Here is a 72,089-nt window from a genome sequence, read left to right on the forward strand (position 1 = left end):
CTGTTATTGTTGTTGCTGTTTTGAGCATAAGCGGGAATTCGGGAATATTTGTTTTCATTCGTGAGGCATTATCAGAAAGAATTTCAACCACCAAAACGAAACGAACGATCGTTGTTGTGTGTTCTCACTCGTTTGTTATGCGTGTGCGAGCATTCTTTGCCGAATGCTCGTTTGGTAAAGAATTTATCGCCATAAATTCATTCGTAAAATGAGCACACAACAAAAAGAATGTATTTTGAATCATTCGCGAGCGAATTTTTGCGCACCTTACATAGAATTGATTTCATCTGGATAAAAAATGGAGAATTTGTATTCGAATTTGAGCCTTGTGATAATCTAATTGTAAAGGTATATTTATACTCTAGTTCTTGTTTAAAAACTATTATCAATGTTTTTTTTTTTCAATAAACTGAAAATAATTTAATACAAAACAATATACATCCTGTTAATGTAAATTCCAAGGGAAAGAATGAAGAGAACATTTTTGCCTGGATAAAAAGAAATTTTAAAGAGATTTAAAAAACAGGCTATCAATGTAGATTTCTTCTAAAAAATTCAATTCGAACGAAACAGGCTTTTAATACTTCTAATTAATTTGGGAAAAAACGAATTTTAACGCTCGGAGGAATTAAGGAATATAAACTTTTCAAATTAATATTTTAAAAACAAGAAAATTTCTATTGTTCTACTATTCTTGTTTTTTTTTTCTATTATTATTGTTTTTTTAGAATATTCCAGAAAATATGAAAAAATTATTATATCTTTAAAATAAATTGTTAATATTCGTAATATTCATAACTTTTCTTTAAGCCTATACAGGGGCTATAATCATAGGTCAAACGAAACGACTTTAAATTGATTTTTTTTTTTGATTTTCAATTCGCATTATTGAAGACACTCAATTTAAACCATATATACATATAAAAACATGTTATATATTGTACTAATAAAAACATAAATAAAAAATTGTTATATGTTTAAAACATGAATTTCTTTTTTTAATACAAAAAAAAAAAAAAAAAACGAATCTCAAATTTGTTAATACTTTGGAAATAATTTCAAAAATTTGTCATTGATGGTTATTATTTGCCTCTTTGTTTTGGCAATGTACCAAAGATTTGAAAGTTTTTTTTATTACACGGTTATTCTTTCAACTAAAAAATAAGCCTTTATGTTGCATAATTATATAAAAAAATAAGCTATTACTATTTTTTAACAATATTACATATTAGTTATTATTATTATTAAAAAGTACATATGTGTTATAATGTATAAAGAAAAGTAAATATTAACTTCCTAAATAATTTTGCCTTATAGTTAATTTTTCCATTTATTATTATTATTATTATTGATTAAGTTACTACATTTTAAAATAATAAAAATTTAAAAAAAAAATCAAAATAATTCTCTTCATTTTTAAACACATTGTGTTCCCACATTATTATCAAAGAAACTACATGAAAGCATTGTAAATGTTAAATAAAACCACCACAACAAACTACTACCTATTGTATTTATCTCAACTATCAACCATTCATCTCTAATTAGTAAGAAATACCCCCTGAAATACTTTTTAAATGTTAAAATGTGAATCATTCAAGTTTTGAAGCTAGTAACGTAAAGCAATACTCGTGGAAGAACAATCTTTTCCATTTTGGGAAAACAAACAAAAAAATTGACATTCTGAAAAAAAAACTAAATCCCCCATATACATTTTTTAATCTCTCCCTCTCCCATTTGTAAATTTTGTTACTTTCCCCTAATATTTTATGTGTAATTTAAGAATATTTGAACAAAAAAATAGATTACATATTTTTATTATTGTTTGTTCTCTCATAGTGAAATTGTTTACATAGTTTTTAAGTTATATTACAAAGCCGATTTAGTTTTAAATGTGTTTCATTATATGCAAAGAGTTTTTGTGGAACGTAAAAGTGTTTCTTGTTTTGAAATAATGGAGAAGAGAGTCTTTCGTTTTTGGTCTCTGTTTTTGTAAAGACCAATTGGTCTGTATAGAGACCAAAGGGGTTTTTAAAGACCTTTTATGATCTATAAAGACCTTTGGTCTCTATACAGACTAATTGGTCTTTATAAAGACCTTTGGTCTCTATACAGACCAATTGGTCTTTATAAAGACCTTTGGTCTCTATACAGACCAATTGGTCTTTATAAAGACCTTTGGTCTCTATACAGACCAATTGGTCTTTATAAAGACCTTTGGTCTCTATACAGACCAATTGGTCTTTATAAAGACCTTTGGTCTCTATACAGACCAATTGGTCTTTATAAAGACCTTTGGTCTCTATACAGACCAATTGGTCTTTATAAAGACCTTTGGTCTCTATACAGACCAGTTGGTCTTTATATAGACCATTGGACTCTATACAGACCAATTGGTCTTTATAAAGACCTTTGGTCTCTATACAGACCAATTGGTCTTTATAAAGACCTTTGGTCTCTATACAGACCAATTGGTCTTTATAAAGACCTTTGGTCTCTATACAGACCAATTGGTCTTTATAAAGACCTTTGGTCTCTATACAGACCAATTGGTCTTTATAAAGACCTTTGGTCTCTATACAGACCAATTGGTCTTTATAAAGACCTTTGGTCTCTATACAGACCAATTGGTCTTTATAAAGACCTTTGGTCTCTATACAGACCAATTGGTCTTTATAAAGACCTTTGGTCTCTATACAGACCAATACAGACCAATTGGTCTTTATAAAGACCTTTGGTCTCTATACAGACCAATTGGTCTTTATAAAGACCTTTGGTCTCTATACAGACCAATTGGTCTTTATAAAGACCTTTGGTCTCTATACAGACCAATTGGTCTTTATAAAGACCTTTGGTCTCTATACAGACCAATTGGTCTTTATAAAGACCTTTGGTCTCTATACAGACCAATTGGTCTTTATAAAGACCTTTGGTCTCTATACAGACCAATTGGTCTTTATAAAGACCTTTGGTCTCTATACAGACCAATTGGTCTTTATAAAGACCTTTGGTCTCTATACAGACCAATTGGTCTTTATAAAGACCTTTGGTCTCTATACAGACCAATTGGTCTTTATAAAGACCTTTGGTCTCTATACAGACCAATTGGTCTTTATAAAGACCTTTGGTCTCTATACAGACCAATTGGTCTTTATAAAGACCTTTGGTCTCTATACAGACCAATTGGTCTTTATAAAGACCTTTGGTCTCTATACAGACCAATTGGTCTTTATAAAGACCTTTGGTCTCTATACAGACCAATTGGTCTTTATAAAGACCTTTGGTCTCTATACAGACCAATTGGTCTTTATAAAGACCTTTGGTCTCTATACAGACCAATTGGTCTTTATAAAGACCTTTGGTCTCTATACAGACCAATTGGTCTTTATAAAGACCTTTGGTCTCTATACAGACCAATTGGTCTTTATAAAGACCTTTGGTCTCTATACAGACCAATTGGTCTTTATAAAGACCTTTGGTCTCTATACAGACCAATTGGTCTTTATAAAGACCTTTGGTCTCTATACAGACCAATTGGTCTTTATAAAGACCTTTGGTCTCTATACAGACCAATTGGTCTTTATAAAGACCTTTGGTCTCTATACAGACCAATTGGTCTTTATAAAGACCTTTGGTCTCTATACAGACCAATTGGTCTTTATAAAGACCTTTGGTCTCTATACAGACCAATTGGTCTTTATAAAGACCCTACAGACCAATTGGTCTTTATAAAGACCTTTGGTCTCTATACAGACCAATTGGTCTTTATAAAGACCTTTGGTCTCTATACAGACCAATTGGTCTTTATAAAGACCTTTGGCCTCTATACAGACCAATTGGTCTTTATAAAGACCTTTGGTCTCTATACAGACCAATTGGTCTTTATAAAGACCTTTGGTCTCTATACAGACCAATTGGTCTTTATAAAGACCTTTGGTCTCTATACAGACCAATTGGTCTTTATAAAGACCTTTGGTCTCTATACAGACCAATTGGTCTTTATAAAGACCTTTGGTCATATATATCCTTTTGTATTTTATTTATTATATAATAAATAATGTAAATAAAAAACTTGTATGTATTTATAACATAAACACAAAATAATTTAATAAAAAAATAATGTTTTTATTTAAAAAAACTAAGTTGAAAATAATCATACACATGGAACAAATGAACCACTAATTTCTGGGCTTAAAAAACGGAACTCATCTCAGTGTGTGTGAGCAAGAAGAACACCCAGATTTTGAGTCCATGTGTGTTAACCTATAAATATATATATATTTAGAAAAAATAATTCGTCACTAAATATTTCATTATTGTAATTTTATAAAAATTACTTTCAATGTAAAGTATACATACACATGCAAATAAAAAATTTTACTATTTAAAATAGAAAAGAAAAAAATAAATAAATGTAAATGGTTGATAATGGTTATATATTAAAAAAAATAATAATGGACATTCATATAGAAATCTCTATTCATACTATAGTGCTATCTTTCTCTATCTTCTTAACCCCCCTTTTCACTATCCAAAATAAAAGTTTCCCCCAACATTGAAAACAAAAAACTCCTACTCTAGTTATAAATAATAAAAATAATAATGATACTGTTGATCATCTATTAATACAGAAATAAATATAACAAAAATATATACAAAAAAAAGATAAATAATTTATATTTTATATTAATAAAAATGATTGCAAAAATGCTAATTATGTAATCCAAAAAGAATTAGTGTTAAAAATAAATGACAAAAGAAGAAATCATTATTAAAACAACAGGCATCTAGTGTTAATAAAAAAACGTAAATTGATATATGAAGTAATGGAAATGAAATTTAATTAAATAATTGTGTATATAGAAATAATAATAATGAATCAGTTACAAGTAATAAAAAAAGTAATATATTGTGAAGAAAAACGGAAAGAAACTAACTAAAAAACACAGGTATAAATTTGCAAACATCTATGAAAATAGCAACAACAACAAAGAGACTAAAGAATAATTAAAATTAAATAAAAAATATTAAAAAAAAAACAATTTAAAGAAAATGTGTTTAATATTATTTATTAGTTAAAAGGCAAATATATACTAAAAGTGACAGAGACAAAAAAACGATATCGGTTTAGCACGTGTAAACTACAATTTACAACTCGTTTACACGAAAGAGGGGTCTACGATCCGAAACGACCCGAGTATTTCTCGGCCAAAGTCTTTCACCTCAGCAGTAAAAGCAGTAGGGCTGCTACTGGTCAAAAATATATTTGCCCAGCTAAATTAACATTTTCAGATCACTGGATTAATTTGGGCAAAATTGTTCATGACATCTTTCAGAAATCATCATTAAACGCCACCCCATATACTTTGTCAGATAAAATTGCTATTCCCGTCTGTTGGAAGTCACGATAGGCTTGCAATAGTTAAGTAGAGTAGATTTTGACCTACCCCTATAATGTTGGTATTGAAAATAACATTTATGGGTCCAATTTGTATTGTATCTCCCGAATTTTTGCATTTTAAGGGTTACAAGCTATTTTTTTAATATTCAGTTACAATTAGAGGTAAGCCCCACATAACATCCTAAATTTTGGTAGTGTGAGGAAGTTTTTAAACGAAATGTTTTTTTTTTTTTTTTTTGATACTTTAGTTTTATCATGACATAGCGCCTAGATAAGAGTCGCGATTGATATTGGTGGAGGTTATGTTTTTATGTCCCTTTACGATAACATTTGAATACCAGAATCTGTCGTAGACTAGATTCTAATCTTGACCGACAGCATCCCCTCAGGGAAGTTATTGACGATCGTTAATTGGACACGATGCCTTGAAAATCTATGGAATATTTCCATAGGACCATGGAAAAAGTTGTCCTTATTTTTATACCCTTAGTCTTATGGCTAATGAGGGTACTTTGACACGATGAAAATGTGCCTCATCGAGTTATTGGTTTTAGACCCCATGTTTCTGATTCAGAAAATTTGGAGTCCGTCCGTCTGTCTGGTCGGCTGGTGCGCAAGATAATTCTCGAATGGATTTATCGATTTCATTCAAACTTTGCACATCTTAATATTTCTTTCAAATTTTGTTCAAGTTCGAAGATGGGGACTGTCGGGGCTTAACTCTAGTTTAGTAAAAACCATCAGATTTTTCTGAAATTTTTTACCCGAGGTAGGCCCATATCTTTTGATCCACAACAGATACAGCCATATATCGCACCATTTGGAAAGGGCAAATTGTGGTCTATCATTTGAGTCAGGATTGGAGGGAGACTTTAATGAACCGAAGTTCGACACAGTTTTTGACTGTATCTCCAAAACGGTTTGAGATACCCAATTTATATTACCCGGATCCGTAGAACCGGATATAACCGGGTACCCGTATCCAAAGTTCTGGGTCAAATAACCGGGTATCCTGGTACCTCCCCCAAGAAAAAAATATATCCCCATAATTAGGGTAGAAATTCGTACCTCTGGAAAAAAAAATCTGATCGTTTTTACTAAACTAGAGTTGTTCTAATATCGGTCCACTACTTCTAGTACCTCCCCCACAAAGAGTCAAAATTTTCAATATTTTTAAATCCAAATTCAGGGGAATGGATTATTGAACCAAACCTTGCACAACCTATTATCTTTACGAAGCCTAGATCGAGTCCGAAGATGGGACCCATTGGTCCACTCCTTTTTGTACCTTCCCTCCAAAAAGGGTCAACATTTTCAATATTTATAAATCCAAATTCAGGGGAATGCACTATTCGATTTGAACCAAATCTTGCACAACCTATTATCGTTACCAAACCTATATGAAAGTCAAAATTTTCAATATTTATAAATCCAATATTGGGCGATTCCATTATCTTTACAAAGCCTAGATCAAGTCCTCCCCCATAAAGCGTCAATATTTTATAAACTTGTAAAATTTATTAAATCGAATCAAAATTAAGGGAATAATAAAACCTGTGTTTAATTCCGAAGACCACCGTAAACCATAGGCTGAGGATATATATCTGTCGGCAACACCGGCTGACACTTTTTTACTTGTTAACCTACAAACTGACAATCAGAGCTTTTATGATTATGACCCATGCCAAATGTCAAGCAATCTACAACACTGTGGTCGATAGATGGACGATTTTAATATAACGCACTCACCTCTCTGAATTCACAAAATATTTTATATATTTCATATATAATTTCGTTCATGATGTTATTTTTTATTTTCATGTTTTTGTTTTTTATAAAAAAGTAATTTTTTTATGTATTCAAATTAACAAAAAAATTAATAAATCTTTTAAGAAAATATACATATTTTGTAAAATTAAAAACTAAATTGTTGAAGTTTACAAAATAATAAAATATATAATCTATGTATGTATATTAAAACACCCAAAAGGAATTAAAACGAAAAGAAAACAGGGATCGATCTGTGAGTTAAAACAGATTTAAGTATGATCGTTTGCCTTTTCTTCTTTTTTTAATTAACAAAATCATATAATCAAATCAAGCTTAGCTTTTGTGGTATAAATGGGTCGAGAGGGTAACGACGACCACACATACAGTTATCATGGAACAGCTGAGAATGGTAAGTTTGTAATAAGGAAACATACGTGGTAGAATGATTATTATATTTTAGCTTGTTGGAAATTAAACTAAATATTTTGTTTATACACACAGAAAACAAACGACGACGTCGAGTATTTACTTAAAATTGTAAATTTCTAGCTTCTAAGGTGGCCGCATCGGGGAAATATAAATGTTTCGATAATAAAAATGATAAAAAGGCCTGTCCGCCAACAACCAGGAAAAGGAAATATAGTTTTCGTTTTCGACCGCCAGTGTAATCCAACTGTTGGGGATTACCATAGGGATCATAGTTGATGGCACCGGTGGCAGCAGTTGGTGAGGTTTCATGCAGAACTTTGGTTTTCAAAGTTCGTAACTATAAGAAGAGATTTTTCAATTATTTACATTACATATGGAGTAAAAAAAGAGAAGAAAACTTACCAAAAAGAATCCCAACGATAAACTGCAATATGCCAATGCCAAATAATAGCCGAAACCATGGAACATTGTGCTCACCAATAGACATGCAGTAATTGTGACAAATTTATAACCCGCAAATGCCATTAGATCCAATGTCTTCAAATTCGTTTTAATGTTGACCACATATAGCGTGATTGTATATACGACCAGTTCAAAAATACAATAGGCCAATGCACTGGATGCCTGTATACTAAGGGCCTCGGGTGAGAAACGTTTCTGTAGACCCAACATAAGACCGGCCACAACAACAAATGTTATAAAAGCCATTGTCGGTATATACAAGTCGGGAGCATTGATATCATAACGAGGTTGTACGGGTTGTTCTTGATCATATTTGAGAGACCAATCCTAAAATTAAGGGAAGAGTATTAAAGTTTAAAAAAAATATTGATTTTTTTATTATTTTTGGGAACTTACCTTATGTGTAAATGGAAAGAATAACAACCTCAATTTATTAATCACATAATTATTATCCACTGAGAAATAGTATTTCAACTTGGCTACGGGTACCCATTTTGTAAATTGATTCTCGACCAATTGTTTACCCTGATCGGCCAAACGTTGACCATACTGCATGGCCATATCCTGTACAATGGGTTGTTGAAACATTGCAAATTGTGGAAATTGTCCAGCTGCTCCACCAGGCCCGGCTGGCTGTTGTGGCCCCAAACCGCCAAATTGTTGTTGTGGTTGTCCCCCGGGAACTGAGCTGTATTGTGGCGGTTGTGGTGATGATGCACCAGCATAACCATAATTTTGTCCAGGCATTTGCATGCCACCATTATTGAAATTACCACCACCCATCATTGGTGGTTGAGGTGATTGTTGGGGTGACATACCAAAACCCGCCGGTCCCGTATTACCACCTAACATTGGATCCAAAACAGTTGGACCATTTGTTGGCTGCAAATAAGGCGAGGTACTAGCCATGGGTGCTGCTGGACCCATAGCATTAACATCCCGAACATGTTTGATCTTACGGCCTGGACCAGAAGAAGCTTGATGAATGAAATGTGAAAAAAATAATTATTATTTTTGATTACAAGAACAGCAATGGCAGTACAAATGAGTGATAAAGCAAAGAAACAATGGAAACTTGCAAGCTACAGACAATGCATCGGCGTGGTGTGTGCATTTCATGTCTCAATTTATGTGGCATGTAACCATACGCACACACTCACTCACATATGAGTACACTGTCACACACAAAACGTAACAACAAACAGATCACAAACTAAGATAGTTTAGGTTGGAGGCTGGTGGACACATAACAATAACAAACTGATAGATAGCAACAGCGGCAGCATAGGCGTATGTGTTTGAGGCCGGGGTTTGGTTAGTATCTCTCATCACCATCATCAATTTTATTAGGAAAGAAGAATAAGAACATTTTTTTAAGACACAGCATCATTATAAAGGCCGAACGAAGAAATTAAAAATCCAAGTCCCCACTTCCTGGAAACCTTTGAACCACAATGGCATCCATTGCGCTTTTATCAACATCGACAGGCAACTCTGATGATTCAAGGCACTCCTCTTGGTTTGGGTGGGTTTGGGACTTGTATTTTTATGCATTTTTCTTTTTTTCGATTTTCTTGTTCAACGAAACTGTATTGTGGTGTACTTGCTTATTTCCTTGTCTTCCTTACAATTTTCCCACTTACGATTCCTTATGCCAGCATTTGGATTGTTATACATATTGCGTAGCTGCTGCAGCAGTTGTTCACGGATTTCGGGAGATTTATATACTTAATTTTTAATTAATTTATATAAAAATAAAACTTATTTCCTTTGCAAATGTAGTTTCATCTATAACCACATCACCAATAGCCCAATAGCAGCAGCTAGCCGTCAAATACAGTGATGCATATTACGTAGTACTATTGAATACCAAAAGTTGCAGCAAAGTATCTAAGGAGGGGAACAGCTGTTTTCATATTTAAGTGTTGCTTTTGACATTTACCAACACTGAAAAGTTTGAATGTACTGTACATTCTAAAGTGTTTTTAAAATGTTCAGTTGCACAAAGTTGGTAAAATACTGTTTTTTGCACCCGGATTTTTTTTGAATAACCTCCTAAAATTCGTATAATAGCCAATTATAGTCCCTAACCAATGTTGCCTCAAATTATAGACTAAGCATTAAACTTTCGAAAATGGTGCGAAGCTGTATTTGTTGTGGATGAAGGAAATTATTTTGCGTAATCGATGTTGGCGAACGGCCGGGGCTTGAGATTTTCACTTCTAGGATATGTTAACACCGACTGCGCATACAAAAGTGTTTCTGAATTAAATCTTTTTTCTAGATCCAATGTTTTTGTAATAATAATGGTACAATTATACAGTGTAAATGTAATACTTATCTGATTTGATTGCATCGTAATACTCGCGTCAAGTTCGATATAATATTTTTGATTTATGCAAATTTTATACACATTATAGTTTAAATAAAAAAATATAATAAATTTGGGCTTTAAAATTTATAGTTCTCTTTATGGCGGTACCAAGGTATATACAATCTGGAAACTATAGTTCTCAAGTTTCACAGTTTGTCCGAGTCTACTGGACGTCTTGCGCGTTGATACCATTAACTTGGTCTTCTCGCCATTTCTGCCAGACCCACTTTGGTAGATTCCTTCTCAATTTGTTCGCTCGCAATGTTCGACCCATTATATCGATGTCATCGACGTAGGCGAGTAACATGTGTTGTTTGGTGTACAGAGTGTCATTTGCGTCTCGTATGACCTTTTCCAGCAGGATGTTAAAAAGATCACACGACAAACTGTCACCTTGTCTGAAATCTCATTGGGTATGAAAAGGCTCCTAGAGGTCCTTTCCGACTTTATCTGCTGATATAGTGGCAGTTAAAGTTAGCCGAATTAATTTTGCAGGAATGCCAAACGCAGACATGGCTTTAAACATCTCTGAACGGATAGGGCTATCGAATGTGCCTCTATAGTCGACGAATAGGTGGAATGTGTCGATGTGTTTTTTGTGGGGTTTTTTCAGGATTTGTCGCAGAGTGAAAATCTGGTTAATGGTGGATTTGTCATACCGCATAGGTATGGTCCAATAATGCCATTCACAGTTAGCTTCAGTCGTTCACACAGCACGCTGGATAGCACTTTATAGGCGATGGAAAGAAAATTAATTCCTCTATAGTTGGCACATATTGTGTCCATATTTTGTGCACGGGACAAAGGGTGCTGAGGTTTCAATCATTGGGCATGCACTCCTCTAGCCAAATTGTACTAATCAACTGGTGCATGCTCCAGGCATGCATCTGACAACCAGTCTTGAATAGTTCGTCTGGTAACCCATCGGCTTCTGCTGCTTTATTGTTCTTCAGCCGATTGATTGCTATTCTGACTTCATCTTGGCTAGGTGGTCATCTATTATTGGTTCTGGGGTATCAACTTCACTGCTACTATTTGATACCATTAGTTTTTCAAAACGCTCCTTCCAGATCCTCAACAGGCTGTCTGTATCTGTCACCAGGTTTCCTTCTTTATCTCTACAGGAGGATGTGCCTGCACCAAAACCTTCGGTTTGGTGTTTTACCCGTTTTTCTTGCTCATGCTTACGTTTTTCTTGCTCATGCTCACGTTTTTCTTGCTCTTTCTTCTTTGTTCTGAAAATACGTTTCTCCTCTCTCCTTTTCTCCAGATAGTTCTCCATCGCATTACGTGTTGCTACTGTCCGCAAGGTTGCCCTATACACTGTGATTTTCATATCAGTAGCATTACGACTCCTGATCGTACCACTGATTTGTTGATGGTGGTCGTTGCTTTTTCTGCAGTATGTAGGGAGTGGGCAATTCTCTGCCATTGTGCTTCTATATTATTATCGGGACAAGAAGTGCTTTCGCCAAGCAGGTGGGTAAGTTGAGCAGAGTAGGCCTCTGCTACCTCTTGTGTTTTCTGCTTTTCGACGTCGAGTTTCCGTGTTACATTAGATCGCACCTTTGCTGCAACATAAAGTGTGAACCTTGGCTGCTACAAGGTAGTGGACCGAATCGATATTCGCTCCTCGGATCGATCGAACGGCTAATACACTGAATGAATACCTGCCGTCTATCACAACATGATCAATTTGATTTCTCGTTGCTTGATCAGAAGAAATCCAGGTGGCATTGTGTATATCGAGATGCTTGAAACTGCTGCTGCTAACTACCATGTTTTTTTTTGCTGCCGCGAAGAAAATCAACCTCATGCTGCTGTCGCATGGTTCTTCATGAAGGCTGAATTTTCCGACGGATTAAAATGCATTAAAATCTCCTAGCAGAATTTTAATGTCATGGCGGTGGGGAGCGGTCATATGCTGTTTCTAGGCGCTCGTAAAATATGTCTTTGATCTGATCATCTCTGTCCTCGGTCGGAGCATCGGCGCAAACAAGATGATGTAAAAGAATTTCGCTTTTATGCGGATTATAGCAATTGGCTCATCTACTGGAGTGAATCTGGAGACGAGGTATTTTATTCTCCTGTTAACCATAAATCCACAGCCAAATTCATGTCTCGTTTCATGGCAGCTATAATACAGGGCGTAATCATCTAATTTACTTGCGCCTGTCCCTTTCCATCGCATTTCCTGTAAGGCTATAATATCGGCTTTGTACTTCTTGAGTACATCCGCCAAAGCGAAAACTGCGCCTGTTCTGTAAAACGTGCGCACATTCCAAGTACGGATTCGCAGATCGTGGTCCTTTATACGTTTGCGGGGTTCGTCAACATTGGGAGGTTTGGTTTTCTTTTTCTTTGCTTTTTCATAGTAGGAGAGTGTGGGCAACTAACCCGACCCATTTTTATAGTTCTTATGGGTGAACTCGCGGCACATATCAGCTCACTATTTCAGCGGGTGATGAAAAATAGCTAATCCAGGTGACACCGCGGGAGGTCAGTGTCCACAATTTAGATGAAAGATGGACCAAGATAAGCTTGGCTTTGCCATGTTAAAGCCAAGCAGAGCTGTTTGCTATCTATCATCCCCTACGCCACCCTTGGCGTTACCACTCCGATATATAGGCGAATGAGTTGTTGCGGGTTGGCTCCCCAAGATACTTGTAGTTACCTTGTGTAATAGAAAGGACATAGAAACCGAAAAGACATAATAATTGGTCTGTACCCGTATTTCAAGAATCTACTAGATTTTACTATTTTCTTCGATATCATAAAGGAAAATTCGTTATCGTAGTAAAACGTAGTAGATTCTTGCAGTGCGGGAATATACCAAATATAATATTTAAATTCAAACTAAACATTAAACGGAAACTTTTGAAAACAACCATGCACTTCTTCTGATAACATTTGGAAATACAACCCTGTCAGTCAAATCCAACATGATCATGTTAATTATCGTTAACATTGTTAACATAAATGTTAAGTTCAATTTCTGATTTCAGAATCTATGTGTACGCACAGTTCAAATCGACGGTGAGTTGAGTGTGTTTGTGTTTTGTTGTGGCGGAAAGTTAATCATCTGGGATTCAAAACAAAAATTTTGCTAAAAAAGCCGGTTGGTAAGTAAAAAACAGATAACAATAAAGGTGTTACATTTTGCGGTAAACAAATCTAATTCATTAATTTGCATTAAGTCATTTTAGTGGAGTGTTTTTTTTATTATATTGAGGGGCTCATTACGTCAAGCTATCTCAACCACTGCACGTGGGTTCCAGCCAGCCAGACAGTCAAGTTATTTGATATTTTCTCTGTGTGTTTGTGTGTGCAGTTTATTTTTGTTCTTAACATATATTGAAAACATATATTAGGTACATATGTATCTACATAACTCCAGACGACTGTCTCTTGATTATACCTATCAACAACAGGTTTTATTTCTTTTCATACGAGCATATTAATTAACTTACTTACACGCACATGTTTGCGGCGGTCTACCTACCCACTTACCACCAGGGTCGTAGACAGATGATGGTGGGGGTTTGTTTCTTTTTGATCCCCCCGCGTTGATCACTTTGTATGAATCTACTATTCAGATCAATTTCTTTAATAACATTAATTGGTATTATAAGAATAGTTATGTAGGTAAATACAACACACAGATACAAAAGAGATAAATATCTCTAGAATTACACAGGAGGTAAAACTATATAGGGTAAACGCACCTAATTCCGGCATGCTCCAATAGTCGTCATCTGTTTCATATAACTTCAAATAACTAAAAAATCCTATATCCAGATATGAAAACCAGTAAGGAAAGTAGTAAAGTCGGACGGGGCCGACTATATGATACCCTTCACCACTATGGACAAACAGGACTATTATCATGAAATTGTATGAAATAAAATATGTGATATTTATCTAAATGTGAAACGACTTAGATCTATCCATAAACATGTCATTCTTTTGTTACAATGGAACAAAAGTATGCAAATCGACTTTAGACAAATTTCAATAGGTCATCCGTTGGGCTAGGTCTGTACTTCTAGAAAACCCAACTACGTTATTCTATGCTCAATTCTGTACGTTGTGCAAACTTTGATGTCATTCTAACAAATATGAGGAGTTTAATGCACAATTTACTTATATATGGATGCTATATCCAAATATGAACCGATTTCAACGAAACTTATCACAGGTAAGGTTATACTAATTTCAGTACGTTTTGCTCCTATCAGCCATATATTGGTTCCTTGGTGCGTCAATTACATAACATCAATCTATAATATAAGGGCGCTGTATCTAAATCTCAACCGACTTTCACACATCATTCTGGATTAAATTCAAAACGCTATGCAACATAAGAACTTGGTACATTATTTAGATTAAATCGGACGAAAATCTATATATCTAATCGGAATCGATTTTCACGAAACTCAGCACACATCATTCCAGCATCAATTCAGTACGTTATGCCAAATTTCGTGCAAATCGATAGATATATAGGGACTTTGGTGCACCATTTACATGAAATCGAAGGAAACTATATATGGGAGCTATATCTAAATCCATACCGATTTCCTCGAAACTTGGCAGACATCATTCTAGGCTCAATTCAGTACGTTATGTCAAATTTCGTGCAAATCGAAAGATATATAGGGACTTTGGTGCACCATTTACATGAAATCGGACGAAACTATGTATGGGAGCTATAAATTAATCTGGACCGATTTTCACGAAATTTGGCAGACATCACTCTAGGCTGAATTCAGTACGTTATGCCAAATTTCGTGCAAATCGAAAGATATATAGGGACTTTGGTGCACAATTTACATGAAATCGGACGAAACTATATATAGGAGCTATATCTAAATCTGAACCGATTTTTCCCAATTTCAATAGTGTTCGTCCTTGGGCCAAACAAATGAGCTGTACCAAATTTCATCCAATTCGGATCATAAATGCGACCTGTACATTGCTTACAAAAATACATGGACAGACAGAAGGACGGACATACATAAATCGACTTAAAAGGTGATTCTATGCATATTCTCAAAAGGAACCATGGGTCTATCTCGTTTCCTTTTGCCTGTTACAAACATATGCACAAAGACATAATACCCTGTACCACAGTGTGTGGTGAAGGGTATTAATACCTTGAATAATCTTCAATAATACTGCAACCTATCTCTGTGTAAAATTTCATCGAGCTGAGTACATTTTTTCAGTCAAAATTTGGCATTTGGTCAATGAGGTTTATCAACACTAGCGATAATTCATGTTTCTTAAGAAAAAATTAGTGATCATGTCGATTTCAAAAGACTTGTAACTATATTAAAATTATATATTTATAACGAGTATCTTCTTCGTAATTGTAAAGAACATAGAGTAGAATACGTTAGAATTTAAAATCATTAAAAAATATTGGTAATTATTATATTCTTATCGATGCCGCCCTTAGGAACAAACATTTTTAAGATTTTCCTATAGTCGGCATATGGGTGAATAATAAGCACCTTTTCGATCATTTTGGCTCAATATTGCAAAAAAATGTTAAATAAAGCTCTAAATAACGATTAACTTATAAAAAATCAGTTTTGAGTGGTTTTACATAATGGAAGATTTGGTTTTTATCTTGAACTCTTTTAATCTCTGAAATGCCTTATTTAGCCATGCCGACAATTGGATAAAAGGTTCCCGAAGTCGGCACCATGTTTTATAATTGTAATATTTTAATATATAAAATTATTTTATATAAATGTTTTAATACGACACTGATGGAAACGCCCCATAGCAATAATTTATTATTGCAAATAGCAGAAAAATCGATGAAATATATAATTTTTGTTTAACTTTTGTTTAAACAATTTGAAAAAAGTGCCGACTATTGGCACAAAGGCACTATTTTACATAATTATTAATTTAATCTACTTTAGGGTCGTACCTAAATTCATGTGTATGCGTACGAATTTATTCACCTCAAAAGTTAAATACATGTATTTCAGTGAATGTTACCCAAATACGCATTGTGTATAAAAATACAAAGTTGAAAATTTTCAACATTGACAATGCGTATTTTGAAAATTTTTGTTTTTTGAAAATGGAATTCCAGTTATTGAAATGTTTTTGTTTCTATAAATGGAAACATTTTTCGATCAATTAAAAAAATGTTTTCATCCATGTTCGCCGTTTTCAATTGGCACAGATGCAAATAAAGTCTTTGCGTATTTGGGTAATATGGACGTCTAACAAACCCTATAAAGGTGAGAAGGTGAGCATTTTCGTACGGAGCGCAATAAATTAGGTACGACCCTTAATACAAGTTAATTAAACAAATTTGTATTCCATCGGGGGGAGTAAACAAAATTTCGAAACAGATGAACCTAAATATAATATCGTGGAAAAGATGCACTTGGAATGGTAAAACGTTTAAAAAGCGAAAATTCTTAAAGTGCAGACTGTTGGTGCACTTACCTTTTTTTCCGTCCGTTTTTATGTAAATGGAGCATCAAACACCCTACATGTGATGCGTATTTTTGGATAACGTATTGAATTATGTCTAGAATAACGTGTGTTAAGTTTTGTTGAAATCATTTCAGATTGGCTCATATAAAGACATTACGTCTATATATATACTTTTGTCCGAATTTATGTAAATGTTCCGATTGAGACGATGACATATTAATGTGATTGTTGTTGATATCTATTCGGATTTAGGTATAGTTTCCATATACAATTTCGTCTAAATGGTGGACATAATTCCCAAAGTTTTTCCGATTGCAATGAAATGCATATCTGCTTGAGTCTACAATGAAGTGTAATTAGTTTCTTTAATTCGGTATGGATTTAGTTATAGCTTCAATATATGTTCGTCGGAATTCATTAAATTTTGCTTCAGCATTCCGGATGGCATATGTAGAATTTCATTCGAATCGGCATAGATTTACATATGACTCTCATACATAGTTTTGCAACTGGTACGCCATATACAACAAATCTGCCCGATTATCATGAAATTTTGCACATATTCCAGAATAAAATATTTTTGGGTTGATTTAAATTGGTACATATCTTTGTAGATCGCATTTTTAATTTAGTCCGAATCCTAAAGATACTATGCCAATTCTCTGTTGTATGTATCCAAAGTGGTGAAGGGTACGATCTAGTCGGTCCGCCCGACTTTTGAACTTTCCTTACTGTTTTGTATTGTTGAACTTTTCTAAATTTATTACAGTCGAAGTCGTTTAAATCGACGCTCAAGGTATTGGCGAAATTGTTCGCTGTTATAAATGTTTGTCGTTGACAACGATAAATAATAAATGGCTGAACTTTTCTAGAGACTTTTCGATACAGTCGTTATAAATTTCGACTGTATATCCTACCCAAATATGTTACGAAGGTATATAATTTTATGTGTCGATTTGCACATGTGCGGCCGTCCGTCTTTTCATACCGGAAGGATATATTTGGTACTGATTGGTTGTCAAATCTTCCTTCCTATATATATATATATATATATATTGGTAAAATCCTATCAGTTGGGTGCAAAATCTTTCTACTAAAAATCACATATAAAGTGCAATCCAGGGTGCTGTGTGAACGATTGAAGCCAATGGTCAATGACATTATTGGACCATACCAATGCGGCTTCAGGCTTGGCAATTCCACCATTGAACAGATTTTCAATCTGCGCCAGATCCTAGAAAAAAAAACTAACGAAAAACATATCGACACATTCCATCTATCGTCGTATATGAAGCGCATTTGATAGCCCTATCCGTTCAGAGGTGTTTAAAGCCATGTTTGCGTTTGACATTCCTGCAAAATTGATACGGCTTTGCTGGTAACTTTAACTGGTACAATGTCAGCATTTAAAGTAGTAAAGGACCTCTCGGAGCCCTTCAATACCGAACGAGGATTCAGACAAGGTGACAGTTTGTCGTGTGACCTGTTCAACATCCTGCTGGAAAAGGTCATACGAGATGCAAATGTGAACAAAAATGCACCGTGTACATCAAACAGCATATGTTACTCGCCTACGCCAACGACATCGATATAATGGGTCGAACATTGTGAGCGGTAACAGCCACCTTTGAACGAATTGAGAAGGAGTCTGCCAAGTGGGACTGGCAGTAAATGGCGAAAAGAACATGCTGATGGCATCAACACGCAAGACGTCCAGTAGTAAAGGACCAACATGAAAACTACAGCTTCGAGGTAGTGAACTATTTTATATACCTCGATGCTACTATGGTCTGAGTAAGCAACTCAAAAGTAAGGCCACCTCTCGCCAGACCAAACTCACACTCTACAAGATGCTGATATTACCCTTTCTGTTGTATGGATATGAAGCATGGGTATTTGCGCAACCAGATGTGGCAACTCTTGGAGTGTTTGAGAGAAAAATTCTCCGGAAGATCTATGGGCCGAGCTGCAGAGACTACTTTGGCTATGTCATCTTGTGAGAATGGATGAAGATGCTCCACCTCAAAAGGCATATAAAAGCGAGCTAAGTGATGGTGCACGCTGTAATTTGGCACATTTGGTGCTAATTGGATGGCAAATCTTCCCGCCAAAAATGAACAATATTGGTCCAATTTTTTGGGTAGTCTTTTATTCTACAATGTATTTATTTAGCTAGGCAACTATAATTTCAGTTAATCGTAAACTATGAGAAAGTGACGTAAAACAGGACCTAGTAACACTGAATTTTTACTGCGGACAAATTATCAATATTGAGATGGAAAATAATAATAAAGAACCGGCGCGCTGATAAGTGCTTGCAGGGGGCAAGCGAAAAGGTCAAATATGTTAACAAATTTGCAATAAGAGTAATACCCTATACCGAAGACGATAGACAAAAACAAAAATAAATCTTATCACTGCTGCTAGGCTAGGGTCAAGTAGAATGTAGATTAAAAGAATGCAATTTTCGAAAAATATTTTAAAGCTAAATGAGATTTTTTACACGTTTTTATTTTTCAGTACACTTCTGTAAGTCACACGCAGAACACAGCTCAACGCCTTAACAGCAAAGCAGAACATCAAGAACAAAAAAATGGCCACTAAACGTTTTGGTAAGTGTGTTGATGATTTGGAGGAGTTTGCATAAAATTGTAATTAATTTATTTTCGAATTTATTTTTATTACAGCTCTCCTTAGTGTTTCGGACAAAACCGGTCTTATTGACTTGGGCAAGAGTCTGTCGGCCTTGGGTTTCCAATTGGTTGCCAGTGGTGGTACTGCAACAGCTTTACGTAATGCCGGTTTGACCGTCAAGGATGTCTCCGACATTACCGGTGCCCCTGAAATGTTAGGCGGTCGCGTCAAGACTCTACACCCTGCTGTGCATGGTGGTATCTTGGCCCGTCTTACACCCTCCGATCAGGCTGATATGCAAAAACAAAATTTCGACTACATCAATTTGGTGGTCTGCAATCTGTATCCTTTTGTCAATACCGTGTCCAAACCCGATGTCACTGTGGCTGATGCTGTCGAAAATATCGATATCGGTGGTGTGACATTGCTTAGAGCTGCTGCCAAAAATCACGAACGTGTTACTGTCATCTGTGAAGCTTCCGATTATGCCAAGGTTTTGCAGGAGATTCAACAACACGGTGATACCACATTGGAGACACGTAAATTGTTGGCCCTTAAAGCCTTCACCCATACCGCAACCTATGATGATGCCATTTCCGATTATTTCCGTAAACAATATTCAAGTGGTGTATCGCAATTGAATTTGCGTTATGGCATGAATCCCCACCAGAAGCCTGCTCAAATATTTACCCAATTGGAAAAGTTGCCATTGCGTGTGGTTAACGCATCCCCGGGTTTTATTAATCTCTGTGATGCCCTAAATGGTTGGCAATTGGTTAGAGAATTGAAAAAGGCATTGGGTCTGCCCGCTGCAACAAGTTTCAAACATGTCTCTCCCGCTGGTGCTGCTGTTGGTAATCCTTTGTCCAAGGAACAGGCTAAATTGTGTATGGTTGATGATTTATATGATTCGTTGACACCATTGGCTACAGCTTATGCCCGTGCAAGAGGTGCAGATCGCATGTCATCATTTGGTGATTTCGTTGCATTATCAGATGTCTGTGATGTTGTGACAGCAAAAATTATCTCACGTGAGGTGTCGGATGGTATTATTGCACCTGGCTATGAACCGGCTGCATTGGAAATTTTGAAGAAGAAAAAGAATGGTGCCTATTGTATTTTGGAGGTAAGTGGAGGTTGTTATAGAGAGAAAAATTAATCGGACGAAAATATATATGGGAGCTATATCTAAATCAGAACCGATTTTCAAGAAACTTTGCACACATAATTCTAGGCTCTATTCGGTACACTATGACAAATTTCGTTCAAATCGAATGATATATAGGGACATTGGTGCACCATTTACAAAAAATCGGACGAAAATATATACGGGAGCTATATCTAAATCTGGACCGATTATCACGACATTTCGCACACATCATTCTAGACTCAATTCAGTACGCTATGCCAAATTTCGTGCAAATCGAATGATATTAAGGGACTTTGGTACACCATTTACCTTAAATCGGACGAAACTATATATGGGAGCAATATCTAAATCTGAACCGATTTTCCCCAATAGGGTTTGTCCTTGGGCCAAATAAGTGACCTATGCCAACTTTCATCCTATTCATAAATGCGACCTGTACTTTGATTACAATTTAACATGGACAGATAGACGGACGGACATGCATACATCGACTTATAAAGTGATTCTATGCATATTCTCACAAGGAACCGGGAACCTTTTGCCTGTTACAAACATATGCACAAAGACATAATACCCTGTACCGCAGTGTGGTGAAGGGTATACAAGTCTTCACAAGTCTTTAAGATAAAATAAATATTTAAAAAAAAAATCCTCCCCTTTGATAGTCGACGAAAAAATATTTTTAATATAAAAAATCCTTAATAATTGATAAAAAAACATTTAAAAAAAATCCACTCCTTGATATTGATAAACAAAATCTTAATCATTTCCCCTAGATGGATCCCAACTATGAACCCTCCGCCTTGGAACGTAAAACAATTTTCGGTTTAACTTTGGAGCAGAAACGCAATGATGCTGTCATTGATCCCACCCTTTTCACAAATGTTGTTACAAAACAAAAACAATTACCCGAATCGGCTGTCCGTGATTTAATTGTTGCAACAATTGCCCTGAAATTCACACAATCCAATTCGGTATGTTATGCTCGTGATGGTCAGGTTATTGGTATTGGCGCTGGACAACAATCACGTATTCATTGTACCCGATTGGCTGGTGAAAAGGCCGATAATTGGTGGCTCAGACAACATCCCCGCGTTGCTGGTATGAAATTTAAGGCTGGTGTTAAGCGGGCTGAAATCTCAAATGCCATTGATAATTATGTTAATGGTACCGTGGGCAAGGATATGCCATTTGCACAATTTGAGGCCATGTTTGAAGAGGTGCCACAACAATTAACCGAACAGGAGAAACTTGATTGGCTTAAACAATTGAATGGTGTTGCCTTGGGTTCGGATGCATTCTTCCCATTCCGTGATAATATTGATCGTGCACGATTGGTAGGTTTTGTTACGTTATTTGTATTGTGTGTAGAATTTGTTTATGTTTCCAATTTGTTTTGTTATTACAGAGTGGTGTTTCGTACATTGCCAGTCCCGCTGGATCCACCAATGATGCTGGTGTTATTGCTGCTTGTGATGAACATGGCATTATTATGGCCCACACCAATTTACGTTTGTTCCATCATTAATGCAACAAGTTATTTTTTTTAATTTAGTTATAAGATTTACACAAAAAAGTAAAATGTTTTGTTCACATAAAAAACATAAAATATATATTGAAAATATATTATAATCAAAAATAATTTGGATATTTTAGATATCACTTTTTAACACGACCAGAAATCGTAATCACACCTGTTTTGGCATCAGCATTATTAAGATTTAAAATGAACTTCCATGAGGCATCTGGTAATATGGGTGGATAACAATCATCGTCGACAGTATAATTTCGTACCGAATAAAGGACATTCTGTAAAGAAATTTAACCCATTTTCCCCATTATTTCCTGAAAAATATAGAAAAAATTAAATACCCACATACCTCAACAAACGGACATTTACGCGGTAAATTCGATTTGTCAAATAATTCATTAAAGAATACGCCAACAAAATTATTCCAACGTCTGTCTTCAAATGATTGACACACATCGAATGTGGTTTCCAACAATGTAAAGCGATGTTTTTTATTCTTACTTAACATATACATGGCTAATTTGATAGGCCACTTGGTAATGTTACGATTTACGATTAGATCCATATTGGCAGCTTTTTCATTTGTTAGGGAAAAATTTAATGATTTCACAAAGGGTATATCCGTAACGATTGGTGTAATATTTTGAATTTCTAAACTATAATCACGCTATAAATATATTTAGGATTTTTTACATTATATTTGAGTATTTATGCTATCTATCATACATACCTTGGACTTTACAGTAGTGAATATTGTGAAAATCACTATTATAATTAGATGTAACGAATTGCCGAACATTGTTGAACACTAGACAACTGTTTAACAAATTGTGGTAACTGTGAAAGAAGAAGCTTCAATTTTACAATAACCGATTTTATGCTCTACTGTAATAATTTGACACAAATTACAAATAATTAGTCAAATTAACGAAATAGCCCAGCAATTAGTAATTGGTAGGGCAATGCTATGAATAATAATTATGTTGGAATGTATGTTATGTTCAATGTATTATTATAGCCTTTACCACACTTTGGTACAGGGTATTATGTCTTTGGGCATATGTTTGTAACAGGCAAAAGGAATCGAGATAGACCCATGGTTTCTTTTGAGAATATGCATAGAATCACTTTCTGAGTAGATTTATGCATGTCCGTCTGTCTGTCCATGTTAAATTGTAAACAAAGTACAGGTCGTATTTATAATCCGATTTGGATGAAATTTGGCACAGCTCATTTATTTGGCCCAAGGACGAACCATATCGGTTCAGATTTAAATATAGCTCCCATATATATTTTCTTCCGATTTAATGTAAATGCGTTAAAATAACTTGCGCATTGAATCAGTCACAGTTTCCTCGTTAAGTGACTGAGGCCCATTCATACTTCTAACCAGGGTGGGCGATTTAATCGCCCACAGTTTACTCAATCCGATTCCGATTAATTTGCTGACCTCCAACGTGAATTCCCAGGGATCTTCTGTATTAGATCAACGAAGCTCATCAATCTCATTTGCTTGACCAACTGCCTCTACTGAGAAATTAGGTCTTATCTCGGGTATTCGACCAGCAGGTATAAATCTAGCGGCTACAGGTGCAATGATGTCCCGGAATTTAGTTTCTGCTATCCGTTCATCAGAAGGAATGGAAATTTCGGAGTTCTTGCCAGTAGATTTTCCTATGATTAGGGAAAGTTCGGCGTTCAGAGGCGATGAAATCGGGCGGTTTGCTGAAGGAGACGATTGTGTGGAGATGGTCTGAGGCAAAAGAAATAATGGGCTGTCAGTTGGCGTCATTGATCAGTCCAGGTGACACAATGGTTATGTTTAGAGAGGAGGTTATACCTCATCGGCGGGAAGAGATCTTATACGACGTTGTACTCTTCACTTCGCCATCGGGATGATCGATAAACCGTCGGTTAAAATACCTTGTGTATTTCATTAAATCAGTTAGAGTTCCGTCATCCGTCTTGCCAGGGTTCGAAAGCGACTTAATCGTTGTTCACAGTTCACTCATACCGGTTCCAATGTTGCAACTCTTCAGATGCTCCAACCATTTGTTACGTTTATGCTCCGCGAATAATTTGCTGACCTTAAATGTGTATTACCTGACCCTGGGATCTGATGGTTTAGATCGACGTAGTTCATCGCCCTCATTTGCTAAACCAACTGCCTCTGCTGGCAAATTTGGCATCATCTCGGGTATTCGACCGACAGGTGCAATGATGTCCCGGAATTACCTTTCTGCTACCCGTTCATCAGAAGGAATGGAAAGTTCTCTTAATCGCAGGTTGGGAAACTCTCGGAAACATTGCCAGTTGGTTTTCCTGGAAAGTGCGGCGTTCAGAGGCGATGAAATCGGGCGGTCTGCTGATGGAGACTACAATGGGGAGGTGGTATGAGGCAAAGGTCAGTTTACGTCATTTATCATACCGCGTGACACAATGGTTATGTCTGGCGAACTATGACACTCTCAGTTCTGGTGGAGGTGTCATCATTTACTGTGCAGAACATGCAGCTATAAATTTGCTCTTCCAGCCATGTTCCCATCTGTTCATTACCTAGGACGGAATGCCACAACTCATGGTGGACAATGAAATCTCCTAGTACCATACGGTTATTACCTTCCAATAGGATGTTAATGTTAGACAAATAACGCGTTCGCTGTAGTCTCGTAACCGAGCCAAAGCGTAGATTAAATGAAGGTGGTTGCTCTTCGTTAACTCTAGTGGTAAAGTTGATGCATTCCTATACATATGAAGTGACTTTGATGTCATTTGAAGGAGCCGATGTGGAAGTTAAAGAGCAACAGATTTCGGTGCTGCTGCTGGAACGGAACTATTAATGTAGAATTTCTCTTTGGGTTCTGTCATGGTAGCTATTCCTTTCCATTCAAATTGATATACATCTTGAAGTTCTGTGGAGTGAAATATTGAACTTTCCGAATGTATAGGATAACGTCATTAAGCCAAACTAACAAAACGGAAATAACACACCGACATTTGTACTCATATATCGCTGAGGCACATTTCCATTTTTCTCAAGCCATAAGGCGTAGGATATAAAAAGTTTGTATTAAGACAAATAAAATCAACAATTTTGACTACACTCAGTATATATTTGTTTATATATTTCAATATTACATATTTTTATGTTAAATCACTATCTATGAACACGACCGGAAATTATAATAATACCCGTATTTAAATTATTCATATTTATGTTTAATTGAAATTGCCAAGCTGTATCGGGTAACATGGCGGGGAAGGCATCCTCATCCACAGTATAGTTTCGAGCTACATACAGGACATTCTACAAAAAAAAAAAAAAAAAATAAATACAAAAAATATGGAATTCTTTGTGCCAGTTGTAATCCTCACCTCTATGAATGGGCATTTCTTTGGAATATTGGAGGAACGAAGTAATTCCTTTTTAAACACGGCCAAAAATTTATTTGGTGCCGAATCTTTCAGAGCATCACAACCCTCAAAATCCACCTGGAATAGATTAATACGACGTTTACCCTTGGTTAACATATGCACCGATGCTCTAAATCCCCATTTGGTAATATTTCGATTAAAAATCAAATCCATATTGGCCGCCTTTTTATTGGTCAATGAGAAGTTTAGGGATTTTACAAATGGTACATCATTGACAACCGGTGTTATATGCTCAATGTCAATAACGTAATCGCGCTGGAGAGAAAAAAATATTTTTTCATCCAATTTATCAAAAATAGGATCAAATTTCGATAAAAAATACTTACCTTAGCATCAACAACTATTGGTAAAATACAGAGACCTATTAGCAGTAATTTAACCGCCATTGTCCTAACAATTGCACCATCCAACGCAAAGTGCAAATTTTTAAAATTCTAAACCAATAAAAATATCGAATTCTGCCAATTTTTAAAATATAATGTAATTAGTTCCTCAAACCAAAAATTCCTATAATTAAGTTAGTTTAATTTAAATGCGCAATAATTGCCATTAATAGCAGCAATTTAATGCGAAATATTATTTCAAATCTACAACCATTTTTGAAAAAAAATAAATAAAAAACAAGTGAAAAAGCGTTAAGTTCGGCCGGGCCGAACTTTGGATAACCTCCACCATAGAAATACTGAACATTTTTTGAAATGAAAATATAGGGAACTTACCAATCGATTGTTGTAAACCAAATGATCAGCAATTTCAATGGAATTTTCCCTAAAATCTCAGAACCCCAAAATGTTGATGTATAAAATCCTGAAAATACTTCAATTTAGAGGGCAAATTTATATGAGGCGTACTAAAACGGGACCAATATTGACAACATTGTGTAGGAATTAGCGTATACTTGGTGTTTTCATTATGTAAAGGGCCCCATACACTATAAATCATGCCGTCATGCCGATGAACCCCTTTTTGTATATGTGAGATTGACTAGTGTATGGCAAACTCTTCAATCACTATTCCAAAAAATCGATTTTTGTCCCAAAAATTGCATTTTGAGTCGTAAATTCAGTTGTTTTTTATTCCGTCACAATTTTATTATTTTTGTACACAAAATTATTTACTGACAACTTTCAAAATGAATATTATTCACCAGATTGATAGGGGTTCATTTTCAAAATCAAAACTATTTTGATTTTCTTCATGCATTGTGTGTGTCACACATACATAAATAAACTTTCAAAAAATAACACATACTATTATAAATGCTGTACGACATGATGTATAGTGTATGGGACCCTTAAGAGTTATGCCTAATTAAGGGCCGATATAGCTCAAGTTCCAAGCTAATAATTTAGCTTTGAATCCCAATACCGTGCATCACGCTAAATATTAAATATGTAGGGTGTTTTATATAGGACCTGGGCCTAAATGCGGGTCGATATAGTTCATTCCCAAACCTCTCGTTCCAGTTTTTATGTCGAGATCCTCCGATAGAAAAATTATTACAACATAAGGCTAAATCGACTATATCGTTTTAGAATTCCATACCATGCAGGGTATGAACTGAAAATTTCGTCTACAGAATATCCCCCATTCGATGGTGGAATACAGCTATATGGGGATAACCCCAACACGGAACAAATTAGCTAACTATTTTAATATAAACAAGTGAAAAAGCGTTAAGTTCGGCCGGGCCGAACTTTGGATACCCTCCACCATAGATATACTAACAGGAACTTGAAATGAAAATATAGGTATAATACCAAAAAGTGGACCTATATCGACATTTCCACAACCCGGTTATGTAAACCACAATGTAAACTATAAAACAAATTTCATAAATTTTTAATGGACAATTATACCCTCAGATTTATGGATAATGAGGGTGTATACACTTTGACACGGTTAAAAAGGTTTTAGACCCCATGTTTCTTTTGACCAAATTGATTTCAGAAAATTTTGATTTCATCCACTCCTTCTGGTACCCCCCACACAGGGGCTAGGTCTAAATACGGGTTATAGTTCATATATAGTTCATTATCGAACCTTACGTTCTAGTTTTTTATCTCGATATCCTCCGCAGGTGATATGATTACAACAGAGTCTTAAAACCAAACCCAAAACGCGGAACAAATTCCATAACTATTTATACCCTACACAACTATGTTGTCAGGGTATTATAGCTTTGTGCAGCCCCAAATGTTTGTAACGCCGCGAAATACCTTTAAGTATACCGATCGTCATATCTCGACTAGCTGAGTCGATCTAGACATGTGGGTCCGTCCGTCCGTCCGTCCGTCTGTCCATTATAATTTGTAAACACGATACAGGCCACAGTTATGGGAAATTTTGCATGTAGGATATTAATGAAGAATTGTTTTTTCGGTTAATATTTAGAGGATGAAATGGACCAAAAACATTATTTTTGTCGGTTGGTCGCTCCAGAGGCCGCAATTATGGCCCAAACACCGCGAATTTTTGCATGAAGAAGGGGACAAAATAACATGTTTTGATAAAGATCAGCAATATTTAGCGGGTCAAATGGACCCTGACTTTTGTGTGAAAAATGACAAAATTTGTATTCTATGGCATATATATTTACTCCTGGAGGATGTTGAGTTCATAGCATATCAAAGAGGAGTGGTTGGCCTTTAAATTGATACCAAATATAGTGATGTATCTACTCAGATGTGGGAGTTACAGTCAAATATTTACAGGTGCTTACGTATTCAGATATTTTTTAGTAACCCATTACCACATTAGAGGGAGAAATATCGCGCTGATGACTTTGAAATTTTTCATTAAGTTCCAGTTATGGTCAAGAACAACGCCTACAATTTTCGGTGATGATCAGATTAAAATTTTGGGATGAAATGGACCGAAAACATAATTTTTGTGTGTTTTCGAGTAGAGTATAATCCAAATCACAACACAACCCACCGTGAATGTAATCTGGACAAGTAATTATAAGGACTGTACTGAATATTCGAAAAAAGTAAGGAAGAGGTGTTTTTGACCTCTAATCGGACAAGAGGGGGCAAATATCTCGAAATATTACTCAGACTCGGAATAAACATCCTCAGAAAGTTAGAGTTCGTGGTAGTTGTGTAGGGTATGCTCCGCTCACTGGTTTAATATAAAAAGGGGATTATATGGGGACTACCCCAAAAAGGGGGTGCATATTAATAATTTTTTGTAGGGAAATTTGTTACCATATACGACTACAAAATAACAAATTTCAGCGAATTCGGTTGAAAAACGTGCTCAAGAACCTCAAAATAGCGAAATTTGGGGGTACCCTTATATGGGGGCTACCAGAAAAATTGGACCTATATTTATAATTTTTGGTGGAGATATTTGGCACCCAATAAGAACTAAATTTACCAAATTTCAGCGAATTCGGCTGAAAAACGCGCTCAAGAACCACAAAATACCGACATTTGGGGGGTACCCTTATATATGGGGCTACCAGAAAAAATTAACCTATCTTTATAATTTTTGGTGGAGAGATTTGCTACCCAATAAGAACTCAAAGTATTTAATTACAGCCAATTCGGTTGAAAACTGCGATCAAAGCCCCCAAAATACTGAAAATTAGGGGTACCCTTATATGGGGGCTACCAGAAAAAATTTACCTATATTTATAATTTTTTGTGGAGAAATTGGGTACCCAATAGCAACTCAATATACCAAATTTCAGCGAATTCGGTTGAAAAACGCACTCAAGAACTTCAAAATACCGAAAATTGGGGGGTACCCTTATATGGGAGCTATGCCTAAACGTGGACCGATATATCCCATCTTCGAACTTGACCTGCCTGTAGATAAAAGACGACTCTATGCAAAATTTTGGCGATCTATCTCAATTCGTTTAGACGCTAGAGTGATTACAACAGACGGACTTGCTTAGATCGTCATTGAATTTTACGCTGATCAAGAATATATATACTTTATAGGGTCGGAAATGATTATTTCGATGCGTTACAAACGGAAAAACAAAACTAATATACCCTCCATACTATGGTGGAGGGTATAATAATTGCTCCATATATATGTTTGGAAACCCTAATTATAGGCTTAAAACGTTATTATTGTTCACGGTACTGCAATAGAACGATAATATTATATATCCACTGCTATATCTTTACCACTTACCTTATCTGGCCTAGTAATGAAAATTCGAATATGTATTAAACTGTGACACAAATCGTTGGTATTTTTCCCATTTGTAACTCATCGAAATAATCATTTCCGACCTATATATATATATATATTGATCAGCGTAAAATTCGATGTGGATTTATCCATGTCCGTCTGTCTGTTGTAATCACTCTAACATCTAAACGAATTGAGATTGAGATAGATTGCCGCGAGTTCACCCATAAGAACTATAAAAAATGGGTTGAGGCGTCGGGCTAGTTGCGCACACTCGGAAAACCCAACCTACTAGGAAAAGGCAAGAAAAAGAAAAGGAACACGATCTGCGAATCTGCACTTGTCCGCACGTTGAACAGAATAGACGAAGTTTTCGCTTTGGCGGATGTACTCAAGAAGTACAAAAACGATATTATTGCCCTACAGGAAATGGACAGGCGTAAGTTAATCAGACGAATCAGACTGTATTATAGCTGTCATGAAACGATAAATGAATTTGTCTGCGGATTTATGGTTAATAGGATAATAAAATACCTCGTCTCCAGATTCACTCGAGTAGATGAGCGAATTGCTATAATCCGTATAAAAGCGAAATTCTTGTACATCAGTCTTATTTGCGCCCATGCTCCGTCAGAAGACAAAGATGAACAGACCAACGACATTTTTACGAGCGCCTAGAAACTGCATATGACTGCTGTCCTCGCCATGACAATAAACTTCTGCTAGGTGATTTTAATGCAAAAATCGGAAGGGAAAATATGTTTGGCCCCACCGTCGGAAAATTCAGCATCCATGAAGACACATGGAGGCTGAATTTTTGCTGATTGACTTCGCGGCAGCAAAAAACATGGTAGTTATCAGCACCAGATTCAAGCACCTGGATTTCTCCTGATCAAGCAAAGGGGAAATCAAATCGAAAAGCTGCAAACACAACAGGTAGCAGGGGCCTAGTTCGCTCAAGCAGTTTGAAAAACTTCTGGTATGAAGAACCAATAAGAGATGACGGTATAGATTGTATACCACCTAACCAATATGAGGTCATAAAAACAATTAATCGGCTCAAGAACAATAAAGCAGCAGGAGCCGATGGGTTACCAGCCGAACTATTCAAGACTGTTGGTCAGATTCTGGTCAGGAGCATGCACCAGCTAATTAGAACAATTTGGTTAAAGGAATGCATGCCCAATGATTGGAACCTCAGCATCCTATGTCCCGTTCACAAAAAAGGAGACAAGGCGATATGTGCCAACTATAGAGGAATTAGTCTTCCTGCTATCGCATATAAAGTGCTATCCAGCGTGCTGTGTTAACGACTGAAGTCAATGGTCAATGACATTATTGGACCATACCAATGCGGCTTCAGACCTGGCAAATCCACCATTGACCAGATTTTTACTCTGCGTCAAATCCTGGAAAAGCGATACATCTAAAGTGCTATCCAGTGTGCTGTGTAAACGACTGAAGCCAATGGTCAATGACATTATTGGACCATACCAATGCGGCTTCAGACCTGGCAAATCCACCATTGACCTGATTTTCACTCTGCGCCAAATCCTGGAAAAACGATACGAAAAACACATCGACACATTCCACCAATTCGTCGACTATAAAGCCGCATTCGACGTTCGGCATTCCTTCAAAATTAATACGGCTATGCATAATAACTTTAAGTGGCACAAGGTCAGCAATTAAAGTCGGAAAGAACCTATCGGAGCCCTTCAATACCAAACAAGGATTCAGACAATGTGGTAGTTTGTCTTGTGATATTTTTATCATCCTGCTGGAAAAGGTCAAAAGAGACGCAAAGGTGAACAGAAATGGAACTCTGTATACCAAACAACACATGTTACTGTCCTACGCCGATGACATCGATATAATGGGTCGAACATTGTGAGCGGTAACAGCCACCTTTGAACAAATTGAGAAGGAGTTTGCCGAAGTGGGTCTGACAGTAAATGGCGAGAAGACCAAGCTGGTGGTATCAACGCGCAAGACATCCAGTAGACTCGGACCAACTGTGGAACTTGAGAACTACAGCTTCGAGGTAGTTAAAGATTTTATATACCTTCGTACCGCAATAAATAAAACTAATGACATCTGTTTTGAAATTCGGAGAAGTAAGCAGTTTAGAAACAAGGCCACCTCACACTTTACAAGACGCTGATACTATCCGTGCTGTTATATGGATCTGAAGCATGGGTACTTGCGCAATCAGATAAGGCAGCTCTTAGGTTGTTTGAGAGAAAAATTTTCGAAAGATCTACGGGCCGATCTGCGTCGACGATCAATATAGGCGTCGAATTAACCACGAACTTTACAATCTATATGCGGACATCGACATATTCAGTCGTATTGAGCTGCAGCGACTACGGTGGCTAGGCCATGTTGAGCGAATAAATGAGAATGCCCCAGCTCAATAGGCATATAAAAGCGAGCCTACTGATGGTTCACCCAGAAGTTGAAGGCCACGAATTAGATGGAAAGACCAAGTAGAATACAACATCTGGGAACATGGAAGAGATGCGCACAAGACCGACGCGCTTGGAAATATTTTTTAAGTTCGGCTTATGAAAAAACCGTTCTGCAACAAGCCAACTAAGTAAGTACATTTATTTTATGGTACAGTTTAAATCTTTTTCCAGTATATATATGACCCCAAATTTATTTAAACGAATTTCTATGGCCTATGAATACGTCCGGTTATTTTTACAATACCCGTTTTCAAATTCTTATCTTTATTATTATTGATATTTATTTCAAATTGCCATGTGGCATCGGGCAAGAGAGGTGGATACGATTCTTCATTGACGGTATAGTTGCGAACGGCATAGAGGACATCCTAGAATGAAAAAAATTATTTGTTACTATTTCATTTTTTTTTCGATTTCCACAACCTTTACTCTTACCTTTTGCAATGGACAATAACGCGGTATATTCGATGTTCGTAACATTTCATTTTTAAATATGGCCAAAAATTTATTCGGTGCTGTATTGTTGAGAGCCTCGCAAATATCAACCGACATTTGAAAGATATTTAACCGACGCTTACCCTTCGTCAATAGATAAACGGATGCCACAACGGGTATTTTATTCACCTTCCTATTGAATATAGCATCCATATTTGCTGCCTTTGAATTTGTCAGAGAAAAGTTTAGGGATTTGATGAATGGTATACCCGTGATGACCGGAGTTATGTGGTCAATATCAATTCTGTATTCACGCTGTGTGGGGAAATAAGCGTATACTTTTATTACGTTTTTTTGTAGAATATTAAAAAAAATAATAATAAATTATTACAAATGTTTGTAATGTGGCACCTACCTTAGCTTTGGCCATTGACCCGCTCATTAGGATGATCGTAAAAGAGCACAGTATTCGATACATGTTTTCGAATTTTTGTTTTAATCTTACGAATTATTTGAAAATATTTCGTCCAAAATGTGAGATACGCCTAAAATGTTTTTAAATAATTTAGTAATTATTATCAAATGGTTAAAAAATTGCTCGAAAATTAAATGCGAACTTAATGTCGAAGTAATATGATTTTAATTGGCGTTTTCATGGAGAAATTAGTAATAATTATACATCGGTCGGCATTAAAAAAAAAAAAAATACCTGGTACTCTTCCTACCAAGGAAAATATGATTTGTCATTTCAGGTTATTAGGCGGTAAAATACATCTTTGCTGAAAAATGTTTAATATAGGTCCATATGATGACATATATCCCTTATAAAGGACTTCCACAATCAAAAGCAGAGCCGTTATATGGGATCTACTTCAAAATTAGGAAATAATCTATCGGCTGAGAATCCAAAATACAGAATTACAACCATACTGATTGAAAAACCTCCAAAATCGCCGTTATATGGGGGCTACTCTAAAAGATAGACCAATATTGGGACTCCATTGGGGGGCTATAACAGAAGATGGACCGATATACCCAATGATAACCCAAAATTCTAACTTACAACCAAATTTTTTTTTCAAAAAAAAAAAACTGCTTAAAATACCCATAATAAATCGGGATACTGCCGTATGGGGGTGTATCAAAATGGACTGATATATTTCAGGTTCAATACCATATATTGTACAAGTATTAGTAAGCAGAGCCGTTATATGGGATCTACCTCAAAACGTAACATTTATTGGTTAGGAAATTATCTATCGGCTGAGAATCCAAAATACAGAATTACAACAATACCGATTGAAAAACCTCCAAAATCGCCCCAAAAACACCGAAATTTTGGGGATGCCGTTATATGGGGGCTACTCTAAAAGATAGACCAATATTGGGACTCCATTGGGGGCTATAACAGAAGATGGGCCGATATACCCAATGATAACCCAAAATTCTAACTTACAACCAAATTTTTTTTCAAAAAAAAAAAAAAAACTGCTTAAAATACCCATAATAAATCGGGATACTGAAAAAATTAATATACACTCTACTATATGGTGGAGGGTACAACAAATATTTAAAAAACGACTTCATCTCATAATTTTGGGTATTGAATATGCCTTACTGAATATTTCGATGCCTTTTTATAATCTCCACCATAAGGATGGCATTCAAAATATTTAAAATTAATGGGGATTCCTAGGAGAAAATTAATGTTTTATAAAATCTTGAATGTACCGCGCTGGGGCTATACCAAAACGGGGACCAATATCGATAATTTCGGGTGAAGACATTAGTGAAGACATTGTACCACAGTAGAGGGTATTATGTCACTGTGCATATGTTTGTAACAGGCAAAAAGGAATCGAGATAGACCCATGGTTCCTTTTGAGAATATGCATAGAATCACTTTCTGAGTCGATTTTTGCATGTCCGTCGGTCCATCCGTCTGTTAATATTTTAAATTAATGGGGGTTCCTAGGAGAAAACTCATATTTTATGTTTAATGGGGCTATACCAAAACGTGGAACAGTATTGATAATTTCGGGTGGTGAAGTCATTTCATTTCTATTTCAAATGGTGAAACGTATCATATAGTCGGCCCGTCCGACTATTGAGGTTTCCTTACTGTTTTTATACCCTTCACCTAGGTACAGGGTATTATGTCTCTGTGGTACAGGTATTATGTCTCTGTGCATATGTTTGTAACAGGCATAAAGAGACGAGATAGACCCATGGTTCCTTTTTCTGAGTCGATTTAAGCATGACCGTCCGTCTGTTGATGTTAAATTCTAAACAAAGTACAGGTCGCATTTATAATTCGATCTGGATGAAATTTGGTACAGCTCATTTATTTGGCCCAAGGACGAACCCTATTTAAATTGGTGAAAATCGGTTCAGATTTAGATATGGCTCCCATATATATTTTATGTAAATGGTGCAATCGGTTGGTGAAAATCGGTTCAGATTTAGATATGGCTCCCATATATATTTTATGTAAATGGTGCAGCAAAGCCCTTATAATACTTTCGATTTGCACGAAATTTGGCATAGAGTACTGAATTAAGTCTGAAATGATGTGTGCTAAATTTAAAAATCGGTTCAGTTTTAGATATAGCTTCGATAAATATTTTCGTCCGATTTTAAGTAAATTGGGCACCAAAGCCCCTATATACCTTTCGATTTGCTCGAAATTTGGCTCAGCGTACTGAATTAAGCCTAGAATGATGTGTGCTAAGTTTCGTGAAAATCGGTTCAGATTTAGATATAGCTCCAATATATATTTTCGTCCGATTTAAGGTATATGGTGCATCAAAGTTCCTAAATAGCGTACTAAGTTAAGTCTAGAATGATGTATGTTAAGTTTCGTGAAAATCGGTTCAGATTTAGATATAGCTCCCATATATATTTTCGTCCGATTTAAGGTAAATGATAGACCAAAGGTCCTAAATATCTTTCGATTTGCACGAAATTTGGCTCAGCGTACTGAATTAAGCCTAGAATGATATGTGCTAAGTTTCGTGAAAATCGGTTCAGATTTAGATATAGCTCCAATATATATTTTCGTCCGATTTAAGGTATATGGTGCATCAAAGTTCCTAAATAGCGTACTAAGTTAAGTCTAGAATGATGTATGTTAAGTTTCGTGAAAATCGGTTCAGTTTTAGATATAGCTTCGATAAATATTTTCGTCCGATTTTAAGTAAATTGGGCACCAAAGCCCCTATATACCTTTCGATTTGCTCGAAATTTGGCTCAGCGTACTGAATTAAGCCTAGAATGATGTGTGCTAAGTTTCGTGAAAATCGGTTCAGATTTAGATATAGCTCCAATATATATTTTCGTCCGATTTAAGGTATATGGTGCAGTTCCTAAATAGCGTACTAAGTTAAGTCTAGAATGATGTATGTTAAGTTTCGTGAAAATCGTTTCAGATTTAGATATAGCTCCCATATATATTTTCAGATTAAGGTAAATGATAGACCAAAGGTCCTAAATATCTTTCGATTTATAAATTTGGCTCAGCGTACTGAATTAAGCCTAGAATGATATGTGCTAAGTTTCGTGAAAATCGGTTCAGATTTAGATATAGCTCCCATATATATTTTCGTCCGATTTAAGGTAAATGGTGTACCAAAGTCCCAATATATCTTTCGATTTGCACGAAATTTGGCATAGCGTACTAAGTTCAGTATAGAATGATGTGTGCTAAGATTTAAGTTCGTTCAATCTCAATGTTCCATCGAAAGGGTGACGTCTATTAGGATATATATTTGGAATATACCAAAGTGGTGAAGGATATCATATAGTCGGCCCAGTCCGATTTTACTACTTTCCTTGCTGGTTCAGTTTAGTTTTTTCAGTTTTGGAGGCATATCTGTCCTGCTATAGTTATTATAATACTTTTATGTTTTTTTTTAATATTTATTTTTGATTTATGTAAATATATATTTTAATTATTATATTACAAAAAATATATATAAATGTAAATATGCTATATAGCTAATATTAGTTTATATTGTATATATAGTTATTAATAAAAAAATAATAAAAATAACTTAAAAAATATTAACCATGGTTAATTATTTAATTTTTTCATTAATGATCTACTATATATTTATTTAATAATATTTACTATTTTCTAAATTATGTTTATTTAATAATAATTGCAACAGTTGTAAAAATATGTTTCAGTTGTTAATAATTGCTTTTAATATATAAATAATAATATTATAATAAAATATTTCATTATTTTTTAATAAAAATGCATAAACAAAATGTGCGTTTATTTAATAATTAAAATTATTTAATTTAGTTTGTTAAATTATGCATTCTAGTATATAACTATGGAAGTCGATTTTTTCATAAACTTACAAACAACGATATTTTTAAAATAGTTTTTAATTGTGTAGAAAAAAAATATATTTTTTATAAAAATTATTGCAGCACTAAAATATAACTATTTATTTATCGTATTTTATTTATGGTTTTGTATTCGCTTTGCGCCCGCAGCTGTTCCAACCATCCATCTGACAATTTCAAAGTCTATCTCTGAAGGATTTTTTCGTTTTCTTACAGAATAAATTGCGACAGTTGCAAACAAACGCAAGGAATGTCACGACGAAGATAACAATCGATGCCAAGACCAGGGCCACCGTTGTGGTCTGATCGTACGTGAAGGTGGGATCCAATTTATGATCTTGTGGCAGTAATTGAAAATCGACTAGCACTTGGGTACCGTTCGGTGGTGGACAGGGTTGTTGTACTATAATTTCTTGATGTTGCACCTAAAAGCGGGAGAAGAGGGAGAAAGATGTAATGAGGAGGAAGATAAAATAAATAAAAAAATTCTATAGAAAAAAATTCGAGGACCCCAGGTTCTCAACTGTTTTTCTATAGAAAAAAATTCGAGGACCCCAGGTTCTATATAAAAAAATTCGAGGACCCCAGGTTCTCAACTGTTTTTCTATAGAAAAAAATTCGAGGACCCCAGGTTCTCAACTGTTTTTCTATAGAAAAAAATTCGAGGACCCCAGGTTCTCAACTGTTTTTCTATAGAAAAAAATTCGAGGACCCCAGGTTCTCAACTGTTTTTCTATAGAAAAAAATTCGAGGACCCCAGGTTCTCAACTGTTTTTCTATAGAAAAAAATTCGAGGACCCCAGGTTCTCAACTGTTTTTCTATAGAAAAAAATTCGAGGACCCCAGGTTCTCAACTGTTTTTCTATAGAAAAAAATTCGAGGACCCCAGGTTCTCAACTGTTTTTCTATAGAAAAAAATTCGAGGACCCCAGGTTCTCAACTGTTTTTCTATAGAAAAAAATTCGAGGACCCCAGGTTCTCAACTGTTTTTCTATAGAAAAAAATTCGAGGACCCCAGGTTTCAACTGTTTTTCTATAGAAAAAAATTCTGTCTCAACTGTTTTTCTATAGAAAAAAATTCGAGGACCCCAGGTTCTCAACTGTTTTTCTATAGAAAAAAATTCGAGGACCCCAGGTTCTCAACTGTTTTTCTATAGAAAAAAATTCGAGGACCCCAGGTTCTCAACTGTTTTTCTATAGAAAAAAAATCGAGGACCCCAGGTTCTCAACTGTTTTTCTATAGAAAAATTTCGAGGACTCAAGGTTCTCAACTGTTTTTCTATAGAAAAACAATTCGAGGACCCCAGGTTCTCAACTGTTTTTCTATAGAAAAAAATTCGAGGACCCCAGGTTCTCAACTGTTTTTCTATAGAAAAAAATTCGAGGACCCCAGGTTCTCAACTGTTTTTCTATAGAAAAAAATTCGAGGACCCCAGGTTCTCAACTGTTTTTCTCGAGGACCCCAGGTTCTCAACTGTTTTTCTATAGAAAAAAAAATCGAGGACCCCAGGTTCTCAACTGTTTTTCTATAGAAAAATATTCGAGGAGCCCCTGGTTCTCAACTGTTTTTCTATGGAAAAAAAATTCGATGACCCCAGGTTCTCAACTGTTTTTCTATAGAAAAAAATTCGAGGACCCCAGGTTCTCAACTGTTTTTCTATAGAAAAAAATCGAGGACCTCAGGTTCTCAACGGGTTTTCTGTGGGAAAAAAATTGGGAACCCTGTATCCCTTCCTTTTGGTGTAGAAAAAATTAAGTTCTCTGCTTCTGAACTTTTTTCTATAAAATTCTGGTTAATTTCCTTACCTGTTTATTACGACATAACTGCAGTCCTGCCGAATTGGCCAATGTCTCGGCACTATATTCATCTTGTACCAGAACAGGTAATAACCATTTTTCCGGTGATATCAATTCCGACCATGCCCATATCTTTGAAATATTCTTTGGATGTACAGAATAACCACCGACAGCGGTAAGACCCAAAGAGATGAGAGTATTTAAAATTGTCGATGCCACTTTGCTGGGCATTAGGTGAGCACAGAATATTGCCAGGGTTTGTATGACCGTCAGGTACAGCAGCATGTAACCTAAGGAGGAAATCGATTAGCTATAAAGTCGGATATCAGATCCGAAATCACTTACCCATATATAGATATATGCCAGTATCACTGCTGGTACTGTAGGTATACAAACCGGCCATGCTATGGGCTGGGAGCAAATATGCCAACCAGATACATAAGCTAGGGAAGAGACCAGCCAGATTCTATGTGGAAATGATGGAGAAAAATTATTTTATATTGTTAGGGGTATTAGAGGCCTGGCCATCTTACCTGTACTATAATATATAACGATCTTGAGTATAATCCCAATCGTAAATCTCTTTCGGCATGACGACGATCTTCTTGGGTATCCCTAATGGTTAACATTAGCAGAGGCCAATACATTAACGCCATGACACAATGATGATAACCCAAACGATCGTTATATGTTAGTTGGGGATCTGAGGCGGGTACATCCCAAAATATACAGCCGATACACAGGGAGAGCACGGCCGCCGATATTAGTTTACTTATCCAGGTGAGTAGAGAGCCGGGTTGTTTATAGGCAGCAAAACGTTTCACCAGAGCTTTCATTTGACCAAAGAACCCTGCTTTGCGTACAAAATTTGGCAAGGCTGCCGGTGGTGCGGCCAAGGGAGGTTCCGAGTTAATTTGATCCCAGGAATTTGCCAATGACTCGATGCGTGCTGAAGATTCGAGCAGAGCGGCAGCTGACAGATCATCCAAGGTGACCAAATCCACTGAAAGAAAAATACGAATTTAAAATCTGAAATAAGAGGATGCTGGATAAGCCTCTAAACTCACAGTAATAATCCGCTGGATTCTTGAAGGGCGGACATGGATAACCCAGCTCCCCCATGTGTCTTGGCAAATCTGAACGACTGCCGGAGAACACGGTACGTCCTCCGGACAACAGCAGGACACCCGAACACATGGACAATATTTCAAATGTGGGTGGTTGGAGGGTCATTATAACTATCCGACCACCGCTGCACCATTGACGTAAATATTCGACCAAGAAGAAGGTATCGAATATATCCATATTTGATGTGACTTGATCCAAAATTAAAATCGATGACTGGGCCAATAGCTGGCAGGCCACGCTAAGGCGTTGTTTTTCCGAATGCGTTAACGAGGAAACATTGGAGGCACGTACTGTGGTCAAACCCAAATCCTCAATAAGGACATCCATCTGGAAAACAAAATCAACAGAATTAAAAATAAATCCTCTCTGGACCCTATTCCACTTACCCTCTCCTTTAAATCACTTCTATCCATTGGACCCCTCAGCGTAGCATGGAAATTCAATGTACACTGGACACTCATTCTCGGATCCAGTGAGGAGACATTTAAAGCAGGCACATAACTACACAATTCCCTTAGACCGCGACGATTTATCTGTTGACCATTGATGAGTATCTCTCCGCCGATCCGTTCATTTAGCCCAGCCAAACATTCGGTCAATGCTGTGCCCTCTTTTTGTGATGTCGCCATAATGGCAAATAAATCTCCCGCCTTAGCCTGCAGTGATACACCTCGCAAACAGGGGTTGACATCTAAACAATGAACCTGGATATTGGGATAGACCAATCCTATTTCGGAACGTTTACGTTGTGACACACCACCATAATTTGATATATGACTACCGCCATTGGCATGTTCCATGTGATGATGGCGATTTCTTGAAGTACCATAGATTCGTGACTCCGCGCCACCGCCGCCATAATCGTAGACATCATTGCCGCCAGCACTGGCCAAAAGATCCGCTTCACTATGTGAACGATGGCCATAATGTTTGCCATTGGGCATGTGATGATGTTGGGGATGATGGCTATTTACATGGGTTCCGACTACAGGGGAGAGAGGAGGATGTAAATAAATCAAATAATAATAGGAAGAATCAGGAACCCGGGATCCGAAATTTTTTCCCAATGTATAGAAAAAAATAAATCAAATAATAAAAAACAGTTGAGAACCATGGCTCCCGAATTGTTTTTCTATAAAAACAGTTGAGAACCTGGGATCCTCGAATTGTTTTTCTATAGAAAAACAGTTGAGAACATGGGGCCCTCGAATTGTTTTTCTATAGAAAAACAGTTGAGAACCTGGGGCCATCGAATTGTTTTTCTATAGAAAAACAGTTGAGAAACTGGGGTCCTCGATTTTTTTTCTATAAAAAAAACAGTTGAGAACCTGGGGTCCTCGAATTTTTTTCTATAGAAAAAACCGTTGAGAACCTGGGGTCCTCGATTTTTTTTCTATAGCAAAAGTTGAGAACCAGGGTTCCCCGAATTTTCTATAAAAACAGTTGAAAGCTTGGGGCTCTAGACGTCTTTCTTGTTACTTACCCGCTATACTAGCTCGACTGTTAGCTTGTCTAAGGGCGGACATTGGTATGCCTTGCGCACGAGAATCGGGACGTGATGAGGGTATACCACCAATGGCACGAAAATCCGATTCGCTACGGTATTTTCTGTAATTGGAAAGAAATCTTAATTTAAATATGTTTTCTTTTTTAAAAAAATATGAGCAATGTTATTAAATCCGAACTTGTTTTCACAACAGAATAAACGATCAGGGCCAATAGCGTCTTGCGAATGCCCTGCATACTCGTGATCATATTAAAATATTTTTATTAATAAAAATAAAAATGTGTTAATTGTATCTAACGGTCTGCGTGAACGACGTGATGTTTATTTTTGAAATTAGCAGATAAGTGGAAAAAATTCCGAATGGGGGTATTTCGAAGTGTCGTAGTCCGAATATTGAAAGAAATTAAAATATTCTCTCTGTGGCGATCATTTATGAGAATGAGAATTTGGTCATTGAAAAGCAGAAAAATCCAGAGACCCATGGTTCCCATTTTTTATAGATAAAATTCGGGTAAAATTCGGAAATGGGTGTCAAATTTTCCCAGTAATATTTTTTTTCTATAGAAAAAAATCGAAGACCTCATACCCCAGATTCTCAAATTTTTTTATGGAAAAAAACGAGGACCTCATGTTATTAACTGTTTTTCTACAGAAAAAATAGGATTCCAGGTTCTCAAATTTTTTCTATAGACTCTGGGTTTCGAACTTAGTTCTTTAAAAAATTCGGGAACCCGGGTTTTCAACTTTTTGGTTTAGAAAAAAATCTAAACCAGGGTTCTTAACTTTTACCAAAGAAAAAAATTTGGGAATCCAAGTTCTAAAATTTTTTCTATAGAAAACAATTCGGGAACCCAGGTTCTCATCTTTTTTTTCTATAGAAAATAATTCGGAAAACCCAGGTTCTCATCTTTTTTCTATAGAAAAAAATTCGGGAACCTAGACTCCCAATTTTTTTTTTTAGAAAAATAAATCTTGAACTCAAATTCTTAACATTTTTCTATTGAAAAAAATCGGAAACCAGGCACTCAACTTTTTTCTATAGAAAAATATTAGGTTCTCAAATTTTTTCTAAAGAAAAAATTCGGGAACCCACTTATTTCATTCCCAGTTGAGGTTCCCACTTTTTCCTACTTTCCTACTTTTTTCATTCCCATAATTTTTTCTGAAAAAAAATTAGAAGAGGGTATAAAATTGTCCTAACAATAATTAACCCCCCTTTTAGAGTCTCGATTAGGATGTACCAATTTCTTATTATATTCTCTACTCACCTCAAATTCGGTGGTCCACGACTGCGAGTCGTTTCGTTGTCACTGCTGTCATAACCCGACGAACCGGCCGTTGGTCCAGCTGAACTGTCACGAAAACCACGATTAATACGGCCACTAACACCACCACTACTGGGACCACCTCGGGCACCACCAGGACCCGGACCGGGTCGATGAGAACGTTGTGACCCAGCATTCGGTGGGAAGACTCGGGGTAAACCAAATTTCAGATATGTGTACATATTAGAGCCCAATGGTGATCTGAAATGAAAACGAAGCAAACCAATGCAATGAAGCAGAACAATCCAAAAAAATGCAAATAAACAAAAACAACAATGACTACAGAAACAAGTGGTTGGTTGCTGCACTTGTCGGCATAGCCATCAAAACTTCCAACTTACTTGGGACCATAGCGCGGATGATTGAGTATTGATTGTACTGTGGAATCGCGTAATTGAAAATTTCCATATGGCAGCGGTGATTTGTCAGAGGAGCCCAAAGCTGAATCGGTAAAATCCGAATTTAAATTTTGCCTAAAATGTGTGAGAACGAGAGAGAGAGAGATAAAGAGAGGGAGAGTGAGTGAGTGAGACAGAGATATACACATTGTTACATGAATAGAATTAAATTAAGTTAATAAACGGATGCGGTTTGGTTTGGTCTATGGTCAATGGCCATAGAACTCAAATAAACCAATAAATTACACTGGGAGTGGAATTTTCAAAATACAACTACAACAATAACAACAACAAAATCAGCAACAATAAAATTGTTAATGTTGAAAGCCCAATCAATGCAATTTTATGATAACTTCCGTTCATTAGTTTCTAATCAAGCGTAATGCAGTTCTGTTCTGTTCAGTTCGATTCGATTGGTTTTCTGGTTGGGCAAAAGAAAAACATAATTGCTCTTTGATTTCAAAATTAATTTTGTTATGTTATGTCATAAATGTTGTTTTTTTTTACATCAATTCCGACGGAAACTGAAAACTGCACCCAAAATACTTTCATTTTATTTTGATGTTCCACTCCATTCGATTATTTTTTCAATTCTATTCCATTCTACTGTTAATTTTTTTGTTGGTATTACCTGTATATTGACCATGCGTGCAAGTCTTCGGACGCTGCATGCGGTAATGGTGAGTTGGGTCCATGTGGCACTGAGTAACGCCTTTCCTCGCGTGACATTTTTTTCGTTGCACCAAAATTACTCAATTCCATGTTGGCCGGTGTTCTGCAAATGAAAATGAAAACAGATAGAAAAATTAATTAAAATTCAGTTGGCGTTCATTTCTATAATATTTTTTTCCAAAGGCTATAATAGGCGTGGATTTTTTTAAATATATTTTTTCCTAAGGCTATAATAGGCGTAGGGTTAGCGTAGGGGATGATAAATATCAAGCAGGCTTATCTTGGGCCCTCTTTCATCTCAATTGTGGACACTGACCTCCCCGCGGTGTCACCTGGGGTAGCTATTTTCATCGTCCGCGATTTCACTCATAAGAACTATAAAAAATGGGTTGAGGCGTCGGGTTAGTTGCCTACACTCAGAAAATCCAACCTACTATGAAAAAGCTAAGAAAAAGAAAAACAAACCCCCCTAATGTTGACGACCCCCGCAAACGTATAAAGAACAACAATCTTCGAATCTACACTTGGAATGTGCGCTCGTTGTACAGAATAGGCACAGTTTTCGCTTTGGCGGATGTACTCAAGAAGTACAAAGCCGACATTATTGTCTTACAGGAAATGCGATGGAAAGGGACAGGCGTAAGTAAAACAGGCGATTACGCACTTGTAGCATGAAACGAAACATGAATTTGGCTGCGGATTTATAGTTAACAGGAGAATAAAAGACCTCGTCTCCAGATTCACTCCAGTAGATGAGCGAATTGCTATCATCCGTATAAAAGCGAAGTTCTTCTACATCAGTCTTATTTGCGCCCATGCTCCGACCGACAAAGACAGAGAAGAACAGACCTAAGACTATTTTATGAGCGCCTAGAAACAGCATATGATCGTTGCCCTGGCCATGACATTAAAATTCTGTTAGGAGATTTTAATGCAAACATCGGAAGGGAAAATATCTTTGACCCCACCGTCGGAAAATTCTGCCTTCACAAAGAAACATCCTAAGTACAATGGCAAATAATTGCCCACTCCCTACAAACTCACTCAAGAAATCCATGGTACGATCAGGAGTGTCGTAATGCTACTGATGTGAAAAATGCAGCGTGTAGGGCAACTCTGAAGACAGTAGCAACATGTTATGCGGGGGAGAATTATCGGAAGAAAAGGAGAGAGGAGAAACGTATTTTCAGAAAAAAGAACAAGAAAAATGTGAGCGTGGGCAAATCGAGGAGTACAGGAGTCAGCATGAAGTCCGGAAATTTTGCCAACAAGTAAAACACCAAACCGAAGGCTTTGGTGCAGGAACATCCTCCTGTAGAGAGAAGGAAACCTGGTGACAGATACAGACAGTGTGTTGAGGATGTGGAAGGGTCATTTTGAAAGCTTCTGGTACCAAATAATGGCGGTCCAGAACCAATAATAGGTGACGGTATAGAGTATATACCACATAGCCAAGATGAGGTCAGAAAAGCATGGGTTACAAGCCGAACTATTCACTCGTGGTCAGATGCTGGTAAATAGCATGCACCAGCTGACTATTACAATTTGGTTAGAGGAATGCATGCCCATCCTGTGTCTCGTGCCCAAAAAAGAGGTAAGACGATATGTGTCAACTATAGAGGAATAAGTCTCTGATTAGCTGCTTTAAATTGTAAACCAAAGAACAACGATCTTCTGTTGCGATTTGAGGATCTGGAAGGAGCATTTTGGTATCAAATAGTGGCGGTGAAGAAGATACCCCAGAACCAATAAGAGATGATGGTATAGAGTATATACCACCTAACGAAGATGAGGTCAGAAGAGCAATAAATCGGCTGAAGAACAATAAATCAGCAGCCGATGGGTTACCAGTCGAACTATTCAAGACTAGTTAGTACAATTTAGCTAGAGGAGTGCATGCCCAATGATTTGAACCATGCACAAAAAAGGAGACAAGATGTTATGTGCCAACTATAGTGGAATAAGTCTTCTTTCCATCGCATATAAAGTGTTGTCCAGTGTGATCCTGTGTGAACGACTGAAGCCAATGGTCAATGACATTATTGGACCATGTCCAATTGGGCTTCAGACCTGGCAAATCCACCATTGACCAAATTTTCACTATGCGCCAAATCCTGGAAAAGACCCACGAAAAGCACATCGACACATTCCACCTATTTGTCGACTATAAATCAGAGGTGTTTAATTTCATATCTGCGTTCGGCATTCCTGCAAAATTAATACGGCTATGTTTCTATAGCTTCGAGGTAGTTAAATATTTTATATACTTTGGCACCGCAATAAATAAAACTAATGAAATCAATTTTGAAATTCGGATAAGGATGGTATTGACTAACAGATGCAACTATGGTCTAAGTAAGCAGTTTAGAAACAAGGTCACCTCCCGCCAGACCAAACTCACACTTTACAAGACGCTGATACTACCCGTGCTGTTATATGGATCTGGAGCATGGGAACTTGCGCAAGCCGATGAGGCAGCTCTTGGGGTATTTGAAAGAAAAATTCTCCGAAAGGTCGTATTGAACTGTAGCGTCTACGGAGGCTAGGTCATGTTGAGCGAATGAATGGGAATGCCCCAGCTCATATACAAGCGAGCCTATTGATGGTTCACGCAGAAGGGGAAGGCCACGAATTAGATGGAAAGGCCAAGTAGAATACAACATATCGGAACATATGATTTCCGACTCGCCTGGAAATCTTTTTTAAGCTCGGCTTATGGAACAACCGTTCTGTAACAAGCCAGCTAAGTAAGCAAGTAATAGGCGTGGATTTTTTAAATATAATTTTTCAAAGGCTATAACAGGCATGGATTTTTTGAAAATATTTATATTTAAATATTTATATTTTTCCAACGGCTAGATAATAATTGGCGTGCCATTTTTGTCAAGTCCTCCACTTTACTTCGTTAAATAATTATATAATCTATTTTAATTACATCACACAATTTTAATCAACATTGTTACAATTATGTCAATAGATAATTTTAAATTTAATAATAATTATTTTGTTTTTGTTTTTCAAAATTTTCCTTCGTCAATGTTATTATAACCGTTCATTTAATCAAAGTCATTATTGTTATTGAAGAGGAGTCGGAAAATAAATCGAAGAAGAAGAAAAAAATATATATTATATGGGAAATATAAACCACAACTACAACCCAGCCTGTAACTGGTAACTGAGAAATAAAAAAACAACAACAATACACAATAAATTGTGTGAATATAATATTTATAATATTACGTTAGCAAAACGGAATTTGTTTTTTTTTGCTATTGTTATTGTTGTTGCCACAAATGATGACATTAGATCAACTAACCACACAGTAGAGGAAATACGAATAGGGATGTCGATTTTGATGGGGTGGGAAATAAATATACAGTGGTGGCCACAGAATTAAAACATTTACTGTGGTAAACATTTTTTGGTCAGCCCTCGATTCGTTTGAAGTATTTTTGAAATTTTTTTAATTCAGAACACTTCGATATACTGCACTCAAGAGATTTAGTGTGAAAATGGAAAATTATTTCATGCAATTTTTCCATAAATAACGGTTTTTATGAAAATACATCGACTTTGAAGTGGCCATATAATTAAAACATTGTGTGATTTTTTACTAGACTGCATTTTTTGAAAATATTTTTTAAAAAAGCTCTTTAATTTAGTTAAATTATGTAAACTAAGCACCGATAAAATCATTTACTGATAAAAATTTTTGAAAAAATCTGTAAAATCTATCAAAAATGCCAAAAATGTGTTCAGTACACCTTACATTCAGAAAATAACCCTTATTATAGAAAATAAAGGTCCGAATGCACCAGAAATTTATAGAATTAGTAGAAAACAATAAATAATTCTCAAAATAAATAAATATTTGAAATAAAAACTCAAAAAATTGGAATTAACCTAAAAGAACGATTAAATTTCGATAGCCTTTATTGAAGAAGGCCGGAATATTTTTGCAGTATGTGAGGAAATATCGATTGATATTGGCATTTATTATATGAAATCGATTGTTCGAGTAGTACACAATATATTTGATCAAAAAATATACCAGTCACAACAGAAAGAACAGAGATCAACACCTAGGTTGACGAGTAAAAGTTTCTGCCACACAGCAGCATTTTTGATGCTCAACTCAAGACTTTAAATATTTGTCAAATTGTAAAATTTGTCTTTCATTTAGGCTAAAATAGATTAAATGGGCATTATTCTATTCAAAAAATATTATTTTGGAAAAATATTGTCATGTTCAATAGATTTTAAGGGTCAAGAGTTAACCATCAAACATGATGCTGTGTACCAGAAACGTTTTCTCGTCAACATAGGTGTTGATCTCTGTTCGTTCTGTTGTGACTGATAATTTTTTTGATGAAATATATTCTGTACTACTCGAACAACCGATTTGATATAATAAATGCCAATATCAGTCGATATTTCCTCACATACTGCAAAAATATTCCGGCCTTCTTCAATAAAGGCTATCGAAGTTGAATCGTTCCTTTAAGTTAATTCCCATTTTTTTGAGTTATTATTTCAAATATTTATTTATTTTGAGAATTATTTATTGTTTTCTACTAATTCTAGCAATTTCTGGTGCATTCGGACCTTTATTTTCTATAATAAGGGTTATTTTCTGAATGTAAGGTGTACTGAACACATTTTTGGCATTTTTGATAGATTTTACAGATTTTTTCGAAAAATTTTATCAGTAAATGATTTTAACGGTGCTTAGTTTACATAATTTAACTAAATTATAGAGCTTTTTTAAAAAAATATTTTCAAAAAATGCAGTCAAGTAAAAAATCACACAATGTTTTAATTATATGGCCACTTCAAAGTCGATGTATTTTCATAAAAACCGTTATTTATGGAAAAATTGCATGAAATAATTTTCCATTTTCACACTAAATCTCTTGAGTGCAGTATATCGAAGTGTTCTGAATTAAAAAATTTTCAAAAATACTTCAAACGAATCGAGGGCTGACCAAAAAATGTTTACCACAGTAAATGTTTTAATTCTGTGGCCACCACTGTATTTTCGAACAAGATCTATAATAGGTTTGAATTTTTTAAATATATATTTTTAAAGACTATTATAGCCGAGGATTTTTCTATAATATAATAGGCTTGGATTTTTAAAATTTATATTTTTTGAAGTTAAAGAGGCGTGGATTTTTTAAATATATATTTTTTTGGTCCATAATATGCTTGGATTTGTAAAATATATTTTTTTGAGGCCTATTATAGGCGTGGATTTTTATATTTTCTTCGATTTTTATAAAAGGCGTGGATTTTTAAAAACTTTTTTAGGGATGTTTTAAATCTTTTTCGAAGTCTATAATAGACGTGGATTTTTAAATATTTTTTTCGAGGTCTACAATTTTTAAAATATTTCTTTTTTTTTAAAATATTCCTATCATGACATCCCTATGAAGTAAAATCTAAAAAATATATTTTTTATGAATATCGTCATCATCTGTTTTTTGTTTACACTGTCTTTTCATTCGCGTCATCATAAATTGCATTATTAGCATCATTTGACATTATCCACATTGTATTGCTCATCTTCATAGTTATCATCATCATCGTCATCATTATTAACAATTTTCTACACCTCAAGTACTAATTTGGTCTAAAAGGCCGTGGGCAAATACCCAGCCAAAGGTTTTGTTTTTATGACGGATTTTAACGGCAATTTTTTTTGGTAAGCCTCTTTGTAGCGGTATTTATTAGATAATTTGTATTTGTTTAGTATTGTACTTGTTGTCCGTGGTTTTCTTGAAACTCAATTTGCTTAGGAAAATTCATATTCTATGCCGAGTTTGTGGTTTCATAATAATTTGCATGGTTACGTTGCGATATTTCTTGAGAAAGAATTATTTTTTTAGGCAATGAACTTTGGATGTGTGTGAATTATGAGATTTTTGCAAAAGTAAAAAACCTGTAAGGAAAAAAAGTAAAGTCGTACTGGGCTGACTATATGATACCCTTCACCACTTTGGGTATTTTGTACATATGCATCCTTACAATGTCATGTCACTGTTCACTTGAAGGATCCTGCTCATGTCTTTCTGCAACCTATGATAAATTTAATTTCATCGGGCAGATTTAGAGTCGACTGCGTACCGTGGGACAAAGTTATGGAAAATTGCAAAATTGATACACGCTATCCGGTACGCCGCTCTGGTAAAAATTTTCAAAATTAAATTTCAATCAGACACCACTTCGAAATACATATGGAAGCTATGGCTGCATCTGCACCAATTTCAATAAAACGCAATAACATCATTCAAGTCTCAATTTGATACGTTGTGCAAAATTGGACAAATACATATGCATATGTTGGAGCTATATTGAAATTGGAACCGATTTCCCCGAAACTTACCACACATCATTTTAGACTCAATTCTGTACGCTATGCCAAATTTGGTGGAAATCGAAAGATATATGGGATTTTGGTGCTAAATTTACATTAAATCGGACGAAAATATATATGGGAGCTATATCAAAATCTGAACCGATTTTCAGGTACATCATCATTCTAGACTTAATTTAGTACGCCATGCCAAATTTCGTGGAAATCGAAAGATATATAGGAGCTTTGGAACACCATTTACATTAAATTGGTACACAATTTATATGAAATCGGATGAAAATATATATGGGAGCTATATATAAATCTGAACCGATTTTCTCTAAACTTAATACACGTCATTTTAAACTTAATTCAATACGCTATGCCAAATTTCATGTAAATCAAAAGATATATAGGGACTTTGGTACTCCGTTTACAGTAAATCGGACAAAAACCAGTAAGGAAAGTAGTAAAGTCGGACGGGGCCGACTATATGATACCCTTCACCACTTTGGGTATATTTAACAGATGAATCCTAATAGACGTCTCATTTTAAAACTACCAGTAAAATGAAACTGGACCCATAAACATGTCATTCTGCAACCGATACTAAATTTTTCATTTGGTCAGATATAGAAGCTATATCTAAATCTGAACCGATTTCAGATTTAATTTCATGGGAGCTATATCTAAATCTGGACCGATTTTCAGGAAACTTGACACACATAATTCTAGACCTAATTCACTACACTATGCCAAATTTCGTGCAAATCGAAAGATTTATAGGGACTTTGGTGCACAATTTCTATTTAATCGGACGAAAACGTATATGGGAGCTATATCTAAATCTGAACCGATTTTCACGAAACTTAATTTGGCTATGCCAAATTTCGTGCAAGTCGAAAGATATATAGGGACTTTGGTACACCATTTACATTAAATCGGACGCGTAAATATATATGGGAGCTATATCTAAATCTAAACCGACTTTTACAAAACTTACCAGTCATAATTTTAGACTCAATCCAAAACGCTATGCCAAATTTCGGGTAAATCGAAGGATATATAGAGACTTTGGTGCACTTTTTACCTAAAATCGGACGAAAATATATATGGGAGATATATCTAAATCTTAACCGATTTTCACGAAACTTAGTAGACATCAATGTAGACCTAATTCAGTTCGCTGTGCTAAATTTCGTGCAAATCGAAAGATATATAGAGACTTTGGTACACCATTTACATAAAATCGGACGAAAATATATATGGGAGCTAGATAAAAATCTGGACCGATTTTCAGGAAACTTAACACACATCATTATATACCTAATTCAGTGCCAAATTTTGTCCAAATCGAAAGATATACAGGGACTTTAGTATACCATTTACATTAAACCCGGTGAAAATGTATATGTGAGCTATATCTAAATCTGAACCGATTTTCACCAATTTCAATGGGGTTTGACTTTGCGGCAAATAAATGATCTGTGCCAAATTTCGTCTCATTTGGATAATAAATGCGACCTGCACTTTGTTTACAATTTAACATGGACAGATAGACGGACGGATAGATGAGCTTGCATTAATCGACTCAAAAAGTGATTTTATGTATATTCTCAAAAGGAATCATGTCTCGATCTCGTTTCCTTTAGTCTCATACAAACATATGCTCGAAGACATAATATAAATATCGAAACTTTAATGTAACTCCAAAGTAACCCCTCGATGGAATTTTAATAACAGATTTTTGCATTCAACATACATGCCTAAATATATATCAATATGAGCACACCGATAATACCGTTAATATTTCAATATTGATTTCATTCATTTCGGCCATGTAACCGTACATAATTAAAGCCCTTTTGTGCTATTAAACTATGAATTATCCGAAACAATACGGTTCTCAAACAAGTTGCATGTAATTGACAACGGGTTGTTGTATATCGAACAACAATAAATAACATTTACTCGTATGGGCGGTATGGTAGGCATGCGCACAAGAAATCTGTACCTCCCTGAGTGCCGCTCATATATGCTCCATATATGTAAGACGTAAACGATCATCATCAGTGATACAAGTCGACCGGTTCAATAGTGTCCATACGTATAATTTACTGCTCCATTGAATGGCACAATGCTGTGCGAAACTAAAACTATCAATCAAAAGCTTGAGTTTGTGTGTGTGTGCGCGCGTATGTTTGGTCAGTTATCTGTAAATAATGTTGTCCATAGAAGCGTTCAGTACGAAAAACCAGTACTTAAACCCAACCAAAATCGCAAAAAAAAAACAAAAAATTGAAAATCATTGAGACATGAATTTGAAACCGTTTCTTTTACAGCAAACGACTGTGGCGTCTGTCATACCCAGGTATGGGTTATATGACTGACTTACTTGTCTAACTGACATAATTTGCTGTTCCGAGTAAGTTGTCGAAAGCAGTTGTTGGGGTATAATTTTTGCTTACCTTTGCTTCTTTGATTAGTGAAATTCCTCGTGTTCAGTTAACAAGTTTATGTTGCTGTTGTTGTTCTTGTCGTTTGTTTTTTTCCCAAAAACTGGGTCAAGAATCATTTGCGAAAAAGAGCAACAACAAAATTGAAAACAAATTATGATTTGTCAGGAAGGAAAAAAATGTATTAGACAATTTTTCTATAGAAAAATGTTTTGAGAAAAAATAAACACTAATGAGGTTTTACCAATTTTTTGTACAAAACTGATATTCCGATTTTTTCTATGGAAAAAATAACGCATAAGAGGATTTGAGATTTTTAAAGAATAGCACAAGCGTTTTTAATAATAAAAATCCGACCAGTCCGTCCGTACGTCGTCCATGTATTTTTGTGAACAAAGTACAGGTTGCATTTATGATCCGATTTGGATAAAGTTGGGCACATGTCAGTTTTTGGCCCAAGGACGAATCCTATTGAAATTGGAGAAAACCAAAATCCCTAAATGTCCTTCAATTTGCACAAAATTTTGCATAGGGTACTAAATTGAGTTTAGAATGATGAGTGGTGTGTTTCGGGAAAATCTGTTCTGTTCTCGATATACCTCCCATATATATTTTCGTCCGATTTTACGTAAATGTTGCACCAAATGTCCTATATATCTTTCGATTTGAACGAAATTTGGCACAGCGTACTGAATTAAGACAAGAATGATGAGTGGTAAATTTCGTAAAAATCGGTTCAGATTTAGATATAGCTCCCATATATATTTTCGTCCGATTTTAGGTAAATAGTACACCAAAGTCCCTATATGTCCTTCGATTTGCACGAAATTTGGCATAGCGTACTGAATTGAATCTATAACAATGTGTGTTAAATTTCGTAAAAATCGGTTCAGATTTAGATATAGCTACTATATATATTATCGTCCGATTCAATGTAAATGGTGAACCAAAGTCCCTAAATATCCTTCAATTTGCACGAAATTTGGCATAGGGTACTGAATTAAGTCTAGAATGATGAGTGGCGAGTTTCGGGAAAATCGGTTCAGATTTAGATATAGTTCCCATAAATATTTTGGTCCGATTTTATGTAAATAGCGCACCAAAGTCCTATATACCCTTTGATTTATATGAAATTTGGCATAGCGTACTGAATTGAGTCTAGAATGATGTGTGTTAAATTTCGTGAAAATCGGTTCAGATTTAGATATAGCTCCCATCAGCAACGTACACAGGATTTCATTTCGGGGGGGGCCCGATGGTACAAAATGAAAAAAAAATCGCTGTTTCTAACATAAATTTACTGTGAAAAAAAATCATTTCGGGGCGGGGCCCGGGACCCCCGGGCCGCCCCCTGCGTACGTCCCTGTCTCCCATATATATTATCGTCCGATTTTAGGTAAATAGTGTACCAAAGTCCCTATATATCTTTCGACTTGCATTAAATTTGGCACAGCGTTCTGAATTGAGTCTAGAATCATGACTGGTAAGTTTCGGAAAAATCGGTTCAGATTTCGATATATATCCCACATATACATATATATATATGTATGACCCCCCTCTGGCTACGTCATTGGTACGTCGATGGTTGGTAAATCTGCCTGAATGAAATTAAATTTTTAATAGGTTGCAGTAGGTTTCTTCTTTTAGAAAAAAAAATCAGATCTGAAAAATAGTTTTCTATAGAAAAAAAATAACCTCTATCTATATTCAGATTTCTTTCTATACAAAAAATAGCAAATTTGTAGAAGATGAGTATATTAGGTATTTTTCTCCCTCTCCGATAAGTTAATCTTCTATTTGCAATTTTTTTTTTTAATTTGAAAGGAAACATTGTTGTTTTATATGGTACCGCTGCAACAACAACCGCATCGCACATTCTCTCCTTATTATAAATGGTATTGCAACATGTTAGCCGGTTTGTTGTTGTTTTACATTTCTTTAGTATTCTGCCCGGTTGTTTTCTTACTGGCAGCTTTTAATGGCACGTTGCGCACTGCTATCGTTGAGAAAGTTCATGGCTTTGCAATTCCCAACCTGTCTTGTTTAATTTCATCTGGGGTTATTTCTTACACAGCCGTTTGATGCAATGCAATGCAACGCAACAAGTGCAACATTTCTGTGTCTTTCTACAGGTTTTCGGTTGATGTTGTGCGGCGTTTTAAACATTTGGGTGGAGAGGCTGGTTGGCTGCCTGAAAAGTAGGTAATTCCGGCATTTCACATTGATTTCTTGTTTTGTGTCTTCTTCTTCTTCTTTTTCTTTGTATTGTAATTTATGTCGCTGTAATTTGTTGTTATTATGGGGAGATGAGTCTGTCGGTTCTTTTTGTTGTTGTGGGGTTTTTGATTTAAGTGGGCCACACACCTCAAACATGTGCGTTCGATCGGTGTGAAGCTCCTAGCCCACACACGTCAAACGGATCCATTAAACTTCATTTCATATTTATTTTTGAAGCGTGAAGATGGACCGCGACAGTGATGACGGAAAAAATACGAAATGTTTTTATTTAATATAAATGTATTAAATACTTTTATTTTATTCCGGGAAAAATCATTTTTATTTGCCACACAGTAGAATATGTGTAAAAACATCAAAAAATCTTCCAAATACATATGTATTGCATTTGTCCGCTGATCCGCACTCCACGAAATTTTTCAACAAATGAGAAAATATCCACACACCAGGCCACAGACGTCAAACATGTGCGCGTCGCACAACGAAAAATTAAAAATTTTTAATTTTTTTCGATCGGTGTGCGCACCGGCAAATCGGTGTGAAAACCGTACCATACACGTCAAACATTGCTTCGATTCACACCGATCGAACGCACATGTTTGACGTGTGTGGGCCACTTTAGTCACGGTGTCATCATTGGGTTATATTGGATTTTTTTATTTTCTCAATATAAAATTTCTTTTTTGGGTGGAGATTTAATATTTTAGATATGAATGTCATAAAAATTTTGAGAAAATAAACCGTGAAATCGTAATGAAGAAAGTTGTCGTGGCAAGTGACTGATTAGAGATTGTCAGCATTTGGGGATGAGAATTGGTTTTTGTTCTCAGATTATGAAGTTCTCGTATAACTTTTGAGATTCAATTAAGTACGAGTATATAATAAATATTTTTTTTAATAATTCTAAGACGGAGTGTGGGAAAAATCGGTTCAGATTTAGATTAGCTCCCATATATATTTTTGTCCGATTTTAGTAAATTGGGCACCAAAGCCCCTATATTTGTCTCAATTTGCATGAAATTTGGCTTAGCGTACTGAATTGAGTCTAGTGTGATGTATGCTAATATTCGTTAATATCGGTTCACGTTTAGATATATATATATATATTTGTATTTGTACGAAATATGACATATCGTACTGAATAAAGTCCAGAATTATTTATAAGTAAATTTAGTGAAAATCAGTACAGATATAGATATAGCTCCCATATTTATTTTCGTCCTATTTAATGTTAATGGAGCACCAATTTCCCTATACATCTTTCGATTAGGCATAGCGTACTGAATGGAGTCTAGAATGATGTGTGTTAAGTTTCAGATTTATATATATTTTCGTCCGATTTTGTGTAAATAGTGAATCAAAGCCTCAACATTTTTTTCTATTTACCCGCAATTTGGCATAGAATGACATGTTTATGGGCTAATGTAAATTGGTACATACATATATCAATGTATATCACATATTTAATTTAGTCCGATTGCATATCGATTATCTTCCAAATATAGTATGTCTGTTCTATCGACAAGAAATTATACGTATGAGTATCTCTTGTGTGCACACAAAGTGGTGAAGGGTATCATATAGTCCCCGGCCCCGTTCGACTTTTGAACTTTCCTAACTATTTTTAAACACTCTGGGCTATTTTCTTCTATCGAAAAACGTCTGAAGTTTCTCTTGGGGTGTTTTTAAATCAGATGCCCTTTCTTAGGCAATTATTTGCTGTAAAAAATTAAGCTAATTTTATAGAAACTAATCTGGAGCCTTTTCATGCTATTTTTATAGAAACAATTCTGAAGCCCTTTTTTCTATCGAACAAAATCTGGAGCACTTCGTGAACTATGTTTTTCTATATCCCCTCCAGGGATATTTTTTATAGAAAAAATAAGGCTATTTTTTCTATAAAAAATGTGAAGTTTTTAGATAGAAAATACCCTTTTGGGTTATTCTCTAAAGCCTTTATTGGATTTTTTCCTATAGGAAAAGATCTACATTTCATTTTATGGAAGAAAAATCTGTTGTTCATATGTGATATTTCTTTATATAACAATATTTGAAGCCCATTTGGGCAACCTTTTTCAATAGCTACATTCCTTTTTATACAAAAAAGTTGGTAGCTCCTCAGTGGTACATATCTTTCTATAGACAAAATCTGTAGCTCCTTAAGGCTAAATTTTTTATAGAAAATAAATCCGAAGCCCTTCTAAGACTTTTTTCTATAGAGAATAAGCTGAAGCCTCTCGTGGGCGTTTTTTCCTAAAGAAAAAAAAACTGAAGCCCCTATAGGGCTATTATTTCTATAGGAAAAAAATTCTGAAGCCTCACCAGGGGTTATTATACTCTAAAAAAAATGAAGTCCCTCTTTGTCTATTTTTTCGATAGAAAAATATGAAGACCCTTTTGTGCTATTTTCTAAAGCCTTTATTGGATCTAAAGCCCCTTTTTGTCATTTAAAAATCTTAAACATCTCATCGGATATTTTTATTAGAAAAGTCGATCAAGGGCTATGGAAATAACTGGAATTTACGCTAAGCTGATACCATGGGCTATTTTTTCCTATAGAAAAAAATATGAAATAACTAATGGAAATTTTTTTAAAGGAAAAAGTTGGAGGCCGCTCGCAGAAAATTTTTTCTATAGAACTAATTTAAGTCCCTCTTGTACTATCTTTTTTTTCGATAAAAAATCTGAACCACTCCATTACCTATTTTTTACAGAAAAATTTTGAAGCCTTCCTTGGACTATTTTGAATCCCTTTTTGTCTATTTTTTCTATAGAATGAAGCTTTAACTCCTTTTCAGGGCTATTGAGGAAAAATTAAACCTCTTGGGCTATTTTATTTTCGATATAATTTGAAGACATTCCTGGGCTATTTTTTCTATAGAAAAAAATCAGGAGACAATTCTGCACAATATTTTATACAAAAAAAGGGGGGACCCAGAGATATTTTGTTCTATAAAAATTTTAAAAACCTTTTGTGCTATCTTGTTTCTATGGAAAAAACTATTCCGTACCGTTTTTTCTATAGAAAAAAAGAAGATATTTTTTTCTATAAAAAAACCCTAAAACCCCCATTTGGCATTGCCAGACCTAAATTTATGCATTTTTTTCATTCATTTGCATTATGTTTTTTTTTATTAAATGAACGAGAAAGTGAAATTGCCTTTTCGTACCATTTCCAGAAATGATGAGGCACGTCTCATCATCATGTACTGTGTACTCCTACCCCGGAGGGTATTATTAGTACTTTCGGTTTGCCTGTGTTTTATGGTTTTAACGAATTCGATGCAAATTAATGCATTCATGCTTGACGTCGAAGCATTTGAAGAATTGTGTTGAGCGGCGGAGGTGGTGGTATTACTTTTTGCATATACATAATGCAATGATGGTACATACATACCTATGTTTTCATTTTTTGTTAACATATCTGTCGAAGTGAACATATTTAGAGTAACTGGAAATTCGTGAAAGATGTGAGGTATAACCACTCAGGCCCATGAAAAATATTCAGCTAAAAATCCACGCTTGAAGTCCTTGAAAAAAACTTCGAGATACATGGAGTCCTTACCTATTCCTTGAATTAATATTCTTAAAAAATATACACTTAAAGCTTTTCAGGTCCTTGAAATATTTTTTAAAAAAGGTATATCACTTCAGATCCTTCAATAAATTTGTCTTTAAACATCAACGCCATAGCTCCTGGAATTTTTTCTTTAAGAAATTCATGGTTTAGGTCCTTCAAAAATCATTCTTTAAATAATTCACACCAATAGATCGTCCCCTTTCATGCAAAAATATTCTAAAAGAGATCTTGAATATATATTTTTTTTTAATTCCGGTTTATTTTTGTAATGGTTTTTGAAAAAAAATATTATTATAGCCTTAGCCTAACCACAATAATTACAAAAACTGGTTAAGTCTTAACCACTTGACCATAAAAATATGTCTATCGAAGAATTTATGCATCATTTCATTAGAGATGTCTAGTGGGCAATTGACATTTTTTGTCTTTGAGTAAACGACTCACTAATGGCATACCTTAAGTCCAGCTTAGTATATGCCTTGAAAACTTGATGCACCACTGCAATTATGGTTTATCTTTTTTCTGCAACAACACAAGCATTAACGCAATCTTGTAACGGTTTTTGTTGGTAAATAAATTATTACCTCTTCCATTACCTGTCTATCTATTTTAGATAAAAGTTTCGTTTGGTTTGACTTCAACGCGGGTAGGTGGCGGAGTGGCTGAAGATCTGCTGGCGAAATACTGCCTCTAAGCATTTTGTTATCATTTAATTTGAACAAATTTGTACGGTGACGTACAAAACACGAATGCGTTAACTGCACGCATTTTTTTATATACGAAAAAATAACTTCAGTGAACTGAAACCTCATTTTGCTTTGCTAAAAAATAGCTATATCTAAAAATCTATATCTGAACCGATTTTCACGAAACTTAGCACACATCATTCTGGACTTATTTCAGTAGGCTATACCAAATTTCGTGCAAATCGAAAGATATATAGGGACTTTGGTGCACCATTTACAAAAAAAAAAAAAAAAAAAAAACGGAGGAAATTATGCATGGTAGCTACATCTAAATCTGAACCGATTTTCACGAAACTTAGCATACATCATTCTAGACTGAATTCAGTACCCGATGATAAATTTCGTGCAAATCGAAAAATATTTAGGGAGTTTGATACACCATTTAAATAAAATCAGAGGAGAACATATATGGGGGCTATATCTAAATCTGAACCGATTTTCAGGAAACTTAGCACACGTCATTCTAGACATAATTCAATGCGCTATGCCAAAATTCGTGCAAATCGAAAGATATATAGGGACTTTGGTACCCCATTTACCTTAAATCGGACGAAGCTATATATGGGAGCTATATCTAAATCTGAACCGATTTTTCCCAATTTCAATAGAGTTCGTCCTTGGTCCAAAACAAATGAGCTGTGCCAAATTTCATCCAATTCGGATTATAAATGCGACCTGTACATAAATCGACTCAGAAAGTGATTCTACGCATATTCTCAAAAGGAACCATGGGTCTATCTCGATTATTTTTGCCTGTTACAAACATATGCACAAAGACATAATACCCTGTACCACAGTGTTATGAGGGGTATAAAAATAACATTTTCTTCAGTGCCCGAAATATAAATAGCACTCCACCCATCATCAAAGAAAGTCCATTTAAAACAATTAACAATAGACATTTAATTAACCACTTAAAATTTAAATTAATACACATAAACAATCTAGCCAAGAGACTGACTATCTCTTGAACGGACACACATATTGACTCACTTATACAACACACATACGCGCATACTTCGCGACTATTTGTTATTGTTATTAATAACAATATCATAAAAAACTCGTCTTAACGTTTCGTAGTGTTTTGATAAAATGGCCGAATGTATGTCGCATAACGAGAGACGCAAAACATCTTCACAAAGTAGTCGCATATTTTTGTTCATCCTAGGGTCGGGACTTGTAACACGGGTAAAACTGAAGCAATAACAGCATTTACTAGACATTGACAACCAAAAACTAACAGAGTTGTCCCATCATTTTCATGTAACATAAAGTAAACAAGTTTTTTCGTCTTGTTCTTCACGTTTATGTATTGTAAACAACATTTCACTTTGGTTAATAATTTTTTTCGCTGGAATGCAGACAAATTGGAGGTATTTATATTTAGCTGGGTGGCAAAAGATAAAGTGATGTGAGTCAACAATAAATATGGGTCCCAAGGCAATGATTTTTAATAGAAAGGAGTGGAAAAGCGTTAAGTTCGGCCAGGTCGAACTTTGGATACCCTCCACCATAGGTATACTGACAGATACTTGAAATGAAAATAAAGGGAACACACCGGAGGAAACTTAATATGGGAGCTATATCAAAATCTGAACCGATTTCAACAAAACTTGGCATATATCAATCTAGACCTAATTCGGTATTCTGTGCAAAATTTTATCCCAATCGGACCATTATTGGGAGTTTGGTACACCATTTACATAAAATCGGACGAAATTATATATAGGAGCTATATCTAAATCTGAACCAATTTTCTCAAATTTCGATAGTGTTCGTCCTTGGGCGAAATAAGTGACATGTGCCAAATATCATCCAAATCGGACCATAAATGCGACCTGTACTTTGTTCACAAAATGTGATTCAATGCAAAAAGGAACCATGTGTGTATCTTGTTTTCTTTTGCCTGGAACAAACATATGCACAAAGAGAGGTTATATGGGGACTACCCCTAAAAGGGGGCGAATATTAATTTGTTTGCTACGCAGATTTGTTACCATACACGACTACAAAATACCAAATTACAGCGAATTCGATGGAAAAACGCGCTCAAGAACCCCAAAATACCGAAAATTGGAGGGTACCCTTATATGAAAAAAATGACCTATATCTATAGTTTTTTTTTGTGGAGAAATTTGCTACCCAATAAGAACTCAAAGTACTAAATTACAGCCAACTCAGTCGAAAAATACGGTCAAAACCCCGCCAGGGGCCGCCAGAAAAAGTGGACCTGTATTTATAGTTTTTAGTGGGCAAATGTGTGTGAATTCAGTTAAAAACGCGCTCAAGAACCCCGAAATACCGAACAGTGGGTGTACCCTTATATGGGAGATATGCCTAAACGTGGACCGATATAGCTCATCTATGAACTTGACCTGCCAGCAGACTAAAGACGACTCTATGCGAAATTTTGGCAATCTATCTCAATTCGTTTAGAGGCTAGAGTGATTACAACAGACAGACAGAGAGACAGACGGACATGGCTAAAGGGTTACTAACTTCTCACAACATTTTTGATATGGGTTCCTTATTTGGCATAGTTCCTCCATATACCCCAGGTTCGGTATATTCAAGTTTTAGACTCATTTTAGAAATTTAGCATTCCTTGATCTATGTTTTCACACAGTCCCTAATTTTAACGTTACGCCTATTCTTCGGTATTTTTAACATGCGAAAATGTTGCTATCATTTTGCATTATAGGTTCTTGAAGGGTGAACAAAAATCGTTGAAGAGAATTATCGATATGGACCTATGTTTTGACAAACATCCATAAATAATCTACAGTTTACAAAGACATAATCCCGGTAGAAAGATTTCGACCGATTTAAAATCTCCCACAGGGCCTTAGCCTACCGAAGATTATTTGGAAATTAGGGAGGTGTCTGATCGAAGCGATATTTTTTATAAAAAAAAATCAGAGAACTCAGTTAAATTTTTCATAGAAAAATATCCGACATTTATTTATTCCTATCCTGACTTTTATATCCTATATTGATATTTGAAGATATTATACTTATATATTTTACAAATATTGACACTCCGACTGACACGCACCTGATGTATAGTTGCACTAAAGCTGTGGTTAGTATAAATATTAAGCTGTATCGTGTTGAGGATTCACCATTCGCTTAATTTAATTTTAACTAGGTACCGGAATAAGTTGTCCTATAGACTCCATCTTCGGAATTAATGTACGATTAGTAAAAATATCCCTATGTACAAACAATGAATCAAATCGAATACTCCATTTACTTCAAATGAAATCAACATATTTTTCAAACGTTGAGCCTTTGTGGTTGAGATAGGAGAACAATTGGACGATGGGTTCCATTAGATTTAAAAAAAAATATCATTTGAGGAAGAGACACTTGAGTGTCCCATCTTCGATCTTGACCACGTCTAGGTCAAATACTACGATGAACTAAATTTAGATATTCCTTTCGCTTGATATAAAATTTACATGTTTTCAAACTATGGAACCTTTGGAAAAATGTTATGTTTGAATGAATCAGAGAGTTATCATACACCGATGTTTCGATGAGGCATATTTATACCCTTCACCACACTGTGGTACAGGGTATTATGTCTTTGTGCATAAGTTTGTAACAGGCAAAAATAATCGAGATAGACCCATGGTTCCTTTTGAGAATATGCATAGAATCACTTTCTAAGTCGATTTATGCATGTCCGTCCGTCTGTCTGTCCATGTTAAATTGTAAACAAAGTACAGGTCGCATTTATCATCCGAATTGGATGAAATTTGGCATAGGTCACTTATTCGGCCCAAGGACGAACCTTATTGAAATTGGGAAAAATCGGTTCAGATTTAGATATAGCTCCCATATATATATTTAACCGATTTAATGTAAACGGTCCCTATATATTTTTCGATTTGCACGAAATTTGGTACAGCCTAATCATTTAGGTCTAGAATGATGTCTGCCAAGTTTCGTGAAAATCGGTCCAGATTTAGATATAGCTCCCATATATATTTTCGTCCGATTTCATGTAAATGGTGCCCCAAAGTCCCTATATATCTTTTGATTTGCACGAAATTTGGCATAACGTACTGAATTAAGCCTAGAGTGATGTCTGCCAAGTTTCGTGAAAATCGGTCCAGATTTAGATATAGCTCCCATATATAGTTTCGTCAGATTTAAGGTAAATGGTGCACCAAAGTCCTTATATTATATTTGATTTGCACGAAATTTGGCATAACGTACTGAATTGAGTCTAGAATGATGTCTGCCAACTTTCGAGAAAATCGGTCCAAATTTAGATATTGCTCCCATATATAGTTTCGTCCGATTTGATATAAATGGTGCACCAAAGTCCCTATATATCGTTCGATTTGAACGAAATCTGGCATAACGTACTTAATTGAGACTAGAGTGATGTCTGCCAAGTTTCATGAATATCGGTCCTGATTTAGATATATCTCCCATATATAGTTTCGTCCGATTTTAAGTAAATGTTGCCCCAAAGTCCCTATATATATGGTGCACCAAAGTCCCTATATATCTTTCGATTTGCACGAAATCTGGCATAACTTACTTAATTGAGCCTAGAATGATGTCTGCCAAGTTTCATGAAAATCGGTCCAGATTTAGATATAGCTCCCATATATAGTTTCGTCCGATTTCATGTAAATGGTGCTCCAAAGTCCCTATATATCTTTCGATTTGCACGAAATTTGTCATAACGTACTGAATTGAGACTAGAATGATGTCTGCCAAGTTTCATGAAAATCGGTACAGATTTAGATATAGGTCCCATATATAGTTCCTTCGATTACATGTAAGTGGTGCACCACATATATCTTGCGATTTGCACGAAATTTGGCATAACGTACAGAATTGAGTCTAGAATGATATCTCCCAAGTTTCATGAAAATCGGTCCTGATTTAGATATAGCTCCCATATATAGTTTCGTCCGATTTCATGTAAATGGTGCACCAAAGTCCCTATATGTCCTTCGATTTGCACGAAATTTGGCATAACGTACTGAATTGAGCCTAGAGTGATGTCTGCCTTGTTTTGTGAAAATCGGTCCAGTTTTAGATATAGCTCCCTTTTATTATAGATTGATTTTAAGTAATTGACGCACCAAGGGACCAATAGGAACAAAACGTTCCGAAATTAGTATAATCTAACCTGTGACAAGTTTGCTTGAAATCGCTTAATATTTGGATAGAGCTTCCATATATATTTTCGCCCGATTTCAAGTAAATTGGGCATCAAACTCTCCATGTTAGTCAGATTGACATCAAATTTTGCACAACGTACAAAATTCAGCATAGAATTATGTAGTTGCGTTTTCTAGAAGTACAGACATAGCCCAACGGATGACCTTTTTATATTTGTTTGAAGTCGAATTACATACTTTATGGAAGATCTAGGTAGATTCACACGTAGATAAATATCACATATTTTATTTCATCCAATTTCATGTTAATAGGTATTATATAGTATTATATAGTATTATATAGTCGGCCCCGTCCGACTTTACTACTTTCCTTACTGGTTTTATCGAAGCAAAGGGTATACAAATTCTGGATGTCATAGTTATTCGCATAACATATCATATAATAATATTCGCGATCCCTCAATACAAAGAAGTATTTTATGTATAGGAAAAAGTTCGGAGGTCTCAACTCATTGAAGACTTGTTAAAATATAAAATTTCGATAGGTTTCAGTTTAAGTGAGTCTTATTTTCTATTGAACTGGAGATACCGCAGTCTGACGTACCTGGCCTTGATTTTTTATATGGAAAACGTCCCTTAAGTCTTCGATAATTAAGGAGTTATATTTAGAAAAAAAAAATTTGTAAGATCTTCGAAAAAAGCGACATTTTTTGTATGGAAAAAAGACCTGACACCTCAAAATCATTTTCTGTAAAAACTACACTTTCGTAACAAACCTGCTAAATGGCGACCTGCAATGTCAAAAAACCGCATTTCTCCCCACTTGTGTTTGTAATAAAAATTACTATCATCATTACAAAAAAATCTCTCTCATCTATCTTTTATCGTTAATTTCGTCCGTCATTCATTCAACCATCTGTCATAAAATTCAAACGACATTTGAAACTTGCCTGTTATATTTTTTTGTTGTTGCTTTAATTTTTATTTCAACTCTGACCGTTTAACGTGCAAATATTGTTAATTATAGTGTAACGAAGTAAGTTATGTGAATATTTTTTTTCACATTTTTGCTGTGTGTGTGTTTTTTTTCTCTCTCTAAACATTTGAAATGTACAATCAAAATGGTTTATCTTTTGAAAAAAATTTTGTTTTTTTAAGAGCGAAAGTAAAACAAGTTGAATTTCTCACAGATCCATGGTTTATATGAAATTATAATTTAATTTTTTTCCTCGTGAAGTAATTATAAATTTTTATAGCATAAATGTGACCAAACCGAAAGAGTTAATGGTTGATATTAAATTAAAAACTAAAATTGTTGCAATCGTAATTGTGGCGTTTCTTGTCTTAATTCCGCACAATTTTTCTTCGACGTGACCACGGCGAATTCATTTGATCTGTTTGTTGATGTTTGTAAGATACGCATTGTTATTGGTTTTACTTTTAGAAAGGAAAGGATGATAGTTAGAGGAGGAAGCTAAATATAAGAATATATTTTTGTATGTATAGCAGAGTGTGTTCTCTTTGCAGAATTTAAATTTTCAATTGGAGACAATACACTTTTAGAATGTTACTAGAAGTATGTAAATGTGAGGGAGTTTTTGAAGTGTATTTAAGATAAAATCTTTACCGAAAGTAAAATGTCTTAAGTGATAATAGTTGAAAAATTTCTAAAAACAAAATGGGATTATAATTAAATATTTTACTCCTCACTTCGATTCCTGTAAAAAAGAAAAATATAGGTTGTTAATATCAAGTTCTTAAAAAATATGTTAAAAAAAACAAAATATTTTTCCAAAATGCATGCCTATTATAGTTATTGAAAAAATATATTTAAACCAGTAAGGAAAGTAGTAAAGTCGGACGGGGCCGACTATATAATACCCTTCACCACTTGGATATATTCTACAAATGTATCCTAAAGGACGTCACCTTTTGGAAGGAAAATTGACATAAAATTGAACGAACTTAAATATGTGATTTTTATCTATATCTAAACCGACTAACATCAATCCCTACACATATCATTCTGCAACCTATGCACTATTTAAAATTTAATCTCACCCATAGATTATTTGGTGTACAATTAACATGAAAAAGTCAAAATTATATATAGAAGCTGTGATATATATATATATATATATATCTGAATCGATTTCAAGGAAACTGGCAAGCGATTAATATTATAAATTAATATATTAACTTCAGTACATTGTAACAATCGGCCTAGCTATGGATCTTTAGTGCACCATTTACTTAAAATCGGACGAAAATATATATAGGAGGTGTATATAAATCTTAACCGATTTTCACGAAATTTTGCACACATCATTCTAGACTTAATTTAGTACGTTATGCCAAAATTGATGCAAATCAAAAGATTTGTAGGGACTTTGGTGCACCATTTACCTAAAATCGGGCGAAACTATATATGGGAGCATTATCTAAATCTGAACCGATTTTCACGAAACTTAGCACACGTCATTCTACACTTAATTCAGTATGCTGTGCCAAATTTCGGGCAAATCTCATGATTTTCAGAGACTTTGGTCCAACATTTACCTAAAATCGGGCGAAACTATATATGGGAGCTATATCTAATATCCAGATATTTCAAATTCACGAAACTTAGCACACACCATTCTGAACCTAATTCAGTACCATATGCGAAATTTCGTGCAAATCGAAGGATATATACGAACTTTGATGCACTATTTACCTAAAATCGAACGAAAATATATAGCATTTCCAGATTAAATGAAACCTTTTACAAATTAAATGAAACCTTTTCCAAATTAAATGAAACCTTTTCCAAATTAAATGAAACCTTTTCCAATTGAAATGAAACCTTTTACAAATAGAATGAAACCTTTTCCAAATTAAATGAAACCTTTATTCTTATCTAAGGAAATATAATATTTGCAGTAATTTTAAACCAATATTTGAAAATTAAATCAAAGAATATTAACAAATATAGTTGTATGGCTATGTAATTAACATAAATATTCTTTAATTCGGTGTGATTTCATTTAATATCTAAATAAATAGTAATACAAACTGGGGTATTTCTTGACATTTTAATAAATAAATATTTAAGAACAAGAATTGAATACCCGGTCCTAAATGCGAAATACATATTTGACTTAATAAATTGTTGATGATAAGGTAACTGCTTATCTTAATGAAGGGGTTCCCGACTTGCAGTCTTGTGGGATTTTCAAAACCATGTCCATAACGTAGTTAGAACAATCTTGCCGAGTAAGCTTTTGAATACTTCGCTCGATTACATCAACAATGTTATGTTCCATTGAAACGTCACACAGCTCAGCTCTTGCACATAATTTTATTTTTGAAAATGCATTTTCAATTGGATTTAGCATTGGAGAATAAAGCGGTAAGAATTTAAGGTTGCATCTTTTGGATTCGATCAAATTTTTTATGTCATGTCGCTTGTGTATTTGAGCGTTATTTTCCAACTCTGGATTGATTTTCTCATGGGAGCTATATCTAAATCTGAACCGATTTTTCCTAATTTCAATAAGGTTCGTCCTTGGGCCAAATAAGTGAGCTGTGCCAAATTTCATCCAAATCGGATCATAAATGCGACCTGTACTTTGTTTACAATTTAACATCAACAGACGGACGGACGGACAGATGGACGGATGGACATGCATAAATCGACTCAGAAAGTGATTCTATGCATATTCTCAAAAGTAACCATGGGTCTATCTCGATTCCTTTTGCCTGTTACAAACATATGCACAAAGACATAATACCCTGTACCACAGTGTGGTGAAGGGTATAAAAAAACTTCGCTTAATAAAGTCATTAAAAAATATATTTAAAAAACCCACGTCTATTATAGTATTGGAAAAAAGTATTTAAACAATCCAATCCTATTATAACCGTTGAAAAAATATATTTAAAAACTTCAGGTTAAATATAGCATTTCCAGATTAAATGAAACCTTTTCCAAATTAAATGAAACCTTTTCCAAATTAAATGAAACCTTTTCCAATTGAAATGAAACCTTTTACAAATAGAATGAAACTTTTTCCAAATTAAATGAAACCTTTATTCTTATCCAAGGAAATATAATATTTCCAGTAATTTTAAATCAATATTTGAAAATTAAATCAAAGAATATTAACAACTATAGTTGTATGGCTATGTAATTAACATAAATATTCTTTAATTCGGTGTGATTTTATTTTATATCTTTACTAAATAAAACTAAAAAAATAGTAATACAAACTGGGGTATTTCTTGACAAGGTAACTGCTTATCTTAATGAAGAGGTTCCCGACTTGCATGTCCATAACGTAGTTAGAATTATCTTTCCAAGTAAGCTGTTGAATACTTCGCTCGATTACATCAACAATGTTATGTTCCATTGAAACGTCACACAGCTCAGCTTTTGTACATAATTTTATTTTTAAAAATACTTTTTCGATTGGATTTACCATTGGAGAATAAGGCGGTAAGAATTTAAGGTTGCATCTTTTGGATTCGATCAAATTTTTTATGTCATGTCGCTTGTGTATTTGAGCGTTATCCATTACCAAGAACGAATTTTCCAACTCTGGATTGATTTCCTCCAAAAGACTTTCTATAAATAATTTAAATCTGTCTGCATTGACACTGGAATTAGAAATGATTGTGTGATTGGGATATCCCCAATATTCATTGATCGTTGTTGGAGTATCCATTTTGTAAAGTCTTGAGCATATTTTTGTCTCAAGCCTAATGTTCTGGTTTTATTTAATGTTTTTAGTTTTATTTAGTAAAGATATAAAATAAAATCACACCGAATTAAAAAATATTTATGTTAACTACATAGCCATACAACTATAGTTGTTAATATTCTTTGATTAATTTTCAAATATTGATTTAAAATTACTGGAAATATTCTATTTCCTTGGATAAGAATAAAGGTTTCATTTAATTTGGAAAAAGTTTCATTCTATTTGTAAAAGGTTTCATTTCAATTGGAAAAGGTTTCATTTGGAAAAGGTTTCATTTCAATTGAAAAAGGTTTCATTTAATTTGGAAAAGGTTTCATTTAATTTGTAAGAGGTTTCATTTAATCTGGAAATGCTATATACTGAAATAAATGTAATGTATTTTAATAATAAATATTGTATTTGTAAAAAATCTGTTTTTTAGAAAAATATTTAAAAAGTTATCGCCTATACATGTTGAAAATATATATTTGTTTTAAATTATCCACACTTAAAGATGTGATTATCCCACAAATTAATTTTTATTTTTCACATTACATGTCAAATAGTGTTTTCACAATTATTTTCATCATATCTTTTTGGAAAACAGTCATTGTTGCCCAATAATATTTAATTATAGCCTACAAAGAAATGCAATTTTCACTACCAGATACTACGAAACATTGCATAACACATTGGAAGTTTGATAAACGGCAGAAAAACACGCAACTTACATTTTTGTTAAAAACAAATCACCCACACACACTCACACATGTAGTTGAACAACTTTTAAATTGAGATAGAAAATAGAGACAAAAAAAGTCAACTCAGAATCAAAATAAAACCGATAAATCGGTAAAGATTTTTTTTTTTTCAAAAATAAGAGTGAATTTGGTAAAAAGTGGATTAACTTTTTTGCTTGCTAACATCAATAAAAATGTTATGTGATGCACATACGTCCTATTTTATTTTTGTTTACAATATATAGATAATCATCTGACAGTCTGTCAATATGTGGGCAATAAATTTTAGAAAAGTATTATGCCACAACTCAAGACATGTTGTGTTCAAAGCTCTATCTCTCCGTAACAAAAAAAAAAAAAAAAACATATATTTACAATAATTTGTTGTTGTTGCAAATTGTTTTCAGGTGTTTGAAGTTATCGAATGTACTTTGTTGCACCACATTGTTGCAACTTGACACAGTATGTTAACCAGCAACTTTGTTGCATATGATCTACATCCTTTCAAAAAATCTGTAACAAGCAAATATTTTGTCTGCAGGGATTTGATTTAACAAAGAGTCAGAAAAAGTACGCATAAACGGGATTTTAAAGATATTTTGTAACTTTCGAATTATAAATGCGGATCTTGTATATCATCCAAAGTGAAGTTTTTATTAAATATTTCATTCTGTAAAGTTTAAGAAAAAGCTGTCAGATTTTGCAGACACATTGCTGTCCACGTTTTGATATAGCCCCCAAAATGGAGTAGAACACATATAACGAAACCCCAGATATTCGGTATTTTCGGAAGATTGGTCACGTTTTTATACCCTTCACCACACTGTGGTACAGGGTATTATGTGTTTGTGCATATGTTTGTAACAGCAAAAGCAAACGAGATAGACACGTGGTTCCATTTGAGAATATGCATAGAATCACTTTTTAAGTCGATTTATGCATGTCCGTAAGTGCACCATTTTTAATTCGAATTGGATGAAATTTGGCACAGCATGCCAATGCATTTGGCCCAAGAACGAAACCTATTGAAATTGGGAAAATCGGTTCAGATTTAGATATAGCTCCCATATATATTTTCGTCCGATTTAATAGAAATGGTGTACCAAAGTCCCTATATGTTTTTCGATTTGCGCGAAATTTGGCACAGCGTACTGAATTAAGCCTAGAAAGTTTCGTGAAAATCGGTTCAGATTTAGAAATAACTCCCATATATATTTTCGTCCGATTTAAGGTAAATGGTTCACCAAAGTCCCTATATATCCTTCAATTTGCACGAAATTTGGCATAGCGTACTGAACTAATTTTATAGTGATGTGTGTTAAGGTTCGTGAATATCGATTCAGATTTAGATATAGCTCCCATATATATTTTCGTCTGATTTTAGGTAAATGGTGCACCATAGTCCCTATATAACATTCGATTTGCTCGAAATTTGGTGTAGCGTACTGAATTGAGTCTAGAATGATGTGTGTTATGTTTCGTGAAAATCGGTTCAGATTTAGATATAGCTCCCATATATATTTTCATCCGATTTTATGTAAATCGTGCACCAAAGCCCCTATATATCTTTAGATTTGCACGAAATTTGGCATAGGGTACTGAATTGAGTGTAGAATGATGTGTGCTGAGTTTCGTGAAAATCGGTTCAGATTTAGATATAGCTCCCTTATATATTTTCGTCCGATTTAATGTAAGTGATGTACCAACGTCCCTATATATCTTTCGATTTGCACGAAATTTGGCATAGCGCACTGAATTATGTCTAGAATAATGTGTGTTAAGTTTCGTGAAAATCGGTTTCGATTTATATATAGCTCCCATATATATTTTCGTCCGGTTTAATAGAAATGGTTTACCAAAGTCCCATATGTCTTTCGATTTGCACGAAATTTGGCACAGTGTATTGAATTAAGCCTGGAATTATGTGTGCAAAGTTTCGTGAAAATAGGTTCAGATTTAGACATAGCTCCCACATATATTTTCGCCGATTTATTGTAAATGGTGTACTAATGTCCCTATATATTCCGATTTGCTTGAAATTTGGTACAGTGTACTGAATTAAGCCTATAATGATGTGTGTTAAGTTTCGTGAAAATCGGTTCAGATTTAGATATTGCTCCCATAGATGTTTTTTTCCGATTTAATGTAAATGGTGTATCAAAGACCCAAACTTTGTTCGATTGGCACACAATTTTGCGCAATGTACTGAAATTA

General features: G+C 35.0%; 5 protein-coding genes across 5 annotated transcripts; 1 reads left to right on the forward strand and 4 right to left on the reverse strand.

Moving 5' to 3' along the window:
* Positions 1–7,687: 7,687 nt before the first annotated feature.
* On the reverse strand, positions 7,688–8,679 carry LOC133326616 (protein YIF1B). Its single transcript, XM_061535246.1, has 3 exons — positions 8,459–8,679; positions 8,003–8,389; positions 7,688–7,937 (listed from the first exon to the last, which is right to left on the reverse strand). Exons 1-3 carry the CDS (start codon positions 8,648–8,650, stop codon positions 7,701–7,703), a joined length of 816 nt encoding a protein of 271 aa, XP_061391230.1. The 5' UTR covers positions 8,651–8,679; the 3' UTR covers positions 7,688–7,700.
* Positions 8,680–19,494: 10,815 nt separating this feature from the next.
* Positions 19,495–22,216, forward strand: LOC133326617 (bifunctional purine biosynthesis protein ATIC). Its single transcript, XM_061535247.1, has 4 exons — positions 19,495–19,513; positions 19,589–20,661; positions 21,462–22,022; positions 22,094–22,216. The coding sequence occupies exons 1-4, from the start codon at positions 19,495–19,497 to the stop codon at positions 22,211–22,213; spliced, it is 1,773 nt and encodes a 590-aa protein (XP_061391231.1). The 3' UTR covers positions 22,214–22,216.
* A 128-nt stretch (positions 22,217–22,344) lies between these two features.
* Positions 22,345–23,015, reverse strand: LOC133326608 (uncharacterized). The gene is made up of 3 exons (XM_061535239.1): positions 22,947–23,015; positions 22,566–22,883; positions 22,345–22,494 (listed from the first exon to the last, which is right to left on the reverse strand). The coding sequence occupies exons 1-3, from the start codon at positions 23,013–23,015 to the stop codon at positions 22,345–22,347; spliced, it is 537 nt and encodes a 178-aa protein (XP_061391223.1).
* A 2,358-nt stretch (positions 23,016–25,373) lies between these two features.
* Positions 25,374–26,037, reverse strand: LOC133326609 (uncharacterized). The gene is made up of 3 exons (XM_061535240.1): positions 25,978–26,037; positions 25,592–25,906; positions 25,374–25,523 (listed from the first exon to the last, which is right to left on the reverse strand). The coding sequence occupies exons 1-3, from the start codon at positions 26,035–26,037 to the stop codon at positions 25,374–25,376; spliced, it is 525 nt and encodes a 174-aa protein (XP_061391224.1).
* An 11,204-nt stretch (positions 26,038–37,241) lies between these two features.
* Positions 37,242–43,982, reverse strand: LOC133326610 (uncharacterized). Its single transcript, XM_061535241.1, has 10 exons — positions 43,852–43,982; positions 43,164–43,295; positions 42,766–43,023; positions 41,474–41,598; positions 40,377–40,975; positions 39,930–40,317; positions 39,396–39,865; positions 39,208–39,328; positions 38,872–39,152; positions 37,242–37,490 (listed from the first exon to the last, which is right to left on the reverse strand). The coding sequence occupies exons 1-10, from the start codon at positions 43,980–43,982 to the stop codon at positions 37,242–37,244; spliced, it is 2,754 nt and encodes a 917-aa protein (XP_061391225.1).
* Positions 43,983–72,089: the final 28,107 nt, after the last annotated feature.

This window comes from Musca vetustissima, unplaced genomic scaffold (assembly GCF_032173495.1).
Source record: "Musca vetustissima isolate MV318-11 ecotype Yass unplaced genomic scaffold, APGP_CSIRO_Mvet_v1 utg1965, whole genome shotgun sequence".
Classification (NCBI taxonomy): Eukaryota; Metazoa; Arthropoda; class Insecta; order Diptera; family Muscidae; genus Musca; species Musca vetustissima.

Bases quoted from the DNA above. Each gene is read 5' to 3' on its own strand.
- LOC133326616 (XM_061535246.1), bottom strand. From the start codon at position 8,650: ATGTTTCAACAACCCATTGTACAGGATATGGCCATGCAGTATGGTCAA. The intron at 8,390-8,458 runs GTAAGTTCCCAA...CCTTAATTTTAG, and splicing joins TCTTTCCATTTACACATAAG to GATTGGTCTCTCAAATATGA. The intron at 7,938-8,002 runs GTAAGTTTTCTT...CTCTTCTTATAG, and splicing joins TATCGTTGGGATTCTTTTTG to TTACGAACTTTGAAAACCAA.
- LOC133326617 (XM_061535247.1), top strand. The intron at 20,662-21,461 runs GTAAGTGGAGGT...CATTTCCCCTAG, and splicing joins GTGCCTATTGTATTTTGGAG to ATGGATCCCAACTATGAACC. The intron at 22,023-22,093 runs GTAGGTTTTGTT...TTGTTATTACAG, and splicing joins ATATTGATCGTGCACGATTG to AGTGGTGTTTCGTACATTGC.
- LOC133326608 (XM_061535239.1), bottom strand. From the start codon at position 23,015: ATGTTCGGCAATTCGTTACATCTAATTATAATAGTGATTTTCACAATA. The intron at 22,884-22,946 runs GTATGTATGATA...ATATATTTATAG, and splicing joins TCACTACTGTAAAGTCCAAG to CGTGATTATAGTTTAGAAAT. The intron at 22,495-22,565 runs GTATGTGGGTAT...ATTTCTTTACAG, and splicing joins GTAAATGTCCGTTTGTTGAG to AATGTCCTTTATTCGGTACG.
- LOC133326609 (XM_061535240.1), bottom strand. From the start codon at position 26,037: ATGGCGGTTAAATTACTGCTAATAGGTCTCTGTATTTTACCAATAGTT. The intron at 25,907-25,977 runs GTAAGTATTTTT...TTTTCTCTCCAG, and splicing joins CAATAGTTGTTGATGCTAAG to CGCGATTACGTTATTGACAT. The intron at 25,524-25,591 runs GTGAGGATTACA...TTTTTTTTGTAG, and splicing joins AGAAATGCCCATTCATAGAG to AATGTCCTGTATGTAGCTCG.
- LOC133326610 (XM_061535241.1), bottom strand. From the start codon at position 43,982: ATGGAATTGAGTAATTTTGGTGCAACGAAAAAAATGTCACGCGAGGAA. The intron at 39,866-39,929 runs GTGAGTTTAGAG...TTTTTCTTTCAG, and splicing joins GAATCCAGCGGATTATTACT to TGGATTTGGTCACCTTGGAT. The intron at 37,491-38,871 runs GTAAGGAAATTA...TCCCGCTTTTAG, and splicing joins AGTTATGTCGTAATAAACAG to GTGCAACATCAAGAAATTAT.